This window comes from Primulina eburnea, chromosome 4 (assembly GCF_022965805.1).
Source record: "Primulina eburnea isolate SZY01 chromosome 4, ASM2296580v1, whole genome shotgun sequence".
Lineage (NCBI taxonomy): Eukaryota > Viridiplantae > Streptophyta > Magnoliopsida > Lamiales > Gesneriaceae > Primulina > Primulina eburnea.
The window spans coordinates 34879821-34951909 of record NC_133104.1 but is presented as its reverse complement, the minus strand read 5'-3'; the positions used below and the strand labels follow the sequence as shown (position 1 = coordinate 34951909).

Here is a 72089-nt window from a genome sequence, read left to right as displayed (position 1 = left end):
TTCAGTGTTAATATTGCATGTGGTTCTGGTTTGGATATCTTCATCAACTCGACGAGGCGTACGATTTCATCGGGATCCATGTTAAGATCCTAACGAGGGGGAAGAACCAACGCTCAAATCACAAAGGTGATTGAGCGGATCAATCCCGTATAAGAACGGGCAGCCAATCCTTATGGAGGTTCGCAAACCCTAGAGCTCACAAACCCCAAGGGAATACTGGGGAATAATATAATGTAAAACTGAAAGAATAACTAAATGAACACACGAATTTTTACGGATGTTTGGAGACTTTAAATGCTTCTACGTCTCCCCTTCCATCACGAATATAGGTTTTTACTAAAAGACTTTGATATATTACAACAGATTGTATTAATCCACTTTAGTTCATCTTACACATTTTCAAACTGAAACTCTTAGTTTATCAATACTTTTAAATAAATTAACCGAATCTCTCTAACTGGTAGCCTGAATACTATGAATAAATACAATGAGTTTAGAGCTGAGTGTGCGATCTGTAAAATTGAGAAAATACTTGAGAAATGTATCGCAACTGATTGAAAATTGTAGATTGTTCGTTTTGTGTTGTTTTCACCCCAATTTTCTTAAACTGATTCGATCAGCTATAAATAGTCTTCGATCACAACGGTCGTATTGAATGCATTAAATGACTAATATCCGTTTAATAGTCTATTTTGTTCTGATTCATCTGTTCTGCTTTGGTATGATCTGTCAATCTGTCTGCTGATACTTCAACTGATGACGTGGTCAAGTGATTAGGAGTCAACTGATCAGCCGATCAGTTTAGTTGGACATTATTAACTCTAATTGATGTCCTATCAGTTATGAATACTTCAGTTTAAAGTTTTTCCAGTTCAGTTCAAACGAAGTCTTCAGTTACGATTACTCGATTTGTTCGATCATTTTGGTTCTTCAGTTTTTTTTATGGATTTTCTTATCAAAATCTGAAACTTATAATATTCCAAGATCTTTTTTCATCGAATAATCCACTGTCAGTTTCACTAGGACAACATTTGCTTCGGAAACATTTATACGCATAAATGACCAGTCTTCTTCTTGAATGCAGTTCGGCTAGGATATGTGATTACCCATTGGATCATGAGCCTTGTACATTCACCAAAACTAAGACATTATTTAATTGGCATCCTAATTTTAAAATTTTCACTTTTATTTTTAAAAACTACTCACTTCTAATGTTTTCTCCTATTTCACGATCTATATATTTAATCACTTCGCTGAAAAAAAAATATTTTACTAACATTCACTTTTGCTGATTTTTCAATTTGTAAATTTAAAGTTATCATCTTCGATTTAAACTAACTTTTAACCAAATCAAAGTATATTTACAACCTTTGTTGCATACATATATTGTTTAATGCCAGCAAAACATATTTGCATCATATATTCTTTTTTATGCATGAGGGGTATTAAGGTTCCTCTTAAAGAAAACAATTAATCATAAATACAAAAACAGAAAAATTTTTAATTAATATGGTAATTTGACTGTGATTAAAGCATGAAATTAATTTAATTTAAGGTTTTGAAAGGTCAACCCAATGAACTGGAGTATCAGAAATCATGGATGCCAACCATGGTTAAGACTAGATTAAAATATTTAAAAATTTCTCACCATTTTGCAGTCAAAAGTAGTTTGCAATGATGAACATGTAAAGTGCATCTTCGAAGCAACTGTGATCAAAATTTTGTCTTGGAATCATTTCATCCAAGTATTATAAAAACAAACTCAGGAATATTCAGCTTCAATTGCTTGAATATTCGTAAAAATATATATAAATAAAATTCGCAAAATTCTATGAAAAGTTTTGCAAAATTTGGATATATAATAACATATGAAAAAAATTAATCTCTGAATTTAGGTTTCACCATGGGAATTAGGAACGCTGAATCTGATGAAAATTATAGCCCAGTACTAGTCTTGCAAATTTATAAAGATTCACTGAGTTTTACATATGCAATCATAAATTCAACTTAAATTTATCCTTGTTACAATTTCAAGAACTACAAGAAAATACTAATTAACAAGCTTACAACATAGGAAAAGAAATCATAATAATTATAATTTATATTAAACTTCTCATAGAAATAATTAATTATATATATATATATACAGACACAAGCACATAAATTTCAAATATTATGATTATTAGTAATTATGAGTAGCATATATTTAAGGGCTAGCTGACTAAGAATTCATTTCTAAGAGCACCAACTTCGACAAGCTTGGGGACAAGATTATTACTCAAATGTAAAGCAGCCAGACTCTCGAAGCCACCAACACACACGCCGCCTATGTACAACGCCGGGACCCCGCTCGCGCCGTCTGAGGTCGCGTCATCGCTGGTCTCCCGCTGGATGAGGGCGGTGATTTCGTCTTCTTCGAGCTCTATGACCGTGGGGTAGACGCCGATGGTGGAGAGGAGATGTTTCATGACATGGCACATGCAGCAAGAAGATCGGCTGAAGATGATCAGAGGGTTTTCAGAGATGAGGCGTTGGATGCGCATCTCGGTGGATTCGGAGACGTCGATAGCGAGAGGGGAGTTGGTGGTCGAGGTGAGTTCGAGGCGGACGCCGTTATCTGCTAGCGGCCAGTTATTTCGAACGCCTTCCATCGCCGCCGTCGAGATTTTACTAGGGGACGTGGAGGAGAAATGACTGAATCAGAGGTTTATTATATACGAAAAAATAGAGCAAGTGGTCGTTGGAAAAAAAGGCATTTCTTAAGCCACCTATTTTTTATTATTATTTATTTTAATAATAATAATAATAATAATAATAATTATTATTTTAATAATAATAATAATAATAATAATAATAATAATAATTTCTTCGAGTAATTTTTTATTTTATTATTTATTTTCATTAAATATAATATTTTTGAACCTACAAATAATCACCCAATGATCTTTTTTTATTATTAGGTTCGCCTAGTGTCCTTTTTTTTTCTTTATTAATATTTTTTTAACATTTTGAGTTGATTGGCTACTTCTATAAATAAGTAATATTTTATTTCATATTAGAAACTAATTTTTTAACTTATTAATTAAATTTATAAAACTGAGAAGTGTCCATGTATGTTATGTTATATATTTACTTTTAATAAATAATTAATTTAATAAAACATTAACCTCATTTAAGTGAGTTGACTTGGATACCATATTTCATAGTTCACGTTTCTCTTAAATATTAAATATCCAATTGGTAAAAAAAATTCCCACTACAATATAATCTATAAACCTGCAACTCATGTTTTTACAAAGGTTAATTTGTCCCATTTTCACAAAATAATCAAATTTTTATTCTATTAAATTATAATCTTATATATATATATAGCTGTTCAATTGGTGTGTTTTTGTTTTTATTACAAATATAGCTGTATACTTTTTATACATCAAAACGTGAATCATTTTTCATTTGCAATATATATTTCACAATAATATACTTTATTTTTATAAGAATAAATTATAGATAAAAAGACATATTAAATTTGATGTAAAAAATAAATTCAATACAATTATAGTTTGTATAAAAATATACTGCGTAATTTCAAATTATACATCATGTCAGTTTTACAGAATCAACAGATTATATATATATATATATATATATATATATATATATATATATATATATATATATAATCTAAATAATTAAAATCCTACAAGTTAGTGTATAAAAGAAATGGAAGAATGTGAAGGTGGGTGACATCACAAAGGAAAATATTACGTGACTGATGACGTAAGAGATAAGGCTATATAGATGGGAGATGCATGTAGGAATTTGCACTAGATGACAATAGAAATGAAGGGATCACGTGGATCTGTTTCTTGGCTTCTACATCTTCATCATTCGGTGTAAATTATTGAAGGGTTCATGCTAAAAAAATCTCTATGAACAATGTTTTATTTGTTTTCTGTTCTCATGTAATAGTTTTTTGGTTCATGATTACAATTTATTTCTTTTAACTTCATATCAATGACAGTTTTACTATTATATATCATGGGATAATTGGAGAAAAATCCCCATTCTGAAACTAAAATTGTTGTTCAGTCCGTCCATCAGAGTTTTTTTTTTTTTTTTTTTGAACTCCCGGATACATCAAAAAATTTATTTTGAACTCTCTGATATAAGATTTACCTCATTTATTTAAGGATTTCTTTTTTTATCGTCTCCTCCCTCAACCAATGTTATTATAATGTTATTATACTTCCTCTCTCTTCTTCTTCACCATTTTGCTCGACCATAACCAAATACATCATCAGCAAAAAACAGATAATAAGTAGATTTTCTAAATCTTACTTATTGATATATAAGACATATAGATTTGGATCAAGACGATGATGATTTTCCTCATAATTTATGCTTATATTCTCATGTTATATATCAAATTGAAAACAAATTCTATTGCGATTGTTTTAATTTATGCCGCAATTAACATATTTTAAGTCAAGAATTTAGTTGTTAGTGTCTTGTGTTTAGTAGATTAAAAAACATGACACGGAGTAGTTTTCTTAAATCTTACTCATTGATAAGATGTATAAGTTTGGGCCAAGACGATGGTGATTTCCCTCGGAATTTACGCCTATATTCTCACGTTATGTATCGAATTGCAAACTTTCATGCCAAAAATTTAGTTGGTAGTGTCTTGTTTTTGGTAGATAAAAACATGATAATGAGTGTTTTCATAAACCTTACTCATTGATAAGACATATAAGTTTGGGTCAAAACGATGATGGTTTCCCTGAAATTTATACATATATTCTCACGTTACGTACCAAATTGAAAACAAATTATACTATAATTGTTTTAAAATATTCCGAAATTAACCTATTTTATGCCACAAATTTAGTTGCTAATGTCTTGTGTTTAGTAGATGAAAAACATGATAAGAAGAAGTTTTCTTAAAATTTATTCCCTGAGAAGACATATAAGTTTGTGTCAAGACGATGATAAGAAGTAGATTTCTTAAATCTCACTAATTGATAAGACATATAAGTTCGGGTCAAGACGGTTTCTCTCGGAATTTATGTCTATATTCTCACGTTATGTATCAAATTACAAAAAACTTATAATGAAATTTTTTAATGTGTGCCTAAATTAACCCATTTTATGACAAGAATTTAATTGCTAGTGTCTTATGTTTAGTAGATAAAAACAAGAAAAATAGTTTTCCTGAACCTTACTCATTGATAAGACATAAGTTTGGATCAAGAAGATGATGGTTTATCTCGAAATTTATGCCCATATTCTAATGTTATGAACCAAATCACAAACTAATTGTACTGATGCAGTTTTAATTTGTGTCAGAATTAACCTATTTCATGCCAAGAATTTAGTTGCTAGTGTCATGTTTCTGGTAGATAAAAAACATGAAGAGAAATAGTTTTCCTAAACCTTAATTGTTGATAAGACATATAAGTTTGAGTCCAATGATTCTTGTTTCTCTTGGAATTTATGCACATGTTCATTATATTTCAATTATTTTAATTTGTGCCAAAATTAACCTATTTTATGCTAAGAATTTAGTTGCTAGTGTCTTGTGTTTAGTAGATAAAAAAATATGATAAGAAGTTGATTTCTTAAATCTTACTCATTGGTAAGACATATAAGTTTGGGTCAAGATTATGGGGGTTTCTCTCGAAATTTATGCTCATATTCTTATGTTATGTAGTTAATTGCAAACAAATTATATAACAATTATTTTAATTTGTGCCGAAATTATAACTTATTTATGCTAAGAATTTAGTTGCTAATGTATTGTGTTTAGCAGATAAAAAACACGATATGAAGTAGTTTTCCTAAACTTACTCATTGGTAAGATATATATGTTTGGTTCAAGATGATGTTGGTTTCCCTCAAAATTTATGCCTATTTTCTCATTTTATGTACCAAGTTGCAAACAAAATATACTGCAATTGTTTTACTCTGTACCAAAATTAACCTATTTTATGTCAATAATCTAGTTACTAGTATCTTGTGTTTAGTAGATAAAATACATGATAAGAAGTAGTTTTCCTAAATTTTAATAATTGATAAGACGTATATGTTTGGGTCAAGATGATGATGGTTTCTCTGATAATTTAAGCCATATACATATGAGTTCAGATCAAGATGGTGGTGGTAGCCATCAAAATATATACTCAAATTTCCCCGTTTGTCACATTTTCCACGAAATATTTTGAAATTGATTTACACAAATTCAGCCGCTTGCTCATTGCCTAGCAGCTTGCTCATTGACTTTTCCGACAGAGCACAAATATCCTAAACTCAAACATTGTCAAGGAAGAGTATTTATTCTTTACATGATGGTTTTGTTCGTCACTCGCCTTCGGCTGTCAGTGGTCCGATTTTGCTTTGTGTGTCTTGTGAGAACCCAAAATTTTGGGAGTGCAATTTTGAAATATAGACATGTATAAGAATTTATTTTCACGTTATAATAAATTCGAAAATATTAAATAATACATGGTATTGGAAATTCCAAGTCAATAAATAAATGAAATTCAAAATTCAGTACAAATCATGTATTAATTTCGAAATAAGGCTGGATATCAATCAAATTTGGAAGGAAATTTTACATACATGGCAACTTTTCTCAGAAAGGAAGTATATCAATATTTATAAAATGATTATCTCAAAATTATGGAAGGGACATCTCCAAATTTTGGAAAGAATATCAATCGAATTATGGTAGAATTTTCACCTCACCCTTATAAATAGGAGAAGCTATCATTCAAATTTCACACATTAATTTTCGAGTTTTGCTCCAAATTTTCGAAATTTCTCTCCAAAATTCTGCACGAGTCATTAAAGTTCTGTTCAAGTTCAAAAATTTGTTTCTCGGAATCCGATCTCCACCGTTCAGAATATTCTTACATATGTTTTAAATAACATATCTAAATGTCAGCAAAATCCAACGGTTAGTTTTTCGTTTATAGCCTTTGCAAAAAAACTGTCCAGATTTTATGCGGGAATTCAGCGTACCTTCGGTTTTCGTCCATAAACGGATAAAAAAGACTTCAAACCCGATCTCCACCGTTCATAATTTATTTTAGGTACGTATGAACGTACTGTAAAAGTTTGAACTCGATCCAACGGTGCAATAATACGCAAAGAATTTTTTAAGGCGGCTGATTTTTCGGTAGATGTGCTGTTGCGTTTTCGAAGTATGATTCTTCTCTGGCTTCTGAGTTCTTCACGTTCTCTTCCAGTATAAGGTAAGTGGGCTGTTTTAAAGAATTATTTTCGACTATGCATTCTTCGTGTGTTTTTGAAAATACGATCGAGTACATGTTCTTTTTATACTCATTTTCTTGTGTCAAATTGTCATTCGGTTTTAAGCACTGTGAGGAGTCGATTGTATATGGGTGGGAATCCCAACCATGACGTACCCTTACGCGGTGGGGGATGTAACCGCTATATGGCCTCGCTCCCTTAGAGGAGTAAAGATTAGGGACTGACGTTAGTAAACCATAGAAAGTTAGATAAATCACAGTGGCTGGTAAATGTTACGCATGTTTATGAAGTATGTATGCAAGTCATGTGTTTCGAAATTTATGCATGTTGTTTTATTGTGCTCGATATTCCCCCACTTGTTGAGTGACGATCATATCACTCACCCCTTACTCTACCCTCCCAGAAAAAAATCAGAAGAAGAAATAGAGAAAGAAGAATCGTACGCCAGTTTTTGGACTGGTAGTGGGCGCATGAAAAATTTTAATTAAGAATATGTTATCGTGAGTTTCTAATCCAAGATATAAACGCTTCCGCAGATTTTTATCGTTTCAGATGTACTATTGTAAAGACGATTCCATTTTTATGGTATTTATGATATAAACTGGTTTTGGTTTATACTATTACTACGAGACTTGTTGTTCAGCAATTATGTGATTGTTGAATAACGCCGGTGTCGAATAACCCCGTCTCGGGGCGTGACATTTAAGTGGTATAAGAGCCGCCAGGTTCATAATCTAGTTGGGAAAAAAAATCGGTCAGATTTTAGCAAAGCGACGATCCAGTCCCCTCCGAAACGGCCCAATGAGTAATATTCACAACTTTTTGTGAGACATAGTCCGAAAACGTGAAAAATCTTTCGTTAGACCTCCGAAATCGCGTTTTTTGCTATTTTAGGAAAGTTTCGTAGAATTCCTAACTTTTCATAGGAAACTCAGAATTTAAGTCCGCCAACTGTTCTAGAATCCTCTCGACGTATTCTTTCTATCCATGGGTCAATGTCCAAACTTTCTACTTTTGGAAATTTTCTCGGAAAATCTCGTTCAACGTGTGTCTTGAACTACTCGTCGATTTTTTTTGAAATTTTATTATGAGGACAATTAGTATTTGTATTTATTTTGGAATATACATATAAGAGATATATTAACTTAAGCTTTTTGATTTAAGATTTAAAAAAATTTGAGTCGAGAATGATAAGTTATCTATGAAAACTAATATGAGAAAAGTTGATATAAGAATTATATCAGAAGTTTTGGGTATTCCAATAGAGAAGTTAATTTTGTGGTAACACTTAACTGCGTGGGCATTAAGTTTGGGCTATTAAGAATGTTAAGCTCTAAAACCTTGGAATATCTTGTGAGATAATATCTACACGTTAAGAAATTTATATTATTTTGGGATAGCAAGTAGGCTGTGACTTTATGTAAAAAAAAATAATAATAATAATAAGTTATGAGATATTGATGGGTATCAAGGAAAGTATAGTACAATAAGTTTTGACTTTTATGGTACTAAGAATGATTCAAAGAGAATGACATTCAATGAACTCCTTTGTTTTAGAGCGTGATAGGCTCGCGGTCTTGATGAAAGTAAGATTTAGAAAGAAAAAATAATAATTATTTGAGGTAACGACTAGGTTATACTTTTCGAGATTTAAGTCAATAAGCTATAGATACTGAGTTAAGTTTCAATATTCTATATGGGTTTTAAGTTTTGATATAGTAATCGGGATAATTTCAAGATAGAATAAATTTGTATCAATTCACATATGTTAGTGCCGACATGATTCAACTCACTTCGGTATATTTCGACGCCATCCTAGGGATGAATTGGTTACTTAAGAACCGTGCAATAGTAGATTGTCAGAGTAAAAATGTCAAACTCTGAACCCCGAATCAAGAAGGATTCAAATAACATGGTGATGCCAAGGAACAATAATACATTTTTCTGTTACCCAGACTTAGAAAGCCATAATATTGGGAGAAGAAGTTTACCTAGCAATGGTGAACAAAGTGCAAGACGGAGATGAGCTGAAGTTGGAAGATATTCCAATAATACTAAAATTTTCGGACGTTTTTCTAGAAAGTCTTCTTGGAATGTTCTCGGACTAAGAAGTAGAGTTCAAGATAAATTTGGTACCGGTGATGCACTAATCTCCAATACACTGTACCGAATGGCTCCAAATGAATTCAAGGAGCTAAAAGAACAACTTCAAGAGTTTTAGACAAAAAAAAAAACAGATTAAGCCAAGTGCATCTCTTTGGGGAGACCAGTCCTATTTGTAAAGAAGAATGATGAAAGTATGAGATTGCGTATAGATTACAGAGGACTAAATAAAATTACAGTCAAGAATACATATCTTTTTACAATGATAAAAGATCTTTTTTATCAAGTTAAAGGAATCAGAGTCTTCTCCAAGCTCGACCTGAGGTCAAGCTATAATCACCTAAAGGTCAGAGTAGAAGACACCCCAATGTCAGCATTCAGAATGAGATCATGTAAGATCGAAATCAGGAATATCAAGGGAACTAAGAAAGTAGAGGCAATTCTAGATTAGCCGAAACATAAGAATGCAATCGAAATTAGAAGCTTCTTTGGATTACCAGGCTATTAGCGGAAATTCATCGAGAGCTTCTTTTCAATAGTCGTATCACTGACGAGACTCGTACAAAAGAACTATGGATTCAACTGAAGAGAAAGATGTGAAAGAGCTTTCAAACATTAAAGGAGCAGCTAGCATCTACACGAATATTGGTATTATCTGCTGAGGACAAGGATTTTACCATCTACAGTAAAGCATAAAAGGAAGATATCATATGCATACTCATGCGAGACAGGCGAGTCAACTGAAGCCGCATGAGCAAACCTACACTACTCACGATCTCGAGTTGGCAGCAGTGATCTTTCTTTAAAATTTGGAGACGCTATCTCTACGATGCCAAGTGTGAAATATTCACAGACCACCAAGCCTCGATTATTTGTTCATGCAAAAAGAATTTAAAATGAGGCAAAGAAGGTGGATAGAGTTACTCAAAAACTATGACTTGACAATAAACTATCACTCCAGCAAGACAAATAAGGTTGTCGATGCTTTAATTCGAACATGGGTAAGATAACCATAGCATCACTCTCCGTGCAACCATGCCTTCAGAAAGCAGTCAAGTTAAAATAGAGTAGAGACACGACACTAGAGAAGTTCAAAGAACAAGTCATGGAAATAAAGTTGTCATATTTTCATCTTGGTCCAGACAGAATCCTTGGGATGAGAGGACGCTTATGTGTGTCAGACATCAACAATCTTCGATAAGAAGTGATGTAAGAGGCTCATAAGTCAACATTCTCAATCCATCCAAGCAGTACAAAGATGTATAGGGACTTGAAAGAAAGTTTCTGGTGAAGCAGAAAGAAATAGATGTCGCCGAGTTTATATCTAAACGATAAGTATGCCAACTAGTGAAATTCGAGCATCAACGACTGGAAGGACTACTGCAACCGTTAAAATCCTAGAATGGAAATGAGAACATATTTCCATGGATTTCGTTGTAGAATTGTTAAAGTCAATACAGAGTCACGACATGGTACGTATAATCGTAGATAGACTCATAAAATTTGCGTACTCTCTACTCGTCCGAAGGAATTATAATATTGACAAATTGGCTACTCTATACATGGATAACATTATAGGGCTACATAAAGTGCATACAATCATAATGTCGGATAGAGATCCAAGATCTGTGTCACGTTTGTGGTAGAGCTTCCAAGAAGCCATGAGAACAACAGTTACTCTTAGTATGGCTCATCACCCTCAAACTGATGGCAAAACAGAGAGAATGATTCAAACCCTAGAGAATGTGGGCATGTGCAATAGACTTCAGTAGTAATTGAAGTAAACATTTACCACTGATAGAGTTCGCTTACGATAACAGTTATCACAACAATATTGGAATGACTCCATTTGAAGCCTTTTACGGATGAAAGTTATCGATCACCACTATACTAGGACAAAATAGAGAAGACATTCATAACCGGGCTAGAACTAATCCAAGAGACAATGGAAAAGTGGCCATCATCAGAGACATACTAAAGGCTGTATAAGACCAACAAAAGAGTTAGTCTGATCTTAACAAGAGACCAATGTAATTCACATTGAGTGAAAAAGCTTATATGAGGGTCTCACTAATTAAAAGAATCATCATATTCTGTAAAGCTGAAAAAATTGAAACCTCGGTACGTATGACTATTCAAAGTTCTGGAGAGATTGACATATTGGCTTACAGAATAGCATTGACACCAGATATATCTAGAATCCATAATGTATTTTAGAAGTCCAAACTAAGGAAATATACCTCAAACCCAAGCCATGTTATAGAAATTGAACCGTTCATGATCAAATATAACATGGGGGAGAGAGCTGAAATATGAAGATGTCTCTATTCATATTGTGGACACCAATAACCAAGTATTGAGACGACGTATCATTCCTTACGTCAAAGTGCAATGGTAAAAAAAACAGAACGAGAAAACTACTTGGGAGTTTGAAGATAAAATGCAGAAGCAATATCCCTACCTTTTCGAAGGTCAAGCCGACTCAAGTTTCGAGGACGAAACTTCCAATAAGGAAGGAGGGATGTGAGAACCCAAAATTTTGGGAGTGCAATTTTGAAATATAGACATGTATAAGAATTTATTTTCGAGTTATAATAAATTCGAAAATATTAAATAATACATGGTATTGGAAATTCCAAGTCAATAAATACATGAAATTCAAAATTCAGTACAAATCATGTATTAATTTCGAAATAAGGCTGGATATCAATCAAATTTGGAAGGAAATTGTACATACATGGCAACTTTTCTCGGAAAGGAAGTATATCAATATTTATGGAATGATTATCTCGAAATTATGGAAGGGACATCTCCAAATTTTGGAAAGAATATCAATCGAATTATGGTAGGATTTTCACCTCACCCCTATAAATAGGAGAAGCTATCATTCAAATTTCACACATTATTTTGCGAGTTTTTCCTCCAAATTTTCGAAATTTCTCTCCAAAATTCTGCACGACTCATCAAAGTTCTGTCCAAGTTCAAATATTCGTTTCTCTCACTCGGAGGCTCGGAATCCGATCTCCACCGTTCAGAATATTCTTACAATGTTTTAAATAACATATCTAAATTTCAGCAAAATCCAACGGTTAGTTTTTCGTTTATAGCCTTTGCAAGAAAACTGCCCAGATTTTATGCAGGAATTCAGCATACCTTCGGTTTTCGTTCATAAGCGGATCAAAAAGCCTTCCAAACCCGATCTCCACCGTTCATAATTTATTTTAGGTACGTATTAACGTACTGTAAAAGTTTGAACTCAATCCAACGGTGCAATAATGCGCAAAGAGTTTTTTAAGGTGGCTGATTTTTCGGTAGATGTGCTATTGCGTTTTCGAAGTATGATTCTTCTCTGGTTTCTGAGTTCTTCACGTTCTCTTCCAGTATAAGGTAAGTGGGCTGTTTTAAAGAATGACTTTCGATTATGCATTCTTCGTGTGTTTTTGAAAATACGATCGAGTACATGTTCTTTTTCTACTCCTTTTCTTGTGTCAAATTGTCATTCGATTTTAAGCACTGTGAGGAGTCGACTGTATATGGGTGGGAATCCCAACCATGACGTACCCTTACGCGGTGGGGGATGTAACCGCTATACGGCCTCACCCCCTTAGAGGAGTAAAGATTAAGGACTGACGTTAGTAAACCATAGAAAGTTAGATAAATCACAATGACTGGTAAATGTTACGCATGTTTATGAAGTATGTATGCAAGTCATGTGTTTCGAAATTTATGCATGTTGTTTTATTGTGCTCGATATTCCCCCACTTGCTGAGTGACGATTATATCACTCACCCCTTACTCTACTCTCCCAAAAAAAATCAGAAGAAGAAATAGAGAAAGAAGAATCGTACGCCAGTTTTTGGACTGATAGTGGGCGCATGAAGAATTTTAATTAAGAATATGTTATCGTGAGTTTCTAATCCAAGATATAAACGCTTCCGCAGATTTTTATCGTTTCAGATGTACTATTGTAAAGACGATTCCATTTTTATGGTATTTATGATATAAACTGGTTTTGGTTTATATTATACTAGAGTCTTGTTGTTTAGCAATTATGTGATTGTTGAATAACGCCGGTGTCGAATAACCCCGCTCGAGCCTGGCCGGCGCCTGCGTGACTGCACAATGGGCCCCTATAGCAACTACTTCGTATTCGTCCTTGCTTTACGAAAATGATTAACCCAAGTTGCTATAGAAGTCCATTGTAAGCCATTATAAACTCATTTTAAATTTTTGATTTTTTCGATGTCGGACAAGGGTATCACAATCACCCCTCCTTCAGAACGCGACGTCCTCGTCGCGGCCTGACTCCTCGATCCACCAGCACCGAGAATCTAGTGGTGGCTCCTACAGGTTCAAGAGGTGGCTCTCGTCATCTAGCACTTTGCCCCGCAGGTTCAAAAGGTGGCTCCCATGAACGTAGCACTTTGCCCCACATAGCACTTATTTCCCGGTGTTCCATGCCGGTGACCTGCTCTGATACCATTCTGTCACGCCTCGATCCCGGGCCCGCGCCTGCGTGACTGCACAATGGGCCCCTATAGCAACTACTTCGTATTCGTCCTCGCTTTACGAAAATGATTAACCCAAGTTGCTATATAAGTCCATTGTAAGCCATTATAAACTCATTTTAAATTTTTGATTTTTTCGATGTGGGACAAGGATATCACATGTCTGAAATGAAGATAGAACAGAGAAAAATTGGCAATGTTCATTTATATGATAATTCGAGTAATCTAAATTAATTCCAATTTACTTCGTGTAAATTATGACACATAACAACAAAAGTTGAGCATATTTTTTGAGAATAATCATCGTCGTCTTGATTTACACTAATATGTATAATTTAATTCATAAGACTTTAGAAAAAAACTTCTTACTATGATTTTTATCTACCAAACGCAAAAATAAATATCAACATTATTATTGACACACAATATGTAAATTCTAGTATAATATAACGCAATTCCAAGTTATTGTGTGTAAATTATGGTACATAGCATGGAAATTCGAGCATATAAGTTGAGAACAACAATGTCGTCTTGATTTAAACTCATATGTATATTTAATTCATAAGAGTTAGGAAAACAATTTCTTATCATATTTTTGTCTACCAAACACACAACATTATCAAAATAATTATTTACACAAAATATGATAACTTGGAAATAATCGAACAATTCCAATATATTTTGTTTAAAATACGACGCATAACGAGTTTGGATCAAAATGATAGTGGTTCCTCTCATAATATATGCTCGAATTTCTCCGTTATGTACTATAATTTACACGAAATACACTAGAATTGCATTAGATTATTCCCAAATTATCATATTTTTTTGTCAATAATAATGTTGATAGTGTCTTGTATTTGGTAGATAAATATTATAATAAGATGTTGTTTTCCTAACTTTTATGCATTAAACATACATAATGAGTTTGGATTTAAAAAAATATGGTGGTCCCGTCAAAATATATTCTTAGATTTCCCCGTTATGTGCCATAATTTACACTAAATACACCATAATTGGATTAGATTATCCCCGAATTGTCATATTTTGTGCTAATAATAATGCTGACGTGTCATTGTTTAGTAGATAAAAAGAATAATAAGAAGTTGGCTCAAGAAGACATTGGTTCTTCTCGAAATATATGCTCATATTTCCCTTTTATGTGCCATATCTTACGAGAAATATACTATAACTGGGTTAGATTATCCCCGAATTATCATATTTTGTGTCACGATAATGTTCATAGTTTTTTGTGTTTAGTATAGAAGTATCATGATAAAAAGTTGTTTTTCTAACTTCTATGCATTAAATACACATGAGTTTGGATTAAAAAAATAGTGGTTCCTCTCAAAATATGTGCTCAAATTTCCCTGTTATGTGAAATAATTACACGAAATACACTGAAACTGCATTAGATTATCTCCAAATTTTCATATTTTGTGCCAATAAAAATTTTAATAGCGTCTTGTGTTTAGTATATAAAAATAATGATAAGACGTTGTTTACTTAACTCTTACTCCCTTTATGTGCCATAATTCACACGAAATACACTAGAATTGCGTTAAATTATCCCCGAATTATAGGGCCGAACCTTTTATAAAGCCAAGGAGACCACCGCCTCAAGGTCCGGTCATTGAGGGGGTCCAACATATATATTTTGAGTTGATGACCTACTGGAATAATTTCTTCCAATATTAAATAAAAAGGAGAGTAATTTGATGGGATCGGTTCAAGGCACCACAAAGGGTACTTCAAACACAATATTCTCATTGAGCTGCAATAGCTCGTGTTCTAAGAATGTAAACACCAATGAATTAAATCGAGTTTTATTTTATGCCTAGAGAAAAATACTCAAAATAATCTTTCTTTAAGAAAGTTGATCAGTTTAAAACTTTTAGCTTGTGTATACTAAATAACTGAAATAAATGGGATCAATTCTGGCTTATATCGGTTCAGTTATGGGAAGAATTGAACTGATCAAATCAGTTTTAAAGCAATAGTTAGACAGTTAGGAACAGAAGATATATTTATGGATGTTCCGAGATTTCAACTACTCCTACGGCACTCCTTCTACCACCTCGAATATGATCTATTAGAAGACTTTGATTTATACAAGTCTTTGTACAAACCCACTCAGCTTAGGACTTACGCTACTGCCTACTAAATAACTGAAATAAGGGGGATCAATTCTGGCTTATATCGGTTCAGTTATGGGAAGAACTGAACTGATCAAATCAGTTTTAAAGCAATAGTTAGACAGCTAGGAACACAAGATATGTTTATGATGTTCCGAGACTTCAATTACTCCTACGGCACCCCTTCTACCACCTTGGGTAGGATCCACTAGAAGACGTTTATTTATACAAGTCTTTCTACAAACCTACTCAGCTTATGACTTATGCTACTGTCTAACTGAACTCCTAGTCTAGACTGAAAGCAGCACATTTCCAGCCAACACTTGTTTAACAGTCTATGTGTTAAGGACTACATACACAAGTTTAATGTATTTGTGCAAGACTCACTCAGCTATTCAATAAGCTTAACTCTCTGTATTTGTGAGTGATTGTGTGTGCGTGTGTGAGAATTGATCTATGAATACAACATGTAAGTGTTCTCACACACCGAGGGAATTGTGCTTCTAATATAAGCTGATAATACTATGAAGTGTTTCCTCAAACTGGCTGCTTCTTGTAAGCTGATATGAGTTGAGCGTGCCCTATCTTCTTCCACACTTGTTTTTACACACACAATGGTTTGTTAATGGTCTTGATCTTGTATATATAGGGGCAATGTAACCGTACATCAAGACTCGTCAAATATGTTCATTGTATTTTGAATTTGTTCCTCGAAATTTGTGTTTTGTACTTTCTAACAGTCATTCTTGAACGTTTTGACTTTAACCTCTGCTGCAATGCTTATTATTGTCCTTTGATCAGACAATTGTTTTCCTCAATGCGCACAGCTGGATTTCACTTAGATAAGCTTGTCTTGTTCTGCAAACTGGTAGGCCCCTAACTGATGCTCTGAACTGGTGTGGTGAAATCAGTTGGATTGTCAGCTAAACTGTTTTCACTGATTCAGTCGAACTTGTCAACTGGGCTTTTCATCAGTTGAAATCTACATCAGCTGACCAGGCTTCTGAAGGTCTTCTGTTGAACCACCTATCAGCTGAATCAGTTGAAATGTTCTTTGATATATCCGTTGGGTTGGTACAATTCGGTCAATCAGTTGGTACTTTCAGTTTGCGTCTCGATAGCTTCAGTTACGGCTCGATAACTGATCACTTCGAAGCCTGATCAGTTCAGCTTTATTCGCACTTAGGTAAACTTGTTAGGAAAAAAACAAATTTTTTAACATCAAAATCAAGATTGTGATGATGAAATGTTCCAACAATCTCCCCTTTTTTAATGATCACAAAACTTGAGCAATTAAAGCTATTGAAATAAAAAATTTAAACATTTAATAATTCTATCCCTTTGTGAGAATAAAAAACATTTAAGAGAATAAATATAAATTTCATTTCGAGGGATAAAATATTTAAAAACTCCCCCTTAAGAACTGAATGAAACTCCCCCTTAAAAATATAATCAATTAAGCGCTTAAAATAGTTTTTTTAGCAAATTTTAACATTCAAGCAGTTTAGACAACAAATCTGAAGTTAGCAGTTCAGTTACATAGAAAATAACCGGATAAATATGATGCTTATTTATTCAAATACGCGTCCCACTGTATCATATATTTAAGCACGCCAACATGTGTAAGGGAAATTGCTACTACAATAGCAAATTTTAAACAACATCAAATATCTATCAGTTTATACATAATAAAAATGGATATACCAATAACCGGTTGCGTTGAACACTTGGAATGCTGCATCGATCTTGAGTTTCTTTGCCAGAAGAATAGATAACTGGCTTGGACTTGATCTCTGTGCTGACTAACTGGTCTAGCTGATGTAAACTGGACTCAACTGATGCTGAACTGTATTGATCATCTACTCTGATCTCATATTGAAATGAAGCGGCGGTATACTGCTAATGATTAAGCTCTTAATCATCCAACATTTCATCTGGTAGTTGGGTTTCGTCTGTTGATCAGTTGAACTGGTAGGCTGACAACTGAAATATGATATGCTGAACAGTTTAGCTATTCTGATGTCAGTTTGGACTCAAAACCTTGTAAGCTGCTAAAACAACAAAAATTACAAAGCCGAGAGAGGTGGCTACAATGTTAGTTGCAAATCCAAAAATCTTCTCTCTTCCCACGACACACATATAAAATTTTTTAAATGATTTTGAATGCAATTTTAAATATAAATTTGAAACATATTTTAAAATATCAGTTTTCAAATGTTCTTCTTAGCACATATAGATTTGATACCAATTGATGGGATCGGTTCTAGGCACCACAAAGGGTGCTTCAAACACAATATTCTCATTGAGCTATAATAGCTCATGTTCTAAGAACGCAAACACCAATGAATTAAATCGAATTTGATTTTATACCAAGAGAAAAATACTCAAAATAATCCTTCATTAAGAAAGCTGACCAGTTTAAAGCTTTTAGCTTGTGTATACTAAATAACTTAAATAAAGGGATCAATTTTTGCTTATATTGGTTCAGTTATGGAAAGAACTGAACTGATCAAATCAGTTTTAAAGCAATAGTTAGACAGTTAGGAACACAAGATATGTTTATGGATGTTCCGAGATTTCATCTACTCCTACGTCACCCCTTCTACCACCTCGGGTAGGATCCACTAGAAGACTTTGATTTATACAACTCTTTGTACAAACCCACTCAGCTTAGAACTTACCCTACTGCCTAACTGAACTCCTAGTCTAGACTGAAGGCAGCACATTTACAGCCAACACTTGTTTAACGTCTATGTGTTAAAGACTACATACACAAGTTTAATGTCTTTGTGCAAGACTCACTCAGCTATTCAATAAGCTTAACTCTCTGTATTTGTGAGTGATTGTGTGTGCGTGTGTAAGACCTGATCTATGAATACAATACAAAAGTATTCTCATACACTGAAGAAATTGTGCTTCTAATCTAAGCTGATAATACTATGAAGTGTTCCCTCAAAACTGGTGTTGTTGTTTCTTGTAAGATGATATGAGTTGAGTGTGCCTTATCTTCTTTCACACTTGTTTTTACACACACACTGGTTTGTTGATGGTCTTGATTTTGTATATATAGGATCAATGTAACTGTACATCAAGACTCGTCAAATATGTTCATTGCATTTTGAATATGTTCCTCGAAATTTGTGTCTTGTACTTTCTGACAGTCATTCTTGAACGTTTTGAATTTAACCTTTGCTGCAACGTTTATTAAAGTCCTTTGATTGGACAATTTCTTTACTCAATCCGCACAGCTAGATTCTAGTTAGATAAGCTTGTCTTGTTTTGTAAACGGGTCGGCTCCTAATTGATGCTCTGAACTGGTCAGCTGAACTGGTCTGGTGAAATCAGTTAGCTCGTCAGCTAAACTGATTTCATTGATTCAGTCGAACTTGTCAGCTGGGCTTTTCATCAGTTGAACTCTTCATCAGCTGGCCGGGCTTCTGAAGGTCTTCTGCTGAACCACCAATCAGCTGAACAATCAGTTGAACTGTTCCTTTATATATCAATTGGGCTGGTACAGTTCGGTCAATTAGTTGGTACCTTCAGTTTGCGTCTCAATAGCTTCAGTTATGGCTCGGTGACTAATCAGTTCGAAGCCTGATCAGTTTCAGCTTTCTGCGCACTTAGGTAAACTTGTTAGAAACAAAATAAGAAGTTTTGTTAACAGTCAAAATCAAGATTGCGAACATGAATTGTTTCAACATAATTTGAATATTTTTTGTTTATAACTGATCAAACTCAACATTTTCTTCAAGTTCGGTTTGAACAATTTAAAAATTATTAAAAGACTTTGATGCATTTGTTGAGTTTGGAGAAGTTAACGAGTAAGTCTTTAACTAACTTGATGAAGTATTGTATAGAACTTCAACAATTTTGTAATATGCCAAGTGTTTGACAAAACTGAATGATTTATTCTGAAATACTTATATTACATATACGATTTTGTTAACTATCTTAGTAACAGTTGCATAAATAGAAAGAAACTTATCGAAGTTGAAGTTAATAAACACTTATCTTCGATCAATAATGTCACAAAATAGACTTAATGAGCTAAGCTATTTTGTTGATTGACAAAGAAATGATCCGAAAACTATTTGATATATATTTTTTCCTATAAAATAACTAGACGATTATTATTTATGTAATTATTTCAAATATTTATTGACTTTTTTTATGTAATATATTGTTTCATATGTATTTATATATTATTTACTTACTGAATTTTAATATTATTTTTACCAACAAGAGAACTTTAAATTTTCGATTCAGGCTTCATCGAACACAGGTAAGGCTCCGCCGATTTATCATATTTTGTGCCAATAATAACGTTGATAATGTCTTGTGTTTATTAGATAAAAATTGTGGTAAAAAATTGTTTACTTCTTAAATATTCATATGAGTGTCTCAAGATGACATTGGTTCTTCTTGAAATATATGCTCAAATTTCCCTTTTATGTGACATATTTTATACGAAATATACTAGAATTGTATTAATTTATTCCCAAATTATCTTATTTTATGCCATGATAATATTGATAGTGTTTTGTATTTAGTGGATAAATATCATGATAAGAATTTGTTTTCCTAACTTTTATTATGCATTAAATATACATATGATGTTGGATTTTAAAAACAAAAAGATAGTGATTCCACTCAAAATATATGTTCAAATTTTTCCGTTATGTGTCATAATTTACACAAAAGACAGTGAAATTTAGTTAGATTATATGAGAATTATCATATTTTATGTCAATAATAATTTTGAGGTGTCATGTGTTTGGTAGATAAAAAATAATTGTGAGAATTTGTTTTCCTAACTCTTACTCCTTAAATATATATATATGGTGCAAGACGACATTTGTTCCTCCCGAAATATATCTTCAAATTTCCACTCTATATGCCACAATTTACATGAAATACGTTGGAATTGCGTTACATTATCCCCAAATTATCATATTTTGTTCCAATAATAATGTTGATAGTCTTGTGTTTGGAAGATAAAAATAATGATAAAAAGCTGTTTTCCTAAATTTTATGTAGTCAATATACATATAAGTATGGATCAAAACAACGATGCTTCTTCTCAAAATATATGCTTAATGGGGCATAATTTTAAATGAAATGCTCAATTCATCACATGTTATTCTTTAGGAAGAGTATTTCATAGTGATAGGATCGGTTGTCGTAACAAGAGTGTTTAGAGGGGGGGTTTGAATAAACACTCACACTTAAAATTGTTCTTTAACAATATTTGAGTTCAGTTTAGTGACAAACTGAATCTCGGAATCTTGTTGGTCAATAACAATCAGTTAAACTAGAGTAGTCGCGGAAAGTAACTGACTGAAAGATAGAATACGAAACTGAAAGAAATATGCAAGAGTTGTTTCTGGATGTTCGGAGAATTTAATTACTCCTACGTCACCCTTTCTATCACAAGGATATGATATTCACTAAAAGACTTTGATCAAGTACAATACTTGTACAGACCCACTTCAGTTTGGACTTACAACTGCCAAAACTGAAACTCTTAGTTCTACATAATATTCTCAATACGTAACTGATATTAGCACAGTTGAATCTAACATCTTTTAGAGAGTGCTAATAAGCTCAGATTGTAGCCTTGATTGCTACGAGTAATTCAAATGAAAGTGAGCTTAGATTTTGACAGAGTAACAGCAAGCTTAAGATTGAATGATCGTCTGTATTTCTTCTGCTGTTCTTCAGTCATATTTATACTTCTCTTTCAACGGTAACTTTGATATGCATTTGAATTCTAGTATCCGTTGAATGCCACTTCATCATTTGTTGGGCAATGTTCTCTTCATTGATTGTCATACGGCGTCTTCATTGCAGTAGCCGAAATACGTTGTTCTAATGCTGTAATGATTGAGGTGCGGCTTTCCATATTCATTTGCTGTTTACTATGTCCTTTTGTCGGTTGAATGTTCTTTCCCGAGAAGCATTCAGTTGAGATATGTTTTGACTGAAACTTATGCGGCTGAGTATATTAACTGATCGGTTTCCAACGGATCAGTTTTCTTCATTTGTTCAGCTGGTTTCAGTTGTTAAATATTCAGTTGTCTCATAATTCAGTTAGTTTCTTCAGTTTGTCAAACTCCGAAATTTGGTTTCCAACACATAGCCATCAAGATTTAAATGTCTAAACATAAAACATAATACAATGGATAGAGTTATTGCATAAAAATAACAAATATCAACTAGTAACAAGCCATAACATGAACAATATATGAAGTCAGGGACTATATCTTTCCTCATCGTGCAATGCTGTCAAATATCCAACTAGTATAATTTTTTCACATACTAAGACACGATAAAGTAAAAAGGCCGTCAAGACAACTATGTGCCACCAATACAACCACTAGATCACATACGTCATCTTGTAGATGTGTTCTCGTTAATTTTTTGTTCCATCAGCCTCTTTTCCGATACATTCGATCCTACCACTACGGGCACTGCCCCCATCCAATAATATTTTTCCATGTGTCAGTTTTTTTTTTTTTTGACCAACCCTCAACCATGGTTGGGTAATTTGAAAATGTTCAATTCCTCTCTCTCAACAGTCGGGGTCTCGTAATTTCAAATTTTTAAAATCCTCTTTCTGAAGCATCACCTCCTCTCTCTTAGAAGCTTCACCTCCTCTCTCTCAGAAGTGAAATCTTCCACCGTACCTCCACCATGGCAGTTCCAAAATCCACTGTTACGATGCCGAAGCTAGGTCCGTGAACAATATTATGTGTTCTATTTTTCCTGTAAAATTGTTTTCTGATATAGTGTGTGTTTATTTGCAAACATGCAAAAATAACTGGCTAATAAATAAAAAAGCAGAGGCTCAGTAAAGTGATGTAAAGGTTCGTATAAAGCTTCGAGGTTCAAGTTCTGATCAGTCCTCCTCCCATTTATTTGTCAAAAAGTAAGCAATAGGTTTCCTCTACCATGGTTCCATGCCATCAAAATCAAACTGCCCAGCTTAATTACCTCTCTCGACATATTAACCTATCTCAGATTCTTGTTCACGATTGTACTCACTCGTCTAAACCCCGAACATATAGAAATAAATGATGAGGCACAATGAGCAAAGTTAATTCATTTACTCTTCCGGATAAATTTGTAAAATTTTCTTTATTAAAAAAATAGTTGATAAGAGTTAAAATACATAAATAAATAAATGACAGCTAGAATAGCCACTTGAGACAGGAGCAATAGTTGACACTAAACATACTTGAATGTGGCATATATCAAATTGTGTACATTGCTCCTTTATTTTTTATTCCCAAATTGATTTCTGATATTTGAATGTGGCAGATATCAAATTATGTACATTGCATCTTACTTGCAGGGGTATGAAGCAGCTTTGCAGAATGGTGGATGATTTGTGATGATAAGATTTTTTATTTGATTCCAGTAGACCAATTTGCTGGTAAAATTTAATTTCATTCCAGTAGATCGAGTTGATTTGCCTTATGTTATAGTAAATATTTAAATTCATTTAGTTTGTTTTTTTTAATTGATCCAGTTGGTTTCTTGCTTGAAAATGGAAGATAACAATCAACTGTCACATGAAGAGGTGGAAGGAGACTGCAATGAAGAAGCTGGAAATGTTGAGGTACAAAATGAAAACTCTTTTGTCCATGTTCTGGAGAATTGGAAGTGAGGCAGGTTGTGAACAGCGTTGAAGATGCTTATTTGTTGTATTGTCAATATGTGCATGCCAAGGGATTTAGTGCGAGGAAGGGTAATCGACGATATTTTTCTCATACCAATGAACTTCAATAAAAAGAATTTCAATGTTCATGTGAAGGTTTGAAAGACGAGAAATGTTCTAGTAAAAGGATTCCATTTTATCAAAAGCCGGTCATTAGAACACAATGTAAAGCCAAATTGAAGATTACAAGGGAAAAAGGGTGTGAATGGCGGATTAGTAGATTTGTTGAAGAGCGTAACCATGAGATGTTTGCACCTGATCAAACTCACTGCTAAGATCGGCACGCAATATATCACATGCAAAAAATTATACTCTAGAAGCTGTGGTAAATGCTGGAATATCCGTTTCTAATATTGTTTCTTTATGGAAAATGAAGCATGTGGGTCACAAAATTTAGGTTTTTTAGAAAGGATGCATATGACCGACCATATGAGTAGGTTGAAAAACATACCGAAATTGAGAATAGAGATGCCACTACACTTATTCATATTTTATAAATAAGGCGAATAGGTGAAATAGTTTTACTGGAATTTTCAATTGGATGATGATGATAGGTTTGATGAATTTTTGTTTAGGGACTATAGATGCGAGATTGATTATGAATATTTTGGTGATGTCATGTCGATTGATACAACATATAGAACAAAGGCAAAAACTTGTGTGAGACGGTCTCACGGGTCGTATCTGTGAGACGGATCTCTTATTTGGGTCAGCCATATAAAAAGTATTACTTTTTATGCTAAGAGTATTACTTTTTATTGTGAATATGGTAGGGTTGACCCGTCTCACGGATTAAGATCCGTGAGACGGTCTCACATGAGACTCCTCTAGAACAAATAAGTATAATTTAATATGTACTCCATTTGTTGGTATAAATCACCATATGCAGAATTTATTGTTTGGCTTGGCCTTTATGTCTGATTAAACTCAAAGTTCTTTTGAATGGTTGTTTGCAACATTTCTTGATTATATGAATGGACGACAACGACAAACTATCTTTTCAAACCAATGTCAAGCCATGATGAATGCCATTGAAACAATTATTTCACTTTCACGTCATCGTTTATGTCAATGGCATATAAATCAAAATGCTCCTTCACACTTTGGGAGTTCAAATGGTGATTATGCTTTTAAAGGATTGTGGTATAAATGCATGAATCATTGTGATTCTGAAGTTGAATTTGAGAGCACGTGGAAGTATATGATTGAAACATATAATTTGGATGGTCATAAATTGTTGAATGAGATGTACAAGCTTAAGGAGAAATGGTCTACTGATTTTACGAATTGAAGGTTTAGTGCGGGACTTTTGGCTACTTTGAGAAGTGAAGTCACGAATATGGTTTTAAAAAATGAAGGTAACAAAATGAGTTCTTTGTATGACTTTGTGCTGAATTATGCAAAGATTCAAAATAACTGGCGGGAAAAGGAGAAGACTGAAGATACTCGTTGTCGCCATGGTAATCCGGCACAGATTTTGAAAAATCATCCATTGTTGATTCATTCTACTAATGTTTATACGATGTCTATATACCATCTATTCGAAGTTGGATTGGTTAATTCATTGAATTGAAAATCGGTTGAACCATCATCTTGTTTTGATAATTATTGGAATTGGATTCAAATAAAATTAAAATCTCATGATGAAAACTCACTCAAGGGTTCGGCATGTGGTGTTCAATAAGCAGAATCATGAAATAAATTGCAGTTGTCATAATTTTGAGACGACGGGTTCATGCAAGCATTCTTTGATGGTGTTTAATTGTATGGATGTCACTGTTATATCCGAATATTATTTTTTGAAGAGGTGATGAAGAATGTAAGAAATAGAGTTACATCTAACTTTGACGAAAGTTGCAGGGGTAGTGATGGTCATGTATCTGAAGTGGTGTTTGTCAACGAAATAATGAGATCAACCTATGATCTAACTCAACAGAGCAAATCTCATTAGGAGGCAAGAAAAATATTATATGGATCAGTTGACCCTACAAAAGATGAAATCTCCAACTTTGTGTCAAAGTTAAATGTAGATGATGAGACACAATGTGATGATATTCGAAGTGATGAATTATGCATTTGTAACCCACTTACTGCTAAAGCCAAAGGAGTTACTAATGTTAATATTACATGACACTGGGATACTAAGAGCAAAAAAAAAAAAGGAAAAAGAAAAAGAAAAGAGAAAACAGAAGTTTCAAGTAAGTGTGCACACTGTTTGAAGTGTTTTGCTTACTGAATTTGCATACTGTACTAAGTTTGTAACTTTGTTTGACTTGCTAGGTGCTAAAGGAGCCAAAAAAATGGGACAAAGTTCACAAAAAACCACCAACACACGAGAAATGAGCTATGTAATTTCATCACCACACTCAAATTTCACATTACCGCATTTTCCTTCCATATTTGGACAATCTCAACATTTCTTTCACTCGCCAAATCAAATGGTAACTTTTATTTTAAAAAAATTTCATTTGTTGAAGAAAAATATGTTTATATGTTATTTTTTTCTGTTTAAAATACAAGAGGGTAATGCAAACATCTATTTAGGTGATCAAATGAATTTATTTTCTTATCGGTTTGGGGGTCCTCATTCATCACAAGTAAGGAATTTTGTCTAAAAAAATTTGAACTTTTTTATAAAATTGTTTCTCACTAATGTTTTAATATTGTTCAGGGACGTGGTAATTGAAGGAATACCTTTTGTGCTTACACAACGTTTCAGTAGTGTTATCTTATAGTCTCATGACTTTTTGTTTCTGTAATTGCACACCAAGACAAGACAATAGTTTCAGTAGTACCATGTTGTTTTCTGTATTCTAATGTCTCTATAATTACACACCAAGACAATGTTTCTGAATATTTATGCAGACTTTTGGTGTGTTTTGTATTATACAAAGTTTGTTTATGCTAGTTATCGAGATTGCTTGTTAGATCATATTTATTTTATTGGGGCATGTTGATTGAACTTTTGTTGGAGTTCTCTTTTAAACTCATGTTGAACTCCAGGAGATTCAGCACTTCTTTGAAATTGGAGACAGATTCCAATTTTTTTCTCTTTCTTTATCTTTTTCCATTTGAAACTGTTATTTATTACCTCGCTCATATTGAATCAATGAATTCCGTTTTTACGATATGGCAGACGAAAAATATTAAACAAAAATGCAAATTATAGAACCAGCAGTGGCTTCTTCACTCATCCCATGCTAGCATTTAGATTCTGTAGAGCTAAATCGGCGGGACATTTTTTCGAATAAATGTAGAGCTAAATCTAGTAAACGAAGGAAAATAAATCCGTCGAACATATATCCGTCGAGCATAGATCCATCAACGAAGAAAAAGACAAACATAATAGACAAAATTTTGTAAACCAGTAGAATAATAATAAAAGGGCATAAAATTACGAAGACAAACATAGAATTCGAAGGGAAAGCTAACTCGGATTTTGGAAAGATATCCCTTTCTTCTTGAGAGTATGAGTATCCGTCGAATTCTCCTGCGCTTGAGTTGAAAAATGGTGAAAATGGAGTCTTCAGTTCTTCTGCGCTTTAGTTGAGAAATGGTGAAAATGGAGTCTTGTGTGCTTGAGTTGAGAAATGGGGAAAACTTATGCGTACTTGGAAAAAAAAAGGACATCAACCATGGTTGGATTTTTCTAAAAGTCACAAATAATTATATAAAAAAAAAACTCATGTATTTTTTTAAAAAATATAATTTAATTGCCACGTGTCAGCCATCGGGTGGATAGGGGACAGTGCCCATAATGGTAGGATCGACCGAACCCTATTTTCCTATGTATGGGAATGTGTATGAGTTTTTTTTAAGTCAATCATAATTTTGAAAGGTAAAAATATATGAATATCCGATGTTTTGCTCGTAAATCAAAAAACTCAACACTATTATATTTATAGCTTAATAAAGTAAAATTTGGTTTAATTCTAGATTGGATGAAATCATGATATCAAAAAAATTTGAATTGATATCCACCTTATGATATAAAAAAAAAGTTTATTCAAATTTTACTAATAAAAAAATTTGTGCCATCCACCTTATTCCATTAGCAATGTTATACCATATCTATGTAGTAATGTATGTTCAATAGATACTTGGTCATGTAATTAGTCGTCAATAGAGTAACATTTACATAAACTATGTATGATTAACGCTTATAAATTGTGTATTAGTGCGACCCAAGAATGATATGATAGATAACCATCTTGGATCATTGCATCATTAAAAGTTGTACATATCTTACCTTCATTTGTGTATCATGAAAGTGGACACAACACAAGTACAAAGTAAGAAATATGACATACCATGAGAATCTAACTCAAATGGTAGATCATCAACGATCATAGGAAAATATTTGGTGCAATATAAGAATTGATGAACTAATATACACTTGATGACCCTCAGGCCTTGGATTAATAATGTACAATCATAACCACATATTTACCTATTCAATAAATGATAATCACTTGAAAATTCAAAGTATAGGTAGTTCGATGAACCCAACCTACTAGCAATCATCAGCATGTTTGAACATCTCTATGTTCATACTAATGAAAGATAAACAACATCATATATGTCAATTTACAGATCGAACTACCTGAAATAAACATAAAATCGGGATCACATAATGATTTTTAATTATTTGGGACTGATATTTTCACTTCTTTTTAGAATCAAAATCATTAATTATTATATCGTTGTCATTTTTTTTCAACAAGTCTCCTTCAATGTAGATAACATAGCTTTCATTTCAACAAGTCTCCTTCAATGTAGATAACATAGCTTTCAATTACGATCAGACATCTTTTTCCGACAGTTTTCGAACGGCGATCAGCCAAAAATTGACCGGTTCTATTTTTAGCATGTATGCATTTGTCTTTGGACTTTTTATATATAGAAGGTGGTGCAAACATGACCTAATCACGTATATTTTCGATTCTCAAGTGTGATTTTAATTATAATATTTATTTTATATAGTATATAATATTGTTATTTAACATTACATATTTTTAAATTGAATTGAATAATGAGAATTTAATTTTCTATCCAATATTAAAAATAGTCTTCTTTGTCAAAGATTATATATAGTCTTTCACAATCTAATTAGTTAATAATCCTAAAACACCCTTTATTTATATGATTATTAAATATGATGAAATGTCTTATTTACGAAAATCAAAGTTTTTAATCAGCAGCAAGTTCGGAATCGCCAAACAAGATAGGACCCTCTGAAAAAGATCAAAAGTTTTGAACGAAGATGGGAGCTTCCGAACAGTGATAATACCTTCTGAAGTATTGTGTCAAATGAGCATCGACATGAAAGAGCTAGGAGCTTCCGAACGGTGAGGTCTCAAGACAGAAATGACACATATTTCAAAATGTACAAACATGAGTTTGGAGCTTCTTCACCCAACCTATAAATAAGGCACTCGAGAATCAGAATTTTCACACCAATATGATATCTATTGTATATTCAAGTACTTTATCTATGCAGCTTGTATGGATATACAAATAAAGCATAATGTCATAATTGAATAACACCATAAAATATTATTAAAATAAAAATCGAATTTATATTAAAGTCAATAAAGTTCAAGTTTCAAGTTAGCTAGCTGGATATCTACCCTAACATTAACAAGCTTATCTTTAATTTTTTTTGTAAAAAATTCTCTAATTGTAGTTGAGAAAGGCGATCCCCTTTGTTTACTCGCTAGTATGGCGCATCACTGCTTGCATCCTTCATTGATTCATCTCTGCCTCAAATATCGATAAATAATGAACAGATGCTTCAACTTGGTAGTGTAACCAACTTTCTCAAAATATGGACCAAGTAAAGAGTTTGGATAAGCAAGAATGTTTAACTTTTTATGGAACAGATATCATAGAACATGATATGTACCTCCATTTTGTAATCATGTAGAATGACTGAGAACCGCACCCCAACAGATTTTCGCATTTCACAAAAGGAACTAACCTGATTTCCAAATATACTGACAGCACCTCAAATAGTAGCACCAATCATCATCTTATCATCGTTCATGATAAGAAGCCAACAGGGTTATAATTAAGCCTTCTCAACTCTCCAACTAGTTCCTCTTTTTCTTCAAAAGAGAGGCAGCTCGTAAAACTAATCTGTCAACCTCATCAAGATCCGACAATTCAGCATCTTTTTCATTTGGTTTCTCTTGTGGAGAATTGGAAGATATTTGGTGCATATGGTATACAAAATTTTCCTCTTCATCAGTACGCACTGAAAACTTTTCAAACTCCTCCAAGTAAAGAGGTTTTTCTTCTTTTTCCTCATCCTCATGGTCAGTGTCTGTCTCAAAAATATCTGACAGTGATTCAGACTCAGAACCCATGCCAGATCCAATCGTTGACACATCATCGCCAATAACTTCGCCACTTTTATCCAACAATTCTTTCAGTCTCTTTGATCCCTCAGAATCACCACCAGAATCAACATTACAAATACCAGCTAATTGCTTTTCCTTGGTACATGTTCTCCTTTCAGCCTGCGATTGAAGCAGCTCTAAGTCCTGCTCAAGTTTTGGTATGTACTTTTTTACTGCTCTCAGAGCATCCCTATATTTGGATTTATCAAAAGCCTGAACTCGAGAAAATATGACAAAATAAACGCATTAGTTTTTTAATTACATCTGCTAACGAACCAATATCATATAGCAATGACATAAAATGACAAACCTTCTTTCTTGGGAGAGTTGTCCTGGGAGACATTATCTCTGTTGGTGGCTGAGAGTAGTTCTTCCCCCTGTACATAATAATAATGTTCTCTTCTTGTATATCGAGCACAATACCTCCACTCAGTCTTGCTAACTCGAAAGCAATCTCCTTCACCTCTTCTGGAGAAAATGTCTTCACTATAACTTTCAGTGTCTGGTGCTTTTTCCAATGTAAGTGCATGTTCAATATCACACCCTGATAGATTCCACGTCTTCCAACAGGGACATAATTCTTGCATTTCTCACCCATCTTCAAATAGTAGAAGTGCTCTTCGGGGGTTAATATTTCTGGGTCGTGGGTAGTTTCTGATGATTCCTTGGGCTCAATTTTATCAAGAGCTTCAAGCAATCTCTCCTCTTTTCTCCTAGCCTTCGTGAAACAAACACAAACCATACAACAAATTTTAAATCAGTTGCCGTTTCAGCTATGCAACATCACAGACACCAGAGCATCTGAGACAGGTAAAACATACGCCATGCAAATTAAGCATGCAGAGAATAGAGAAATGTTATATCATACTCGACTTAGTTCCATTACTTCTATGGTAGCAGGCAGAAATCATTTTCATTCCTATTAGTTTCGACGATGCAAGTGTTCATAGATCATACTTTTACTTCTACATGTTCATCGAAGCAGGAAAACAGAAACACATTAAGAACTATTTCAAGCGGCAGAACTCATGGTTGTGTTCATCAAAATGAATTTCCAGTCTGGACAAAATTAGAATGTTAAAAACTTCAGGCTCAAAATAATGAACCATCATATAAAAAAATTTACTTATATAAACTCGAGTCTCCAATGGAAAACATCTATTTAACATTCAAAAGTAATGAAACCATATAAAGTAAATAAGTGGAATAAAATTTAGTTTCTACCTTCATTAATTTGTATAAGACCCTTTCTTCTGGGGTCATCCTTTCATAGTCTTTCTTCTTCTTATACCTAAAAAACTTCAACCATCTTACCATCGCTCGCTTTCCTTTCGGTCTTTTCCTCTTCTTCTCTGTAACCTGGCTCGAATCATCACAGAAAGCATCATTTCTTCCACTCTGATCCACCATAGGCTCCGGATTTGTCAAAACTCGACCCGAATGAATCCAAGAAACACCTGCAAGAATGTCTCTTCGAAGTTCCATTTCACAGTGGAAAGATTTCTCAGCAGCAACTAAAATGGATCTGTCAAATATCCTGTATAGATACATCTCCCTGAAAAACAAATAAACAACAGTTTGTGTTATACCAAATAAACAGCAGTTTGTGTTATACCGTTCATAATTCATAAGGCAGCCTCTTTAACTCCAAAAGTATATTTGAATTCTTAGATATGTTGTAATAGTAGAATTTATACCCGTTGATACAAGCACATATACTAACAAAAAATGGTTAAAAAAATTACCTGGTGTTATGAAGTATGGGGCGGGATTGGCAGAAGAGGGGTAAAAGGTAGAGATAATTGGCAAAGGTACTTTTGAGGAATTGAGATTTATATGCCAAAAATCTGATCGCCATGTTCCTCTCTATCTTCTTGATTTGTTCACTTACAGTTGGAGGACCGAAGCAATGGAAGGCAGGCTTTTGGACATCAAATCGGTTTCATGCAGAATGACTTGGAACAAAAAAAATCTGTAATAAGAAGCCACATCAGATTGCATTTTGTGAACTTTTGACAGTACATTCAAGGGATTTGTATTAAAAGTACTGCTTAGGTGTTTAGCTCCCTAAAATAAGGTTAGGAAGGAGGGAATTCCCAATTTGCAGTAGGGTCTTTGATAAACTTATCACAGGTACCTTAAAAGGAATTATAGAAACAAAGATTTCGTTGAGAATATAAGCTCCCTATAATATCTTAAAAGATGTGAAAGAATTAACATGCGGCAAGAATGTCCAGTAAAATTTTCACTGTTAACTCAAAGTAATAATGGATAAAATTCAACTTTCTTAAGAAATATGAAAACAAAACCTGAGTGCTACTTGAACAATAAATCAATCAATTTGAATCAATATTTATGGGAGACTAAATATTAATCTCTAGCGGTTTAACCTTTTGAGTCACTATTTGCCTTCAAACATGTCTAGATTACTCTTACAGTAAACCCTCGGGCTTGGTCCTTAGGTATCACATTTGCCCCCAAAACTATCATTACCTATACAATACTAATAGTCTTCATTTCAGCCCTTTCATGTTTTAGTAACATACTTTTTGTGATGATTCACCGACCGAAATTTTTGCACAAATGTGTAGCAACAGGAATCGAACTGAAACTCCACCTCTAATACAAAAATGCAAGCATCTGATAAATCTCTTGTATTGAGTTGCAATGACAGCTATTTCAAAGTCAAGTTCGAATGTGAAACACATTTAGAATTAACCATGCCGCAAAATAATCAACCCCTGGAACTTCTTTAAAAATAAATAGACAAAAATAATAATAACTAAAAAAAGAAAAAAACAGATTTGCTCCATTATGTATTGCCAAGAAATTGCTCCCATACAGAGGGCACTCACTGTCATATATCAATGATATAATTTATGTCTCTTACCTGTCTCCATATTCTTGCCATTTCATAGAACCAACAACATATTATCGCATTAAGTGTGTAAAATTTATAATAAGCAGTATCGGGGAAAAAAATCATATTCAAAAATCGTAGACACAAGGTAGCGAGATTAGGTGCATGAATTAAGTAAGGAGACCAAAACCCTAGACTATACTACATGTGATTTTCGAAATTCTCTCCTCCACCCTCAGATTTCTCGGTCACCTCAAGAAAAATATAGGGTTTTGAGCCTCAACTTAATTTTTTATCTCAAACGATAAAATCCCTCTAAATTTTCTAATGCAATTTAGAAGAGGAACAGATATTCCAGTCGTGGGCTTGATAGGAGAATTGAAGAACCTTTAGTGAATTAATTATTTGGCACCAACTATTCCGGGATTAACGCAGATAGCTCTTATAGTGTGTCCTACGAACAATCTTTTTGAGAAAAGCTTCAAAAAGATTGTTCGTACGACACACTACAAGAGCTATCTGCGTTAATCCCGGAATATTTGGTGTCAAGTAATTCACTAAAGGTATAATAATTAGCACCCTATGAATGATTTAATTTGTTTAAATCATACGTTCAAAGACATTATTTGAACATCAAATAAAATTTTTAAAATTTTCGCTATGTTTTGGACACGAAAAAATCGATTTTCCAACAATATTTTTCTATAGCCACTATAAAGTTTAAATAATTGAATCTCCTTGAGGAACCAATTTTATTTAATTTGTGAGCCTTCACTATTAGTTTTGTTTCTATAGGTCAATTCACTTCTAATTCCGGGCTGAACAGTACTAAGAGTGCGTTTTTTTTTTCGCAATAAAAAATGTTTTACGAGAAAGTATTAGGTTTGGGTTCGGGTTGCCAGCTGAGTCCTCTGCACCAGTCTCCACCAAGTTTGCTTTCAATTACAGGTTCTTCGCCTTCGCTTTTCTAACTCGATCGATTAGATAATCCATTTACAGATGGGGCCATTTGAAAGGATTTCTTGTAATTATAGATTTTAGTTGTTTTCGCTGCATCGGTAGAGATGGTTTTAGCATGGATTATAAATCCTGATATCCGAATTTTGAACTTCGTTTTTGTTTCTTAATGAAGTTTTAAAGGATAAAAATCATTTCTTGTGTGATTCCTTCGTTTGCAATGAGGGGCTGACAGGGGCCAGGGGCAGTAGCTGTTTTCCCTTTCAAATGTTTCTATAGATTTGCATATATTTATGTATGAAATTCACGAACAGTGGAACGCTAGGCCTGAACCTTCAAGAATTTGGCGTTAAGTTTGATGAAATGGCTCAGAATTGTTGTGGGCCACGTTTGATTTTTGGATATGATTTTTTTCCCCGATACTGCTTATTATAAATCTTACACAATGTGATAATATGGTGTTGGTTCTATGAGCATGCTCCGATACAGAGGGCACTCACAGTCACATATCAATGATATTATTTATGTCGCTTACCTGTGTCTCCATATTCTTGGCAATGTTCTAAATTGCGCCCTAGGCGCTAGGCGAAGTCCAGCCGCACCAATAAGGCGCTAGGGGCCAACCTAGGCGCACCTAGACGGGCCTGGGTGCACCTAGGCGGAGGCTGGGCCTGCTTTTTTTAAAAAAAATGGGCTTATAAATTTAATGATCCGCCAAGAAGCCCATTTAAAAAAATGAAATTCTGGCCCACTAGGTCTGCTGCTTTTCTTTCTGAGCTGCTGCGTTTCTTTCTTTCTTGTTATTTGGTTTCTATTTCATTGCACTCCTCGTTCCAGAGAGGCACCATCTCGTTCCAGACAACTGCTGTGTTTCTTTCTTTCTGGTTATTTTCCAGAGGCACCATCTCGTTCCAGAGGCTCAAGTTATTCTTTCTTCTCACTTTCTTGCATATATTTTTCTCCCTTATTATTGTTCCAACACTGCATCAAGGTGTTTGTTCCATAACAGACAAATGAGTTGCTTCTTAGTCGAAATTCTTGACAAAACATTGCTGGGAATTTTTGATTTGTCTAATTCTGGATTCAAGAACTCAACATCTTGTTGTTGATGATTCTTTCGTGTATTTTTCCTCATGATGATGATTCTTTAGTGTATTTAGCTAAATTGCTGATGATAATTCTTTAGCTAAATTGCTGATGATGATTCTTTCGTGTATTTTTCCTGAAGTGTAGATGGTAAAGGCCCATTGATTGAGAGAGATTTTAACATGTACTTGTATTCAGCACAATGTCATTCAAACATCTTTAAGAACTTTGCGTTTGTTTTCTTCCTTTCATACTAAATGGAAACCGATTATAGATTCATTAAAAAACTGGTACTAGCTTTTGCGGGTGAATGATGAGGTGTATATATATTTCTTCATTAGCTGAGCTATGGAGCAGTGTGCTCTTTTCATTATGCTTGCATTAGCTTAGCTATTGTTGATCCTGTGCTTGAATTAGCTTAGCTTAGCTCTTCTTAAATATAGACACTTGAAGGTATATCAGACAAATGAGTTGCTCTTTTCATTATGCTTGACATCGAAGTTTTTGGTCTCAACCTTTCTTATTAATCTGTTGATATAGACACTTGCAGGTTTAACTTTTAAGTGTTTCGTATTCAATGTGGTTTGGAGGATAACAATGGCAAGCAATCCATCGTCGACTGCATTCGTTACTCGGCCTGAATTTTGGATTCTTAAGAGAAAGTCAAATGACATCGGAAGGGAGTTTGGTATGTTGATTGATCCTAAGAACCTCGACAAAGTTAAATGTAAGTTGTGTGGGAAAATGATGTTCGGTGGAGTGTATAGAATCAAGGAGCACATAGGAAATATATTTGGAAATGTATATGGTTGTCGAAATGTATCTCAAGAAGGTCGTAATAAGTGCAAACAGGCTATTTTAGAAGGGAGGAACAAAAAGAAGAACAAAATACTGGAAGAAGAAAGTTGTAGAGCAGAGGTGAATATTTCTCTGGACGGAGAAGATGCTGAAATTGAAGGGATAGATGGAATTAAAAAACCTCATCTACTTGGCCCCATGGATAGATATGCATCGATGATTGCTCCAGAAAATGTAAGTTCAAGTGGGAGTAAAGTGCTTCGCCAAAAAAATATAAATGATGCTCTTTTCAAAGAGAGAACTCAACAAGTTCAACAATATGTTGGGAGATGGGCTTATGAAAATGGAATCCCATTCAATGCTCTTGATAATGATAGCTTCAAGCAACTAATGGAAGCAGTAGGTCAATTTGGGTCAGGGTTCAAGCCTCCAACTCAATATCAACTTAGAGAGCCACTTTTGAAAGTAGAAGTTGAAAGAACAAAAGAACTATTGAAGAAGCACGAAGAAGAATGGGCAAAAAATGGGTGCTCGATTATGAGAGATGCATGGAGTGATAGAAAAAAAAAGAAGCATATTAAATTTATGTGTTAATTGTGAGGGTACTGTATTTTTAGAGTCTAAAGAGTCTTCATACGAGACACATACAGCTGGACTTATTTTTAGGTATGTTGACAAGTGTGATGGAGAGGCCGCGGCAGGGATTTTTGAATGCATGGTAGTTTGGCATGCCGATGAGTTTGAACTGCAAAATACAATTATAAACAAGGAATTTTCAAAATATAGAGATAAGACTGGGTTATTTGGGAAAGCATTGGCTGCAAAAACATGTGAAAAAATGACGATACATTTGATCCATGTACATAGTGATGTACCTACGGTGCTTAAACACCCAACTTGCTAAGAGTGGAATTAAGGATTCTTTCATTAACTACAAGCTCATCTGGGTGTGAAAGAAATTGGAGTACATTTGAAGGAGTAAATTTAAATTTTAATTAAAATAATTTATTAATAATTTTTAAAGTGTATGTTCATATTCATAACTATACTAATTACTTTCTCGATTTTTTTTAGATTCATACAAAGAAAAGAAATATGTTGGATGTCAATAGGTTGAACAATCTAGTATTTTTCAAATTTAATACTAGATTGTTTAACAAGCAAAAAAGAGAGAAAGAAAGGAACGTCGACGTCCTTCTTGAAAAAGATGCTTCAAATGTACAAGGTTGGATTGTGGATGGTGGGAAAGAAAATGAAGTTGAACCAGGTTCGGGGCTCACTTGGCAATTAGTTGATGAAGTAACTGGGACAGATGAAAATCTACAACCCCGAAGAAGCTCTAGAGTTAGAGAACTTCACGAGGATAATTTTGAATTTGATGAAGAAAATGATTATCACAATGATGATATTGATTTTGTGTCCGATAAAGAACAAGTTGTTGAAATTTCGGAGAAGAAGAATTGGAGTAAATTTGTGATGACATATTAGACTATTTCATTGTGAATTTTGGAAGAAATCTATATTCTTTCTTATTTTATTGAGACGACACATTAGACTATTTTGAGAATATTTTGAAGTTATTTTAAATTTGATGATATTGTGTTGAAGTTCTAGTATGTTATTTATTATTTTTTGATTCCGTAGAATCCGATTAACGGCGCCTAGGAGGCCTAGGCAGCAGGCGCTGGGCTAGCGCCCGACTGGTGCATAGCGAATTTTAGAACCTTGCGAAAAAATAAATGACCTTCAAAGGTAAAGATTATAAAGTCTGCAATTTTTTAGAAAAAAGCAGAACAGAAGGGATTGGCATACTATTCATCCAAGTTTACCATAAGCATAGATGCCCCAAAGAAGATTTTCCCGCAAGCCCATAGAATCAAAGCTGTCATACACCTCATCATAACTGGTGAAAAATTCCTCTCCATCAGTACCAAGCCTGAGCCAACAAACTCAGATGATCAGAAAAGGCCAAAGTCAGTAACAGCCTCAATAAATAACTTCTTGAGTCATAAATTAGTAAGCAGAAAGTTGCGATACGAATAGATCATACAGCTCATTCATTTTTGTATCATACTGGCGAGCATCAAATTGAGAACCTTCAGATGCCATTCCAGCATGACTGCAGAAAAATAAATCAAAGATTTGCACATGCAAAAGCTATGACTACCAGAGCAATACTAGATCATATAATGAAGATGAAAACAACAGAAACCATAAGAGATAAACAAAAGTGTACATTAACGAGTCAATAAGTAAACAGCAATATAATATGGGATATGAGAGAAAAAGTGGTCAGAAACACTACTAGACACTCCAATGGATATTTTTCACATGCATGGAAAATTTTCAGTGAAAAATTATCAAAACCAAACATTGTTTAGAAAAAGGAGAAATGCGCACCATCCCTGGACCTGAAATATAAATGCAGTCTCAATTATGTAAACATTACCAAAAAAATTCATGCACTCTCTACCAACAAGTGACAACGCTCAGAAAAACAAAACACATTGGAGCCACCAACGCCAAAACAACACAAGGAACTGAGTTTTTTTTCAACCAACCAATAAACATAAGGCCAAGTCCATGGCCATATGGTAGTGCTAAACTGACCCAAAAAGAATATATAATCCACAAATTCAAGATTCACATTATAAAGGTATTTTTTTCCAATCCATCAATCTACCCTCTAAATTGATTATGGAGAAAAAACAAGACCAACCAATCTAAAACATGGGGAAAACGAGGGAAAAAATAAGCTATTGGACTAAAACACGGGATGAGATGCACTGAGATGTAAAAGACCGCAACTTTTTCAAACACAAATTATGTCGTAAGGCAATCCCACAAGCTCGCATATAACCGAGAAACTCGCTCACCAATCTCGCATGCAGAAACTCATTTTTCTACAGAAAATAAGAACACTATGAATAAAATTAGAAGTTCCCCGTACAATCATTCAACATCAACAGCACAACAATCACTTGTTTACGAACAACAACAACAACAAAGGACAAATTTAATTACCATTAACCTGATAAGCAGTGAAAAGTCTGATACGAAGGAAGATCAGAGTAAAAATACAGAACCGATTAATTGAACGAGCTCTCTCAGAATTGCTTATTGCGCCGATTTGATCTCAAAACTCCTCGGATCTTCGCCGCAGAGTGAGAGAATTGAATGAACACTGCAAACCATAAAGACCGAGGAAAAGTAGGCTCGTGTTTTCGTTAGGGATTTGGGTTGAGTGTTGAAATTCCATATTTACCCCTGTCCTTTGATTCTCCAGTTTTCTTTTCCGGACCGTTCGAATATTGATTACTATATGGCCCATTAAGAGGTAGGAAGTTTGGGCTGTTAAAATGGGCCCAGGCTCGAATATTGATTAGCTGACTTGTGTGTATATATAATAGCCACCGAGGCACATGCAGCGTCATGAATATATGAGGCTAATATATTAAAGTTTCATTAGTTTACAACACCATGACAGTAAAAAAATTTAAACTTGATTCATGAAAAGCAAGGGATTCCAAAGCTTAAATAAATATGAGAAACTCAATTTGTTACCTCACATGATATAAGTGTTGATCATAAAAAATAATATTATTTTGAAACAGTAATATCATCTCATGTGAAATAATGATAAACTTCGATGTAAAAGAAGTAAACAAATAATCAAAAAATTATCTAAAAAACCTAAATTTATCTTCTACGTTCACCTAATAAATTGAAAAAAAAAAAAATCAAGTTGTGATATATTTAAGCATTTTATGCATAAGCTAAACCTTTTCTGATCAAGCGTAATGAGAAAATATTCATTTTATCAAAGCATACCATAGTTTAACCTAAATATACAAAATAAATAGAACAATCTATTAAAGTGTGCTATAAAAAATCGATATGACAGGAAAAAAAATTAAACTATTACAAGGATTTCGCTAAATACATGAAAATAAAGTAGAAATTGGCAAACTTTTATTTGACAAAAAAACCGAAATATTGTAAGTAGATGACTTGACAAAGAAGAAGAATATAAATTGTAGCAATAGTGGCAGAATATAAAGTTAAGAAACAATTATTAAATTATTTTTGCTACAATTAAATCATGGTCGGAATACACATAATATGTTTTGCTTAAGTTGAAATATAAATAAACAAATTAAGTAGATAGAACAATGAAAATAATAAATTTTTTGCAAATCCATTCTAAGGTATATTTTATTACTGTAATACAAAGAATTTTAAAAACATGCGGCTTTGGCTCTTTATGGACATTATTTGTCGAATTCATGCCTCCATCATACACGTTCTTTATGTATGAATCTTCAGATTTAAATACATATGCCGTAAAGATTCAAATATGTCAAATAAGTAAAGATGCAAATGTGGCATATAAAAGTTCAGATTTTGACATCAGCTCTACCAGATTTTGAAACATTTGAGTTTAAAATCTACCAATCAAAACGTAACTTTGTCTGTAAAGATTTTAATAAAACAATGTCTAAGAAGCCCTAATATAATGATTTAGTGAATATGTTGAGAATATGTGAGAGATTAGATCATAACATATTGAAGCTTGTAAAAAATATATTATCTCACCTGCAAGATCAAAACGAACAAACGAATTTGATATAACTACTAACATAAAGCAACATAATAAATTATAGACCATAAACTAATTCATTGTTAAAAACAAATCAGATGAAGATGAGGGCGAATAGAACATTTGTTGCGGGAACAAACTCGACCATTTCAATAGCCATTGTAAAATTTTAATGAAAATCGATCATCAAACCGCGTCAAAATAACACCCAAGTTTTTGAAATGAGCCTACTGAGTTTTGGCCACATTTTTAAAGAAATTTAATCCCACTTGCATAGTACTCCGTTTCACTCGCACCACTTTTCTTCAACCACTCCAGATATTCTAACATACTCCAATGGAAGGGCATGGATATGAAAATTCTTTTTTACAAAACAAAAAAACTCACAAAAAGAAAATAAAAGTTCAACACGTCACTATCCATTTCAAGTTCATAATATTTATCAGAAGAGAAGAGCACAGAACGTGATTACCAGTATAAAAAAACATGGGTACAAACATATATGTTACTCGCAACGTATCAAGATCCTAGTAAAAGTTAAGTAGAAACAATTGTGCATGTTCATCAACAAACTCGTAACTAAAGGTCCAAACAGTGAAATATTATATCTTCATAAAAGAACAGAAAATTAAACGAAATTTATGCTAAACTCCATGAAAACATGTTAATAATAATAATAATAATTTTATGAAACTTCTTCGGAAATTCCCCCAAATCACATCCAAAGAATCCCTGTAATGAATACGATTCTTATATGCTTCAAAATTTAAAAATTATGATTCTTAGCAAGATTGACAAAACCTGATTCCGGGTTAATATAGAATTTGTCTCAAGCTAATATAGAATTAAATGTGCAATAAAGCATAGAAATATACGAATTTCTCATTATTAAAAAATTGCCTAATAATGAATGTATTTTAAACCTTCGTAGAAAAGAAAGTATTCTGTGAAGATTTTCTAGAGAGAAAATTTGAAAGAAGGAATCGAAATTCTTGAAGCTATAATGAACAACTCAAATCGCATATCCATTTATTTGTTGTTTCCTCTTTGAATGGCTAAGGTGTCAAAATCTAAAAGCAACATCGTACTAACTCACAATCAACCCAAAATTAGTAAAGAAAGCATCCTCTAAAAACAATTATCACACTAACCAAAATGATGAAGCAATTAGCGTACTAAATGTAAAGCGCTATGTATGTCAAAACCTAAAAGCGTCCTAGTGCACGTGGAAGGTTCCTAATGATGATTTCTAATTAAAGAGTAGGTCTCATGTGAGACCGTCTCACGGATCACAATCTGTGAGACGGGTCAACCCTACCCATATTCACAATAAAAAGTAATACTCTTAGCATAAAAAGTAATACTTTTTCATGGATTATCCAAATAAAGATCCGTCTCACAAAATACGACCCGTGAGACCGTCTCACACAAGTTTTTGCCCTAATTAAACATATGCAATAAACTCACAATCTAACCGAAAAAAATCAAAATTCCCCATAAACCAACGCATTTGTGATTCGAGCATGTCTTCTCCATACATGAATTAGTACGAACGCATTTCAATCATTGAAAGGAAGCAAGGGAACACAAATCCGGAATAATACCTGATTTATTCTTGCTAGTATATATAAAGTCTGCGTAAAAAAACAATACAGGAGTTTCTCTCCGCGTGGTCGGGTCAATCGGTTCCCACGCGTGCCCCCGTCTCCGTCTTTGATACCTTTCCCTTTCCTAGTTTGTCTTATTCTACGAAATCTTTACCACAATTACACTAAAATTCCTCCCGAATCCATTATTCTGCATGCAAGTTTACTAAATCGAGTGATTTGCGCGTAAAAGTTGTCTTACCTAGGCATGTTTTCCCCTTCTAGAGGAAAGAAATCGGTATTTTTTGAAATATATCTTAGGGAAGATTTGGGATTAGGAGAGTTTTGGGATTAGGAGAATAAAATATTGTGTAACTGTGTTGTTGGAGACGTGTAGGGATTTTGAGAAAAAAAAATGGTAAAATGGAAAAAACGTCAAAGAAAATTTGGTGTCCTCACAATAAATGAGAAGAAGAGGTTTTTATCAACATCTTAGCTTTAATAAAATAATAGAGATATACTATCAATCTAAATATAATGAAGAATAATTATATTTTTTTCGATTGTTTCCAGTCACAAAACATTCAATTTTGTGACAATTTTTACAAGAAATTGTGCTAAAATAATGAAAAAAATAGAAGAAAAAACATAATGATGTGTTTTATTACATTAAAAAAATTTATATTTAATAATATAAACTATTCGACCACCATTTTTGGTTTTGGATCTTTCGCATCATTCCCACAGTCTGCGATAATTTCATTCAAGATTGCATAAAAAATTATATATACCACAAAAATATTTTTTAGATGATTTTTGCCGCAAATTCAAGAGAGATTTTAAAGAAAATTATCTCATTAATTTGTTATGTATGGTACCAATCATGCAAATGAGAAATCATATGAAGATTGTACTGAACAACTCTCCTTCGGACTTTCTAAGTAATTATCATTCATCGCGAGAAAAAATATGTGGTTGTGATTGTACATTATTAGTCATTACGACCAGGGACAACACTGAGGTTCTACAAACTAAGATTATACTTTAACTCGTTTATCGAGTTAACGAGGGTCACAAGGTAGCGAGATTAGGTGCAATTGCGACATGTATAGGAGCTAATCCATTGTAGTCGGGAATTAACTATTCACCTACCAGTGTGGATATCCTATATGATCTAACGAAATAGTAGTACATGAAACCAAGCTGATCGACAGAAGCTAGCGCGTAGTCGCGCCACCGCGCGCACAGGTACATAGGCGAGAGACCCAAGAGTAGCGCGCGCCCGCGCTACTTCACGCGCACCCGCGCGCAATGAAGCAGCAGAAAACCCGAGAGGCGCACGCAGCCGCCCCACATCACGCGCATGCGCGCGTATACAGGCGGATGACCAGACGCTTATGTGCGGCCGCGCGACCGCGCGCACACATGTACACGGGCCAGCAAGCAGAAAGGCGGGCGCGACCGCACGAGATCACGCGCAACCGCACGCGCGACGTCCTGAAATGTCGACATATCTGGTAATCATCTCTTCCTCTCTTACTTGTACTGAAAAAGATAAATTATTGAGAGTATTGAGGAAATTTAAAGCTGCTTTAGGATGGTCGATTTCTGATATTAGGGGAATTAGCCCCACTATATGCATGCATAAAATTTTGATGGAGGAGTCGTATACTCCTTATGTGGACCACCAGAGGAGGTTGAACCCAGCAATGAAAGAGGTTGTGAAAAACGAGGTACTGAAATTACTAAATGCTGGTGTAATTTATGCTATTTCTGATAGCAGTTGGGTATCTCCTGTACAAGTTGTGCCGACATGAATATGATGAACTGATATCTACTCGCACTGTAACCGGTTGGAGAGTATGTATTGATTATAGAAAGTTAAACAATGCCACACGTAATGATCATTTTCCACTGCCTTTTATTGATCAGATGCTTGATAGACTTGCTGGTTATTGTCATTATTGCTTTTTAGATGGCTATTCAGGTTATAACCAAATTTCTATAGCACCAGAAGATCAGGAGAAGACCACTTTCACGTGTCCCTATGGCACGTTTGCATTTAGGAGAATGTTGTTTGGGCTATGCAATGCACCTGCCACTTTCCAGAGGTGCATGATGGCCATTTTTGCAGAGAGTCAAGAAAAGAACCTAGTTCTTAATTGGGAGAAATGCCATTTTATGGTCCAAGAGGGCATCGTTCTTGGACATAAAGTGTCATCCAAGGGATTAGAGGTGGACCGAGCTAAAGTCGTTGCAATCGAAAAACTTCCCCCACCAAAGAACATCAAAGGAATAAGGAGCTTTCTCGGACATGCGGGGTTTTATCGTAGATTTATTAGAGATTTTTCCAAGATTACTAAACCCCTGTGTAACTTGCTTGGAAAAGAGTCGACTTTTATATTTGATGATGATTGTTTGCAGGCCTTCGAGAAAATCAAAATGGCATTGGTGACCGCACCAATCATGATAGTGCCAGACTGTAAAGAGCCCTTTGAGCTAATGTGTGATGCAAGTGATTATGCAGTGGGCGCTGTTTTAGGCCAAAGAAATGACAAGATGTTTAGGGCAATTTACTACGCAAGCCGCACGATGGATGCTGCACAGCAGAATTACACTACGACCGAGAAGAAGATGCTTGCAGTAGTATTTGCCTTCGACAAATTCAGACCTTATTTGATTGGCACAAAGTTAATCGTTTTCACTGACCATGAAGCTATTCGCTACCTATTCGCCAAGAAGGATGCAAAACCACGCTTGATAAGGTGGATTTTGCTATTACAAGAATTTGACTTTGAGGTCAAGGATAAAAAGGGTAGTGAGAATCAAGTAGCTGACCACCTGTCAAGGCTTGAGCTAGAGGATAAGAAAGAGGAGGGAGTTCCCGGATGAGCAACTCTTTGAGGTAAACACTGTAACCCCTTGGTTTGCTGATATTGCAAATTTTTTGTCTTGTGGCACCCTTCCTCCAGATTTGAGCTATCATCAGAAGAAGAAGTTCGTCCATGATATTAAGTTCTATTATTGGGATGATCCATTTGTGTACAAGAGGTGTGCCGACCAAGTGATTAGGAGGTGCGTAGAGGGTGTCGAAGCACACCAAATTCTTGAGAAATGTCACTCTTCACCATATGGTGGGCAATTTTGGAGCATCACGAACAGCAGCTAAGGTATTACAATCTAGTTTCTATTGGCCTAGTTTGTTTAAAGATAGCTATACCTTAGTAAAATCATGTGATAGATGCTAGATGTTAGGAAACATCTCTAGGCGTCACGAATTGCCACTGAAAAATGTTTTGGAAGTGGAACTTTTTGACGTTTGGGGTATAGACTTCATGGGACCTTTTCCTCCTTCTTTTGGTAATTCTTACATTTTATTAACTGTTGATTATGTGTCGAAATGGGTGGAAGCAATCGCCACCAATACTAATGACTCTCATGTTGTAGCAAAATTTGTGCAAAAGAACATCTTCACAAGGTTTGGAGCACCGAGAGCCATAATAAGTGACGAAGGTACGCATTTTTGCAATAGAATTTTCAACTCACTTTTGGCTAAATATAATGTGAAGCACAAGGTGGCACTAGCATATCATCCTCAGTCGAATGGACAAGCTGAAGTATCCAACCGGGAAATCAAGAAAATACTGGAAAAGACTGTCAACACCAACCGGCGGGATTGGGCTATGAAGTTGGATGATGCGTTATGGGCTTATCGGACTGCATTCAAGACGCCTATTGGGATGTCTCCCTATAGGCTAGTATTTGGGAAAGCATGTCATCTGCCGTTGGAGTTGGAGCATAGAGCATTTTGGGCTGTGAAGAAATTAAATTTTGATTTGAAAGCTTCTGGCGACGTTAGAAAACTGCAATTGAGCGAGATGGATGAATTCTGAAATGACGCATATGAGAATGCCAAGATCTACAAAGAGCAAACTAAGAAGTGGCATGACAAAATCATCGTCCGAAGGGAGCTCAAACCAGGACAACAAGTACTACTGTTCAACTCTCGTCTGAAGTTGTTCCCTGGTAAGCTAAAGTCGCGTTGGTCAGAGCCATTTGTTGTGGAAACAGTGTCTCCTTATGGGGCCATCGAGCTAAAGTGCAGTGATGGCAGAACCTTCAAGGTGAACGGACAACGGGTTAAGCCGTACTATGGGACTAAAGTAAGGAATATCGACAGTGTCAAGTTGAGCGAACCAAACTGATCAGACTGGTGACAGTCGGGCTGACGACGTTAAACCAAGCGCTGAGTGGGAGGCAACCCGCATTTATTTATTTTCGCATTCGTTCTACTTTATTATTTTATTTCAATTTCTTAGTTAATATTTTTATTTTTCTCTATTTAAGTATTGATTTGAATCGTTTTATTTTTTGCAGGTTATTTATTAAAAAAAAAGGGCGAAGGGAGAGTAGCAGGCGTGCCACCGCGCCAACTCTCGCGCAACCACGCGCACTCCATCAACCACAAAGAACAGAAGCCCGCGCACCCCCGCGCCACTTTACGTGCGACTGAGCGCACCTCATTATCGAAGAAGACCCGAGGCGCGCGCGTGGCCGTGCCACATCACGCACGACCGCGCGCCCTCAATTATTGGCAGAAGACAGAAGGGTGCGCGCGACAACGTGCGTCACGTACAGCCCCACCCCTTTAAAACCCTATCTCACAATTTTACCCACACAACTCCTCCCTCACAGCCGCCTCCTCCAAAGAATCCTCTCAAAATTTTCATCCCCTTCACAAATCCTCTCCAAATTCACCCAAACCACAAACCTCCATCCCCAAAACTACTAAAAAACTCCTTCAATCCAACTCCTTCTCTCACATACAAGCTTTACACAACTCAAATCTAACACCACCAACAGCAGCCGCCGCCGCCGCCGCTCAGGAACGCCGCCGCCGCCGCCGAGCATCATCTCCGGTTAATCTTCTACACTCAAGGTTACAATTTCTTTTACGTGGTTATTGTTTGGGGATAATTTTCAGAAATCAAGAAATTGTTGGTGGATTTGTGTCTATATTGTTGAGTATAAGTGTGGATAGTGTTCATAATCATGCCGCCTAGAAAAAGATCAAAGGATATGGCTTCCTCGTCTCGTTCCTACGATGCTCATAAATTTTGGAACGAGGAAGCCTTTCGGATATATGAGAGCACCATGTCTCGATCTATTATTAATAAAAGAGGGCTAGATATGAGCAACCTTGACTGTGATATAATTGAGGAAGTTGTGCGAAGGGGATGGGTAGATATAGCACAGTCCCCGCCGGATGCAGTTATACCCGTAGTCCGAGAATTCTATGCTAATTTGAGAATCAAGCACGAGGAATACGGAGTTCTGGTACGAGGACAACTAGTCTATTTCGATTCGGCTACCATTAATGCAATCTACAATCTGCCGGATTTTGAAAATGACGAATATACTGCGTTGATTAATGGCGATGTTGATTACGATGAGATTATCAAGAGCTTATGCATCGAGGGTGCAGAGTGGCGATTGAATCAGGGCTCCCCAATTACTCTGAAGAAATCTGATTTACATCGTGACCCACGCAGTTGAGCATCTTTTATTCTCTCACGGATCATGCCCTCCTCACATCAGACTCAAATTACAAAAGATAAAGTGGCGTTGATTTACGCCATCATGACTGGGAAAACCGTGGATCTTGGGAAGCTCATTCACAGTTATATCATGCGTGCTGGTACGTGACTCATGACCGTCAGCCTCCCTTGTGCACATACTATCACTGCCCTATGTCTTCATGCCGGTGTACAATGGGGAACCGATGAACATGTTTTGAAAGCCAAGGGCCCAATCACGATATATGAAGCAGACCGTTTGCGCTTTGGGAGCGAAATAGAAAGGAAAGATTCTAGGGCAGCTTATAATCACAGGGCCAGAGAACGCCAGCCGCCACCACAAAAACCGATCCCTCGATCCAGTTTGCGAGATCGGATGTTCCGAATGGAACATGATATGCAGGAGCAACGCAGAGAGCTGGCCGAACACCGACACACTACTGGTATTTTCATGTCTTTTATGATGGACTTTACGTCGGTGCTCTCCCAGCGTTTTCCACCTACTGGACCCGGGGATGTTCCTTTTCCACCACATCCGGTATGGCCACCACAGTTCCCACCACCAGATCTATCACCACCACAACCCATGGACGATTATGCTGAAGATATCGGGAACGATGACTCGAGCCCCGAGTTCTGACATTCGGGAGCGAGGTATGTGTTGTCATGTTCTTTATTGTTATACATTGAGGACAATGCATATTTTAAGTTTGGGGGAGGGTAAAATTGCCTGATAGTATTTTTCCTGCATTTTTTAGTTTTATTGCTCAGTAGTCTAATTCTTTTTTTCAGTGTTTATTTACTTTTTGCATTCTATTTTTGTTAGGAAAAGTCATGGATAAGAAAAATGTGTGGCCGATGATGAAAATTGAATGTGGTCCTGAAATTCATATGTGTTCATGATAACTTAGGAGTCACAAATATTTTGCACTTTCGTGTTTATTGATATTATTGTTGCTCAGAGACAAGTTGTATGCCTATGATGCTAAATAGACGACGGATATCTGATTCTTGGTAATTCTTGCATGACATTGATTGACACTTTCACAAACATATAAATGATCTAGGCAGTTTTGCACAATATCTTTGGGCATGTGTTCTTTGTTTACTGTCAATTGTAGCCCTTTGAGCCTCGAAGTTTTTGAGATGCTTAAGAGTTCTTTTGTACATGCCTTGTATATCAATTTTTTTTTTGTTGAACAAATGCATATGATTAGTTGGTATGAGATGATTAATGGATTGACGGTAATCTAGAACTTGTTTGAGCACTTTTCGAGGCGAAATACGGATAATATGTGACATAGGAATGATTTAGGCGATCTTTGAAACCGCTGAGCCTTCGAGCCTACCAAATGAACATGAAATATCCCTAGTGTCCCATTTTGAGCCTACAAAAAAAATCAAGTGGTGTGTGTCAATGACATACAATTAGCCCCCACTTGTATCTATTCTATATCTCACAGCAACTACCAAATGAAGCTTATACACTTATTTTCCTACCTGATTTTGAGAGAAATAAATTCATTGGTGTTGTAATGATTCAAATGCCCCTTGAAAAGAAAAGGAAAAAGTTAAAGTGTGCAAAAAGGAGTTCAAAAAGAAGAAAAACAATGAAAAGAGTTAATCAAAAGTGGTGAGAAAGAAAGCATTTGGGAAATGAAGGATATGAATGAAAAGAAAACAATAAAGTGAGTGGTGGTTGAAAATAAAATGAAAATGAGTGAAGTTGATGAAGTTCAAATATTTCTCTCAAATTTTGATTTTAATACCTTTATTGTAGCAATGAGCCGGAGCCTAACGTTACAAGCCCGCAAGACCTATTAACCTTGTCACATTTATCCAATATACTAATGGATAAAAGATGTTCAAGTCAAGCCTATAGATACCAGAAAAACGTTGTCATCAAGTATAGACTTTAATCACTTGCTTGCAAGCATCTCATTTTGTGATTTCATCTTTGGCATACTTGTGTTGACCATCTTTCAAGCCAAATAATCACCGATAAAGTCCTATGTGATCTGTGAATGCGAAATTATATTTTGATGAAGTGTAAGTTGAACTAAATTGAGGATTTCTTGATTCTGTAAGGCGAATGGGCATTATGACTCTATTTGAGCACTCGATGGGGTAAACGAACATTGACATATCACACACACATGACTCTTGGCAAATCATGAATTACATTAAAATAGATAATTCTGAGGCCAATATCACTTTTTGCGTATCCATGACTGTTAAGAGTTTCACTACTTGTTAATTGACTTCCTGCTTTTATTTTATTTTGCTCGGGACTAGCAAAAGTTCAAGTTTGGGGGGTTTGATAAGTGCAAGATTTGCACTTAATTTATACTGGAATCCATTTTGAATTATGCTTATTTCGAACAGAATTATGCGTTTTTGGTTTGTTTTTGTTGTCGTTCCAGGAGTGGAGAAAATAGTGGACACAAAACCAAGTGGACTAAGAAAACGACGGACTGCGCAACCGAGAGCACACCCACGGACAGTGGTGCGTGCGCGACCGCGCCACTTCACGTGCAGTCGTGCGCACATACACTCAAGTCACCGACCAGAGAGGCGCGCGCCACCGCGTGCGAATGAAACCAAGCTGATCGACAGAAGCTAGCGCGCGGTCGCGCCACTTCACGCGCCACCGCGCGCACAGGTACATAGGCGAGAGACCCGAGAGTAGCGCACCCGCGCTACTTCACGCGCACCCGCGTGCTAGGAAGCAGCAGAAAACCCGAGAGACGCGCGCGTACCAATACAGGCGGATGACCAGATGCTTACGTGCGGCCGCGCGACTTCATGCGCGACCGCGTGCACACATGTACACGGGCCAGCAAGTAGAAAGGCGCGCGCGACCGCACGAGATCACGCGCAACCGCGCGCGTGGCGTCCAGAAAAGCTATAAAATGCGCGCCGCTAGGTCAGAAATGACGAAGCCTTTTGGAGGAACACACGAGAGAACAGCTGCCTAGGGAGAGGAAACGTACAAGCAAACACGAGACGAAGATTCGGAGCGCGAAGAACAATCACAAATATGAAGAACGACGGATCTGGAGACAGAGACGACACTTCGGATTTGTTATCTTTTCCTTCGTTTCTTTAGTTTATTGCGTAATGATGTCTAGAACTATGAATATGTCTTGTGTTCTCTTGGATTTCGTGATGAACTAAATTTCCATTCTAGAGGTTGACTGTAGCTTTGTCTATACGATGATTTGACCTGGATATTTTTATGATTGAATTATGTTTTGTGTAATTGTGTTCTCTTTATTTTATTTCACTATAATTTACTGGCCATAAATTGTGTGTTGTCGGATTAATTCTACAACTCGGGAGAGGGACTAGGATTATAGATCATTAGAGACACATCGTTGAATGTTTATATCGTTCGGAAGGCGTATAACTTTAGACGAGGCTTAGGTAAGAACATTATTTGCCTTTACCAATTAAACGTAGATTTTATTAGGAATAATTGAATCGAAATTTAATTGGTACAATTTATTCGTCACTTGGAAATGGTGAGTAAAATACGTAAGTGTTCTTGGCCATTAAATAATAGGAATTCAGGAAGTTAAATATAATCAGGAAGAATTATTGTAGAAACTTAGTGAAATCATTCCTCTAGATATTCTCTCTCATTGATATTTCTCCATTCGGTGATTAGTTTAATTACTTTCTTGAAATCAATTCATTTACATAAACAAACATTCTTTCTGAATTTTCTATATAAAGTCGAGACTATTATAATTACAAGCACTGATATACATTTTTATAGACACTCCTCGTGGGATCGATATCTGTACTTTAACCAGTACTAAGACTTGACACCGTACACTTGCGGTAGTGAGAACGCGCAACAGCCATCTCAATAAACTTTAGGATTTGAGCCGCCTTTGGTTTTTTTTTTCTCAATGATAAAACTCTTCTAAATTTCTAGTGCAATTTAGAAGAGTAACAAATATTCTAGTCGTGGACTCGATTGGATATTTTAGACTTTAAGAAAATTGTTCGTATGAAATACTACAAGAGCTATATCCGCTAATCCCGGAATATTTGGTGACAAGTGACTAAATAACTAAATGTATATTCATAAACGGCCTATGAATTTTTTAATTTGTTTAAACCATACGAGTTTCTAAAGGCATTATTTGAATATCAAATAAAATTTTTAAAACTTTAGCTGCGTTTTGGACATGGAAAAACCGATTTCTCAATATATGTGGCACTTGTTACTATATTGACAATATGTCGGTGCTCAATCTTTGCACATAAATAGAATAGTGCTTGTAATCCTCTTACTAGAACAATTTAATTGACATATTGTTACTACTTGCTTGTGGCTTTGACCACCTTGACACTGATAAGAAAATTCAAATTCCAACTCAAACCTCACAAGGAGATGGGAATTCATGATACAATTCTCTTACAAAATATCTTTATTTCCTATGGAAACTTCCACCATGGTTTATGGACAACTTCAGGTCGATACATAGTTATTTATGGTGTAAGGCGCACTAAAATATTAGGGTATCCTAGAGCTTGATGTGCAAGGCAAAGTACACGCTTTATCGAAGTAAAACGCGTGATTTATACTATAATATTACATAATTAATTATTTTCACAAAAATAGCAAACAATATAAATAAAAATTCATTAATAAATAATGTAATGTAAATCTTAACCAAGAAAAGAACTTTAATCATCTAAAATTCATTAGTAAGTCATCATCTCATAGTAGATTAAGGAAAAAACGTCAAATATCTAAATAATCAAATTATTCTTCATCCTATTCAACTATATCATCATCATCATCTTACAAAAAAATGGTGAATCATGAGTGTAAAAGAAATTAGAGTAAAAGTTTTCATAGATGACTTCTGAACTTTCTGATAAAAAAAGTCTTGCATAAATAAGTGACAAATAGAGTTTTTTAATCATTAAATAGTCATAGTTTTTTAAATTGAGCTTCAAAATTGGTTGGGCTCTAATTAATTTTTATTTACCTACAAAATATCAGTCCACTTTTTAAAAGCGCACGCTTCTGTGCCTCTCGAATGCCTCGTGCCTAGGAAAGTCACACGCTTTAAACGTGTTTGTTTCAAGTGTTGTGCCTAGGTAATAACCCAGACATAATGGGTGCACCTGGCTATGCCTGTCGCCTAAGCACAATCAAGCACATGTTTTTAATAAGTACGACGTCGACAATTTTAGTGAATCGTGATAAATATTGTACATATAAAGTATTTTAATTATTTTTATACGGTGATCACATATTTATTGGCATTTTGTGAAATTCTTGTGATCTTTTACTTTGTTTGTGTAATACAAGTTCAGTTTTCGTTAGTTACAAAATAATGATTTACATCTAAGATAAAAACACATCACGAATATCAAATTTGTGCCTAGTATAGTAGTACTATCCATATATGCTCTATCCTTCTATCATGTTTCCTTATTCTATTTATATATCAGCAGCCGCATGAGATACTTGGTATCACTTATATTGATAATCGCTCCACTGTTTTGTATGGCTTCTTAAGTGTTTTACCAATTGAAATACAGTGTTTTGAACATTGTATAACTTGATACGATTGAGTTGCAATGTTACTATCGAATATAGTTTTATATATAGCTTCGATGCTCCATCTTATAATTGTATTATAGTCAAGGAAAGATAATTCTTGAGAGGTGTAAGTCAAAGTTATTGTTGTAAAGGATTTGCCCACAATTCGGTATCATTGCTGATGTTATCCGGGTAAATCGGGTGAGCTGAGTCGGTGCAATCCACCGGATGATGATATAAGTGTTATTTTAAAGAAAATGAGCAAGGCAGAAGATATCTGTGATGAAGATATTTTCATGAATAGTATGGCTGCCATCGTGACTTGCGAACAAGAAAATGAACTCGTGAATGAGCGCCGGAAGAGTGTCCGTCGTAGCCACTCGATGCTTAAGTCAGCAGGTGAAGAAGAAAAGTGAAATGACTTGTATATGTGTGAATATACGTGAGTGCTTGAAAGTTGAAAATTCCAGAATCTGTAAATGAGAAGTATACCTGCTATTTATAGGAGGAAATCTCATGATTACCTTGTTTTCAGTATCTACCTGCTAAGTATATTAAGATGGCTGCCCATATCCTGCTTTTGATGACTTTTCTGAAATATTTTACTTTATAATAAAATAAAATAAAGTGAGGATTATTTGTTCATTTGTAAACATATGAAATATTTTATTTTATAATATTATATTTACATTTTACTTGGTATGTTCATTTCAAATTATAAGCAATTCAATATAATTTAATATGAACATAATGTGAATCTTGATTTACCAAAAGAAATTTCAATACAATTTGCATATAAAACTTCAAAAATAAATGCAAACATAATATTAAATTTGCGTATCCATAAATAAATATCTATAATATTTGATATAACATGCAAAATTAATTTGTATTGAAAATTTCGCAACTTGAAACTTGAGAAGTTAATTCCCAAATTAAAATTTATTATTATTATTTTAATAATAATAATAATTAAATTAAATAATTGACAATAATTGAAGACAAAGTTTTCAATCTTATCTTTAATTGTGGGTCACAATCCACATAATACATGCACGTTATTGAATGCACGTCTTGTCTCCATAATTGCATGGTTTTTTTCATTTAGCATACGAATTCAGTTGCCGACAATCACAAATTGCAAATTTTGTTCTTCTTCTTTATTCTCTCGTTCAAAATAAAAATTTTCAAAAACTTTCGTAATGAAAATTTCTGTTCTCAAAATTTATTTTTGAAAAATCAAAAAGCTGAATATTATCATCTATAAGACTTCAAAGAAAAACTTCAAGGTGCAACCGAGAACATAATTCTCATATAAGTTTCTTAATATTATTACGTCTGATATTTAAATTTCAAGTTTCTTATGTAAAACTTAAAATTATTTTCCCAAAATTTCATGATATCCGATTTTCAGAAAATGAAAACAAATTTTCAAGGCAGATGTATCACGGCTCTGATACTAAATGTCAGAGTTTTTCTTAAAAATCATGTTTATGCACATATATAAATATGATAAATAATATGAGGAAACAAATCGAGTGTTACCTCAAACCATCAAAACTTTGTAAGTTTTCTGCTTCTCCTCCGATTGTTGTCTTCTAAGCACTCAACACTCTCTATAGATGGTGTATTTTTCTTTTATGAAGTGTGTGCTTAGGGATCTCAATCACCTCTGTTTATAACGTTTCTCATACCATCAACGAGAAAAGTCGGGAGCATGAATGCCAAAAGAAGAGGCGCATGCCGTCTCAATTGTCAAAAATTTGAGGCTGCATGTACTATTTATAAAAAATGGTAGGCTTCTTGGCCGCCAATTCCTACTGTTGGAATTTTGATGCTTAATGAATGAAAATTAAGCAAATAAATCAATGTGTTTGATTTGGAAAAATTCAGAACGAAGAACGAAGCTTAATGAACGAATATTAAGTTCGGTGGTTCTGAATAAAACTCGAAAAAAGTTCATCAAATGTTGAAAGAAACTCAAACGAGTAGTCGGAACATGCAAGTGACGAAAACCTAAGAGAAGGAAAAAGAAAAAAAAATTAGAGTGAACAATAGCCGGCGCGCACCTGCGCGCGGGGCCGTGTGGTTCTGCCGAGAGCTCTCGACAGGGGAGCGCCTGCGCCCGGGCGCCTCCTTTGTGCTGTTTCGCGTCCCTTCGGGTTTTTCTGACATTTTTTCATTTACTTGGCATTGTTTGATGATTGTGGTCAGTTACAATGGCCAAGGGACAGCATTATGAATGAAAGATCATGTCTTTTTACATGAAAAACATTAAATGTTGATTTTTGAAAATCAAAAGACATTACACATAACATATCATTGGCATATTGTTCTTTTTCCTTCTTCAACAAGAGAGAGTTTCTTCATTTCTATGTGATAGAACTTGAATATTTGAGTGCTCATTATTCAAGAGTTGTAGTTGAATCCTGAGAGAAGATTGCCACAAACCTTTAGCACATTGTGAGGGGCAAATTCTTATTAAGGAGAAAGTGTTCAACACTTGCCTCTACAAGCCATTATTTTTGTTTTCTTCTTGCTTCTCCTTTCATATTTGAATACTACAAACAACACCTAAACGTTACTTCTTTTAATATATGTATAGAGTTCCTAGTGCAATTATTTTAAGGGGTGTGTGAAAAGCAAAGTAAACCAAATCTCTGGATATCATTTTTATTATCTAAACCAGGGGAGGACAAACTTCAAAGGGATGCTGATGATAATTTTTAGTTATTTATCTGGTGATGACAGGAAATCAGGGAAGAGTTCGTTGGATTCTTGTTAAACATCACAGATACAGAGGCAACTGAAGATAACAACGATGAAAGGTTTTTAAAAGGCAGTTTGCCTAATGGAACTAAGAAGCCTGCATTTGCCGATCAAAAAGGGCTCGAATAAATCGAAGAAACCTTGGCCCCTAGCCTCAAATATATGGGTCTTAATTTAGTGGCATGGGTCTAGTTTAACCCGTCCTATCCCTAGGGCTAGCCATAAATTCAATTTGTGGGTCGTCATATTTATTTTGGTTTAAAAAAAAGTTATATCAAAATTTGTCTCTAATATATCTATAATAATATCCAAGGTTCTAAAAATGCGACGAAACATCACGATCAATCTTCAAGTTTTATAAATTTGATTGAGTTTAGTACGAAATTAAATGTAAAAGAAAGTTTTTAGTTTTTATAATTTTATATAATTATATCAAGTCAATCAATAATTAATCTATTTTTAAATAAAAATAGATTTAATAACATAGAAACAAACAAATTTTAGAATAAAAGCATAAATTTTTATGTTATCAAAGCCATAAGTTTAAATTCAAAAAGTGTGTAGAGTAAAACTTTTGCAGATCGTTATTGGGTCAAATGTTATCTCGTGGTCGAAAAAAAAAAAAAAGAAAGGTTTGAGAACAATTTAATTTCAACATCTTTAGAGTATTTTATTTTTTAAAAATTTATTTTTATTAAATATTTATTATTTAAAATAAAAGTTTAAATTTATTAGAAAAATAATTTAAAATTTTATCTAAAATTTGCGGTTTTTCAAGCTTTTTATACGCATAATATGATCAAACAAAATATTGACCTTTTTTCCACTTTTTTAGCTATATGCTTATAAGCAATAACTGGGCGATAATTTTTCCCATGTCTTGGGCGGATATATTACAGTCTCAAATTCCAATTCCACTTATCAACCTTTAGTTTTGTTTTTTTTTAAAAAATATATCGTCAATCGAAAGAAAGCGGTTGAAGACACAAAAAGCTTACCAGCTAGTTTACATTAGAAAATTCAGAATAAATGTTGACTAAGAGTTGTAGGGCTTTACCCGTAAGGGAGCCCTTCCAGAAATTCTCTAAGGCCAGGGACGAGCCCAGGCCTAAGAGGGGGTTTGGAAATAGTTTTCAACCAGCAATAGACGCGCCTCGGTTAGAACCTCACTAGCTGCGTCATTGCCCCAAGCGCAAAGATACTTTCTATCACTTAAGCTTTTGGTTTTTATAGCCCACTCAATAGCTCCTCATTTCTGGTCCTCTCGATGTGGGATTCAAACATCAGAAATCGGATATGAAAGCTGTGAAGCCGAAGAAACCATCGAAGCTCACAAATCACTAGGGAACTGTGTCTTGTGCTGTACTGCTTCAACATTTTCCTAAGTGCAAGAATTTAGACCAAGAAAACAAAACTCATTTGTTCTATCGACCATTATTTTCTAGGAAATAAAAAAACCGACGTCCGCTACGGTCTGTGACCGAAATCAGGTCTACAATTTTAGTGAATCATGAAAAAGATCTACACACCAATTCTTGAGTGCTCTTTTAACAAATCGAATCGACCTAATTTTTCGTCACGTCCGATGTTGTTTCTTATGAAATTGGTGCTCTGCTATTTGATTCAGTATGTGGAATGACAAGTTCAGTTTCCATTAGTTGCAAAAGAATCTAAGATTCAACACTACATCAAATTACTGCACAAATTTCATTCACGAGATTGAAGCTACCTTGGCACGGATGAAGAAAAAATTGGATCATTGATTAAAAAAAGAAGGTTGTATGTGCACTACATTCATACAATATATAAATGAAAGATACACGCGTTGTATGTGTAATATAATAAATATATATTAATAATCGAACGAAGACATGTAGTTAACAAAAATTTTACGTTGAATTTTTCGATTTAATTATTAATTATGATCTTTTATAATATTAAATATGATATGAGATTTAATAAGTTGATTTTTTTACAGGTATAAAATATAAGAATTTAAATATACATTAGAATTAAATTGTGTGAAAGAGCAATTTTAACATTAAGAAAAAAAGACTTCACCAAAGTTAGATACTATTCCACCCTCTTGCTTGATTGTATACTCTTGCTTTATTATATATATTTATAATATTTTTAGATCAAGGATTATTTTGGAGTATAATTTTTTTTTATACGTAAGTTGTTTTACTTAGTCGATAAAATAAAATAAAAATTAAACAAAAATTTGTTTTAAATTATTTTTCTTAATTTATTTTTCCATGTATAACTTTTAATAAATAAATCATTGGATTTACCTTCTCACTTGCTACAATTTATCCATTCCTTTGGTAACTCATAAATTAGTTTTGATTAGTTCATAATAAGTCTACATCCAATTGTATAACTAATCAATAGTCAAACTTTACCATAAAATATTTAATCACTAACAATAAATTTAATGGGTCTCGTGAGACCGTCTCACATATCTTAATTTGTGAGACGAATCAACCCTACCAATATTCACAATAAAAAGTAATATTCCGAACATAAAAAGTAATACTTTTTCATGGATGATTGAAATAAGATATCCGTCTCACAAATACGACCAGTGAAACTGTCTCACATAAGTTTTTGTCAATTTAATGATCACAAAAATAAATATATCATCATAAATATACACGAAACTAACAAATAAAATGATTTAAACAAACTCCACTTGAAACTTTTATATATAACATATATATATATATATATATATATATATATATATATATATATATATATATATATATAGGTAGATATAGAGACAAATTATTATTATTATTATTATTATTATTATTATTATTATTATTATTATTAAAGTTCAACGGATCAATGCATTACTAAATTATTAAATAATCAAATTAGATTAAATAAAACTAAAACAATTTGATTGGAAATTAAATAAATCAAAGCAAACAGATACATGCATACTTAAAATACAAATGTAGGAAAGAAAATTAAAATCAATCAATACACTATCTTACACATCAAATGAAATATGATTAAAAAAAACATCTAAGGAAACTATTATTAAAGTTCAAAGCACTCATTAAATAATTTCAATTCCAATGAATTTATGAACCTGTTAAGCTTTGTACAAAGACCATTATTAATGATAAAAGACAAAAAAACACAAGAACATAATTGTAAATTAATAATTCAAGTGTCATTTGCATTGTGATGTAGAATATAGATATCACTTTTATATAGATAAAAAAAACCAGGAAAACACAAAAACTCTTGTGAGACTGTCTCACAGATAAATTCTGTGAAACATATATTCTATATGAGATCATTCACGAAAAAATATTATTTTTTATATCAAATATATTATTTTTTATGCAAATATGGATATAGTTGATCTATCTCGCGAATAAAGATCCGTGAGATCGTCTTATGTAATACCTAGTCCACGAAGAATAATGGTAAAATCTGAATTTAAAGCATCAAAATAAATAAATACTTATAACCACATATTAAATAAAAAGACATTAAATTTGATGAAAATTATGAATATTTATTAAACTAAGCCATTAGAAATTTATTGCAACACAAACCTATTGACAAATTTATCTAAACAATCTTAGAAAATAAATGGAAAATACTACCAAGACCATCATTAATAACAAATGACAAAAAAAAAAAAAACAAAGACCTAATTATAAATTCATACTTGAGATGCCACTTTTATAGATATATGTATATAGAAACACACACACACACACAAAGATTAGTGTTTTTATCTATCATTTCAACAATGAAATATGAAAAATAATAATTATTATATTTTTAAATGGTCATTTCGTAATTTGGAATTATTATAGTGCGATGAAGAATGAGGAGACATAAAAGTAAGAGGATTTGAAGGAGACAGCTAGCAAGAAAATCCCTTGGTGTTTCTTGTAGGTGGATTCACTCGCACAAACGAATATTACGAAAAACAAGAGGTGCAAAACCGCAACACAATCTACTAAATGGATTAAGGGGAAAAAATCACCAAATTTTAGGCTTCCATTTAGGTAAAGAAAGAAAATGTAACAAGACATTGAAAAGCTAAGCCTCGGAGCAAAACTAAAAATATCCGCATACCTCAAAAGATAATTTATTGACTAAAACCCAGGATATGAACTCAAAATCTTTCTCCAAATCTGAAGAATATGGCACCAGTTCCAGAGTTAACATCAACAGCATACTCTGCTCGTACTAATCCAAGCTTTACTCCAGCACCATACGAGGATCCATGGCCCATTCTTCGGTAAACTGCAGTCGGGTTTCCCTTCAAGTCCTTTGAACTACCAAGATCGTTGCCATGTTCAGCAAAAACATAAGCATGTGTATTTCTCACAGGTATCCTTAGCTCAGCAGCTAACTGCAAACAGAATTATAACAAATCAACTGCTGAGACTTTGATGCCAATCATTTTGTTCAAGTAAATGCAGTATTATTGGCAGGGATGACACTTATTTTTTCTACATAGTTGTGAGTACCAAAAGAAAAATTGCATCTACCTCGCCTATATCCCCCATCCAAAAATCTTTATTTAAGAAGAAGTTCATATTTTGGTATATTCTGGGAGGAGATTATGCAAACATTTTATATCAGTTTCATAAAAACTGGCATATGGTGATAATTATTTTCACATGTAAAGGTCGTGTAATTTCATTTGACCTCTTGTAGGTATATGCAATATCCCTAAATAAAAAAAATTCTCAACATGCAACTGAAAAGAACGTGTAACCTAATTCTTGTTACTTTGACATACTTCAAGTATATTTCTTGCAGCACCAAGCTCTCCCATGTTATAACCTCTGACTGAATAAGGTCCCCCCAAAGTGAACGCATCATAGCTGGGAAGATCACCTACACAACCACCATAATGGCCATGAAGGACTAAAACAGGAGGTGGTGGCTTCCCAGCACCTTCCTCAACTTGCTTCAACTGGAGAAATTGAGTTACTGTTAACTGATGGCGATTGAAAAATGGGAACTTGCTACCGATGCCGAGCCCTTGGTCAAGCTGCAAAATAAATATGTGGTCACTCTTAATAAGATATGATATATGTTAGCTCCAAAACATATGGCATGCTTCTAAGAGGTGCAGAACATACAAGTCACATCTATCACAGGCATTTCACAATAAATTAACTCTTCACAAAGAAGGCCAGTGGGTATATGCTTTAATAAGTCTGAGCACAACCTAAACTTCTTGTGAGACCATGCAGAGAAATATAACTCGATCATAAAAGTAAAGTAATGCATTCAATCAGGGATCACTTTCAGAAACCAATTGACTTTTTTCTCCTTTATCCAGGTGAATGGGGGAGAACAAACTGTATTTTCCTACTAGCAGTTTCAAGACTGGGGCCAAGTTGATTTAAACACAAGACATAACAGTATATAAGGTGTCATGAAAAACATATGGCCCTCACCTGAAACACATTTCTCTCACCGACTATAGCACCATTTAGGAATTTGGTATTATCTCTAGTGATATTTGCCTGCAAAAATGCCACGCGATCAACTCCAGTGCCGCTGAGAGTTGTGGGAGGTCCGTCTGCGCTGACACCTCCACTTGGCAATACCCTTTGGCCATTTGCAGAAATATGACTGCTTTCATCACGTGTAGTTATCTCCTCCATCACGAGTCCATATATTAATTTGCTTTGACGCGTAAAGTTCTGGCCCGCAAAAAAAAAAACAGATTGAGCAACCAACACAATCATGCGTATAAGCTAAATTTGATTGTTCAATCCCTCAATTAGAACACTCGGCAAGTTAAAGGCGTATTAGTATAGAATCAAAAAATATATCAAAGCCATCAAGGAAGAAAGCTCCCATCAGTCAAATTAATACTAGTATATAACCAAGATTTGAAGTCTACCTCTGTAAAATTGGCTTTAACACCAGCCCTATCAACCCAAATAGGTGGAACTTCTTCTATTCCAGGTCCTCCAGTGAAAACCGGACTTAGTTTTCTACTGTTAAAGCAGCTAGTGCGGAAGGTGCGGTTTCTAGGATTGTACACACCGTCCACATAAGGATGCACGTACTCAAGCTTGAAAGCAAGATCATCCTGCACATAGCGGATAAAAATTGGTTATAGAGTAAGATACATGGAACAAAGGACATTTCATATTTCTGACGGTAAAGATCACAATAAGTACCTGGGGATTGAGGAAATTGCTGGTGGTCACTGAACCAAGAAGTGACCTGTTCAACCCTTGAATATTTCGATGCTCGAAAGAAACAGTTCCACCTGGCTGGACTGAAGCCTGAGTAGCATGCACAAATGGAAAACACTTGACAACCAAGTTCAAGAGCAAACCTAAAACATGAAGTTTCATTGTTCATCAAATTACCAAAGTAGGGCGGCCCCCACGACCCGGGACAATACTCCATTCTGTACTAACTTCAGCAGACTTCTGCTCCAGTTCTTTCAACTTGATTTCAACGATAATACCACCCTCATTTTTTTCGTCTGGGCGTGGATTTACCTCAATGTTGGAGAAGAGAGCTAACGAATTTATATTTCTCAAAGCTTGTTTCCCAGCCTCAATGTTAAAAACTTGTCCTTGGCGAAGCTGAAAACCAATTAAAACAAATATTTAAACCTGCAACAAAAAAACCGAATCACATAGACAATCACCAGATAAAGAAAATTCACTCTGAAAACTTCACGAAAATAATAACCTACCATATCATCAAAGATAAGTAACATGTTGCACGAGTATCATAATTAAAATCACGAGTCATTTTGGACAAAAGAAGCTAAATTTCCTAGCCTAATCAAAACTTTTTAGAATAAGACCTTTCACATTTTATCACAAAACCAATTCACCACACAAGGATATCTCCATCAAGAGATGTATAAAAATCTCATAAACTAAAGCACAAATATATTCAAGAACTTTAAAGCAATGGAAATGACTGACTACCACCCTCACCTGATTGGGTAACTCCCTTTTTATCACAGGAAACTGTGTGTTGCCCTCGCAAACATTCCCGAGCTTATCCTGGAACTGAATCACTAGCTGTGTAATGTCACCTTCTACCACCTCACACACGACCTCTTTGGTATTCAAATTACCAAAGTTCACAACTTGTGCACAAGCGTACCCATTCTCATGATACCACTGCTGTACTCTATCCCTAATCCTCTGCAACAACCTCGCACTCACCTTCCCCTGCTCTCTCAACATCTGCAAAATCTCCCTTTGCACAGACGGTGGTAGCATACATGGTCTTGAATTCTCAATCCTCCTCCGGTAATCCTTCTCTTGACTCCTCATGTAATCCAACTTCTCCTTCTCGGTCATATCAGCATCCATTTCAATCGGTTTTGACTGAGCCATCAAACCCACGTTGATGCACCTGAACCTATCAGCAGACTGCCACGTTGATTCGAGGAATGGGATGGTTACATTGATGGTGCCGTCCGGGTTTGTTTTCGTCTCCAAATCAACTTTCTCAAACATCCCACACGTGGCTAGAGTTTCAAGCTCTTTCTGGAGCTGCGCCTTGGTGTAAACACCGCCTGGGCGAAGTGATACCATCTCAAAGAATGAGTCATCGGTGCCGACGGTGGAGCCACGGCGGCGATCAAAGAACAAGATATCAGAGACTTTGTATTTCTTGAATCCGCTCAACTTATTCAGTAGGACCACAATGTTGGCAGGCAATCCATGGGAATCCCATTCCTGTTGAGGATCATCGTCTTTCGCCAAGGCTAAGAAAATGCGAGACCAGAAATTACGACCTTGACCTCCGTCTCCACCACCACCACCTCCTCCTCCTCCACCCCAAAAATTGAAGTTAGAGCCGCCGCCTCCACCGACTAGCGGGACAGCGAAATGGAAAAGGAAGCCAGAGACAGCGGAGAGGGCGATGAATTTGTGGGAAATTACAGAATCGGCCGCAGGAGGGACAGATTTCGAGGGTTTAGGGGTTTTGGAGGAAGAAGCGTCGAGAGACGGGAGGTTCGACTGGATAGTTGAATGGGAGGCAGAAAATCGACATTGAGTTGGGGGGATGATGGATGAGGAATTCCGTCGCCGACGGCTGGCGGTGGAGGAACTTAGTGGCGGAAGTAGAGAAGCGGCGACGGCGGAGGACGCCATTGGCAGCGGGGATAAGGGGGAGCTGAAAGCGGAAAAGGCAGAGATTCTTTGCGAGGGGTTTATTATATTTTGACATAGATTTTCTGTGAGAGTATAACTTCGACCAATTTTCACTTAAAATGTATATTTTTTGTTAACTGGGTTGATATTTAACTTGAGTTGTACTCAATTTATCCATAATTTGATATATATTTTACACATAAAATATCATATAAATAACATAAAATGAAATCTAAATATCAAGACTTATAATATCATTTAATTATTATTTTTTTAAAATACTTGAAAAAATTGATTTTGTTATAGATAAAGTATTGTAGATATTATTTGTAACGTCCAAAAATCAATCCACGTAAACCACATGCATGTAAATTATTTAAACTGCTTATTGCTTCAATTAATTGATTTTAAATGCTTTATAATTTGTTGTTACATACAATATTGAGTGGAATAATAGTATGATATTGCAAATCATTATAATTCACAAATTGTTCTTATTCAATATTATTATGTTTATATAATATGAACAAATTAAGTAAAAATATGAATGTAAAGTTATTTTAATGAAAAGTTTTGGCTTTAAAAAATGCTCATAAATATGAATAATTAAAGTGAATAATAATTATAAGGTGATATGAGAAGACATCAATATGAGGAAATCAGAAAAGTTTCAAATTATTCAATGGCCGGAAGTAACACTCGATTCGCTTCCGCATATTATTCATGTTTTTGCGTATATATAAACATGATAAATAATATGCGGAAGTGAATCGAGTGTTACCTCCGGCCATTGAATAGTTTGAAACTTTTCTGATTTCCTCCGATTGATGTCTTCTAAGCACTCAACACTCTCTGTAGATGATGTATTACGTTCTTATGAAATGTATGCTTAGGGACCTCAATCACCGCTATTTATAGGCGTCTCATAACATCAATGAGTTATTGCGGGAGCTTGATTGTTAAAACAAGAGACGCATGAGTGTCTCAATTTTCTAAAGTTGAAGCGGTGTGATGGATCATGTGAGCTTCAATAGCTCGTGCGGCATTTCACACATAACAATCTTCAATGAGCTTCAATAGCTCGTGTTCTAAGAATATTAACACCGATGAATTAAATCGAGTTTGGTTTTAAACCAAGCGGAAGAAACTCGAAGTGATCCTTCGTAAAGAAAGCTGAAATGATAGAAAATATTTTAACTTGTGTATACTGACTAACAGAAATAACACATATTAGTTTTTACATTCTTGTATTCCAGTTATGGTAACAACTGAACACATGAATACTCTAACTGATCAAAATAATTTTAATACGATAGTTAATCAATCAAATACACTAGATATGTTTATGGATATTCGGAGACTTCAACTGCTCCTACGTCACCCCTTCTATCTCCACGGATAGGATCCACTAGAAGACTTTAATCCATACAACTACTTGTACAAGCCCACTCAGCTAGGACTTATCCACTGCCTAAACTGAACTCCTAGCTACGACTGAAAACAGCAACTTCCAGTCAACACTTTTTTAATGTCTATGTGAGAAAGACTAAATACACAAGTTTAACGTCTTTGTGCAAGACTGTTTTGGGTAGTTTTGAGAGTAAGTGTGTGTGTGAGAACTGAACAAGAATGTTCTCACATACTGAGGGAAAGTGGCTTCTTAACTAAGCTGATACAACTATGAAAAATTCCCTCCGGGCTTAAGTGCTTCTGAAAGCTGATATTCAACTGAGCGTGCCATTTTCTCTCTAGTATTGTATATGTGCTTTTTTCCCCTTTTTTTATTTGAGTCTTCACCGATATTCTCTTTATATAGACGGAAGAAGCTGATCGTACAGTGAGATTCATTTATTGTATCTGTTGCATTTGAATCGATTTCTTGGACTTAGTGACTCGTCTTTTTGACTTTCCTTCCGAAGCGTTTTGTCTTTAATGCTCTGATGCAACGTCCATTATTGTCCTTTGACTGGATAATGACTTTGTACCTTCTCGCACAACTGGAATCCACTTGAAAGAGTTTATCTTCATCTATAGCTGAAAGATTCTAACTGATACTTTGAACTGGTCAGTTTGAACCGATCTTTCAGTTGGGCTGGTGAAATCAGTTGACTCGTCAGTGGAACTGATTTCACACTCGTTCAGTTGGACTGATCAGCTGGGTTTCTTCATCAGTGGAACACTTCTTCGGCTGACCAGGCTTCTGAGATTTTCCTGCTGAATCACCTATCAACTGGTCAATCAGCTGTACTGCTCAAATGACGTAGCCAGTTAGACTGATTCATTTTGTGCGATCAGTTTGGTCTTCAGTTTTGCGAAGTAAACTATCTCGTGAGTGATCCTAGATGCTGCACAACTAAGGTAGATCATTAGTAAAACAATTAACAAGTTTTGTTATCATAAAAATCAAGATTACGAAATTGAAAAGTTCCAAAACGGTGCATGTACTGTTTTTTCAAATTTGTATGCTATGGTCGTCGTCATTTCCTACACTTTTTTCCTTCTTTCTGATATGGTTCATTTTTCTTACATTCTCCCACTTGACCCATATATCTCATTTACCATATGAGAAAATAAAATACATGAATCATGAAGATAGGTCATCTTAAAAACGATTATTATCTTCCATGTAGCAAAATGTATTATGTTGGAACTTTTCAAGTTGCAATCTTGATTTTGATGATAACAAAACTTGTTAATTGTGTTACTAATAATCTACCTTAGTGCACAGATAACTTAAACTGATTTAATCAAGTTTACGAAGCCATAACTGAAGCTATCGGAGATACCAACTGATCGAACCAACTGATTGCCGAAAACAAATCAGTCCAACTGGTTCTTCAAACAAACAGTTCAGTTGATAGTCTAGTTGATAAGTGATTCAGCAGGAAGACCTCAAAATCTTGGCCAGTCGATGACGTGTCCAACTAACGATGAACCCAGCTAGCCAGTTCAACTGAAGGAGTTAAATCAGTTCAACTGACGAGTCAACTGATTTAGCTAGCCCGACTGAAGATCAGTCAAGCTTACCAAACTGAAGCATCAGTTAGAACTTCTCAGTTGCGGATCAAGACAAGCTTACATCTAGTGGATTCCAGTTGTGCGAGAAGGTACAAAGCCATTATCTAGTCAAAGGACAATAATGGAAGTTGCATCAGAGCATTAAAGACAAACGCTTCAGAAGGGCAGTCAAAAAGATGAGACACAAAGTACAAGAATTCGATTTAAATGCAACGAATACAATAAATGAGTCTCACTATACGATCAACTTTTCCCGCGTATATAAAGAGAAGAACGGTGAAGACTCAAACAACATATACAATACAAGAGAGAAAAGAAAAGGGCACGCTTCAAAGTTATATCAGCTTAAGAAAGAAGCATTCAGCCCAGTCGAGGGAACACTTAAACGTGTTATCCGCTTTAGATTAGAAGCATATTTCCCTCAGTGTATGAGAACACTTTCTGGTAGTTTTCAGAGATCAGTTCTCACACACACACACACCACCACTCAAATACAGTCTTGCACAAAAACGTTAAACTTGTGTATCGAGTCTTTGACACATAGACGTTAAAGAAGTGTTGGCTGAAAGGTGCTGCCTTCAGTCGTAGCTAGGATTTCAGTTTAGGCAGTAGTGTAAGTCCTAGCTGATTGGGTTTGTACAAGGTGTTGTATAAATCAAAATCTTCTAGTGGATCCTACCCGTGGAGATAGAAGGGGTGATGTAGGAGCAGTTGAAGTCTCCGAACATCCATAAACATATCTTGTGTACTTAAATGATTAACTATCATTTTAAAATTGTTTTGATCAGTTGGAGTGTTCGTGTGTTCAGTTGTCACCATAACTGAAATACAAGAATGCAAAAATTAATCTGTGTTCTTTCGGTTAGTCAGTTTACATAAGTTAAAATATTTTCTAACATTTCAGTTTTCTTTACGATGGATTACTTCGAGTTTCTTCCGCTTGGTTTAAAACCAAATTCAATTTAATTCATCGGTGTTAATATTCTTAGAACACGAGCTATTGAAGCTCATTGAAGACTGTTGTGTGCGAAATGTCTTCGAAGACACTAGCACACACGATCCTTCATATTATATCTCTCAAATCTGTATAACTTAATGAGTAAACCCTATGTTTATTCGAGATCCAACTTTATTGATATTTCTCAAATCAATGAATGTGTGCACAATAAATATGAGAAAATATCACAACATAGTTTCATTAATTTGTTCTTACAACAAAATTACATAAAGGAGCCAAGTCCATTCTTTCTATATGATCCTTGAATTTTAATGGTGGTATGCCTTTAGTCAAAGGATTCACAATCATCAATTCAGTGCTAATATGCTCGATAATTAATTTATTATTTTTAACATGTTTTCATATGGCTAAATACTTAATGTCGATGTGCTTGCTTCGACTACCACTTTTATTATTTTTAGCCATAAAAACAGCAGCTGAATTGTCACCATATATTCTTAATGGCCTAGATATAGAATCCATAATTCTAAGCCTCGAAATGAAACTCTTCAACCATACAACATGAGAGGTTGCCTCAAAACAAACTACGAACTCAACTTCTATAGTGGAAGTAGCAGCCAATATCTGTTTTGTACTTCTCCAAGATACAGATCCATCATCTATATATCCTGAAGTGGATTTTCTTGAATCAATGCAGCCAATGTAGTCTGAATCAGAGTAGCCAATTGCTTGCAAATTTTCATTTCGTCTGAACATAAACATATAATTTTTGGTCCCTTGAAGATACCTCATCACTTTCTTTGCATCTTTCCAATTGTCAAAACATGGATTACTCTGATATCTTCCCAACAACAAATGCAATGTCAGATCTAGTGAAAACCTGAACATATATCAAGCTTCCGACAGCAGAAGCATAAGGAATGTTTTCCATTTGTTCCCGTTCTAGATCATTGTTTGTGCATTGCTTAAGTTGAACTTATCTCCTTTCACAATGGGAGCTATACTTTGTGAACAATCTTCCATCCGATATTTCTCTAAAACTTTGTTGATATAAGTTTCTTGAGACAGACCTAGAATATCTTTAATTCGGTCTCTATATATCTTAATGCCAATGACATAAGATGCATCGCCCATATCCTTCATATCAAAGTTTTTAAAGAGAAATTGTTTCACCTTATATAACAAACCCTTGTCATTGGTTGCAAGTAATATATCATTCATATATAGAATAAGGAAACAAATCTTATTCCCACTGACGTTCTGATATATACATTGATCCATGATATTCTCTACGAATCCGAATGAAGAGATTACATCGTGAAATTTCAAATATCATTGACGAGAAGCTTGTTTCAATCCATATATAGATTTTTTAAGGTTACCAAGTGCTCACCATAACAAGAGAAGAATCCTTCATGTTATTTCATATAAACCTCTTCTTCTAGTTCTTTTTGGTTCCATAAAATAAAATATTTTATCCGAACATTCGATAACAGGCTAGCGAAAGGAGATTGTGGATGACCAAGATGAAAATATTTTTTCGATAAATGTTTTAAGTCTTGATAGTATGATTAAATATTATTAAAATTTTCTAAAAATGCTGGAGTCAAAATTATTTTACGAGACGAGCTCGATTTTATCGACAAGCCGGTTTTAGGAAAACGAAGGACTTTTAAAGGCCTAAATATTATTATTTTTGAAAAAAAAATTGTAAACTTTTATTTTACAATTAAATAGATCTTAATGGGGCTAATTTACTTAAGATTATTGGGCCTAATTATTCCTAAACTTAAAAGACTAAAAAACTAACTTTGCAACACCTAATTTTCAAAAATTAAGAAGCAAACCTAGGGTTCTAAAGTCTACTAGCAGCCGCCTGATAAGCACAAATTATATAGCATTTTAGGGACTTTATTTTGTCGTATTCATGCTTATCTGGCATGTTTTATTCCGATTTTTGCGCTTAATTCGTACTATTATGGCAAATTGTAGGTTTGACCAAAAGATGATACAAGCCAAAGAAATGGAAAAGAGGTCAAACGTCGCAATGCCACGTCAAGAATTACCCGAGGAAATAGGAAAAATCACAAAGAGCAAATCAGAGTCTACACGGACCTATCACCGGACCCCTGCACGGGGTCCGTGTCCCTCATCATCCGAGAATTAAATTTACAGTGTGTGGACGGACCTATAGACGGACCCCTACACGGGGTCCGTGTCTGCTACCCTCGAAAGAAGAAAAATCTAGTATGTACACGGACCCTGAGATGGACCTATACACGGGGTCCGTGTCCAGCAGTCCGGAAGAAATGTTGAGCCGAGTCTACACGGACCCTTTCCCTGATGTATGAACGGGGTCCGTGTACATGATATCAGATCGAGATTTTGGCGAAGATTTGCTCGTGATTTGGAAGGAAAAATAAAAGGGGAAAAACCGAGGAAAACGAAGGTTGTTGAATTTTTTTTAGAGAGCCGACTTGGAGAGGAAGAAAAGGGAGAACTTTCGCATCTTTGAAGACGGCGACGACTTTGGGAAAAACGAGAGAAAATCGTGCACTACTCACGCAAGAACCGCGCACCATCACTGAGATTTTCTGTTCTCTTTCGTTTTCTTATTTTCAGACATGAATTCGAATATTAAATTTGATTTTAGTTTTGAATTTATTGAGTAATTTCCTCTTGTGATCGGGACCACGATAGGGATAAACGGTTGATTTTTGTTTATTCATTGGGTTGTTTGATTTATGAAATTAGTTCTTGTTATTGATTGATGTTTGCGTAATTTTCGTGCTTTTAATCTGGCCAATTATTTGCATGTTTGTCGTTCGATCTTGACTGGAAAGAGAATAGATTGAATTTAGCTTCAAAAATATTAATCAACACACGGTTAAATCGACTAGAAATAGTATTCGGTTTCAGTGTGCGATTTTAGGCGACAACTGTAATTCTATCGTTGATACATGCGTTTTTGTTTAATTAAATTCAATTAAAAATAATTGAACTGTTAAATGAAAATAGGATTATAAATTCTAGAAATAGATTTATAATTAAATTGGAGGATTGCATCGTGACTTCGAATAATCTGTAGTTAAATAATTCCAGTGCATGAATTTAATCAGAGTTTGTTACCGTTGTGTGTTCACGATCATTTTATTTAAATTTGAAAATCTCCAAGTTCCAAGCTTCTCTGAAATTTGATTTTGGTCATTAATTTAGCATAAATTAGTTTTAAATTTACTTAGTTTAATTAATAATCAAATCGCTCGTTATTATTTGCCTAGATTAAATAGAATAATTCAATCTTAGTAATTAAATAATAGTCTCTATGGCATCGATACTTGGACGTTCTGTCCAATTACTATAACTTGACCTAGTCCGCTTGCTAGAATTAATCCCAACCGAAATCGTCGGTCAAGTTTTTGGCGCCGTTGCCGGGGACTATTTATTTAATATTACGATAAATTATTTGTTTGAGACTAGGCTTTTATTCTTAGTTTTAAATCTTTCATTTATTTTTAAATCTTTAGTATTTTAATTAGTTAATTTTATTTCAGAACTTTTACACTCTTTTGGAGCTTAAATTGTGCACTTAAATTTTTGATTTCAGGGGTTAGCTCGTGTTATATGAGCCGTGCTCAAGACGTCAGGAATCTAGTGCCACTTGATCTTGAGATTGAAAGCACTCTTCGCAGTATCCGTAGAGCTCGAAGGACCAACAACTTGGCTCTTGAATCCGAATCTGAAGCAGAATCTGAATTAGACCGTAAACCAGAATTTGAAGACATGGCTGGAGAAGAGGATAATCGCACTCTAATGGAGCTTCATAGGCCAGCATTTGGAGGTTATGGTTCTAGTATCGTCCGCCCTACAATTTAGGCGAATACATTCGAACTTAAGCCCGCCATCATCCAAATGATCCAGCTGCAAGTTAAATTCGGGGGATCACCATCTGAAGATCCCAATGCACATCTGGAGAACTTTCTGTCAATCTGTGATACAATCAAGTGCAGTGGGGTGAGTACTGACGCCATTCGA

At 34.7% G+C, this 72089-nt stretch overlaps 5 protein-coding genes, 2 long non-coding RNA genes and 1 other non-coding gene across 15 annotated transcripts in view; 1 reads left to right on the top strand and 7 right to left on the bottom strand.

Moving 5' to 3' along the window:
- Nucleotides 1–1976: 1976 nt before the first annotated feature.
- LOC140829829 (glutaredoxin-C6-like) lies at nucleotides 1977–2695 on the bottom strand. The gene has a single exon (XM_073193117.1). It carries the CDS (start codon nucleotides 2649–2651, stop codon nucleotides 2214–2216), a length of 438 nt encoding a protein of 145 aa, XP_073049218.1. The 5' UTR covers nucleotides 2652–2695; the 3' UTR covers nucleotides 1977–2213.
- Nucleotides 2696–22259: 19564 nt separating this feature from the next.
- Nucleotides 22260–27333, bottom strand: LOC140829828 (uncharacterized). The gene is made up of 2 exons (XR_012117552.1): nucleotides 27171–27333; nucleotides 22260–22783 (listed from the first exon to the last, which is right to left on the bottom strand). It is a non-coding gene; the product is annotated as an uncharacterized lncRNA (long non-coding RNA).
- Nucleotides 27334–28922: 1589 nt separating this feature from the next.
- On the bottom strand, nucleotides 28923–39051 carry LOC140830996 (uncharacterized CRM domain-containing protein At3g25440, chloroplastic). 8 transcript variants are annotated; one of them, XM_073194631.1, is made up of 7 exons: nucleotides 38872–39051; nucleotides 37891–37959; nucleotides 37670–37776; nucleotides 31885–32111; nucleotides 31364–31694; nucleotides 30450–30857; nucleotides 29615–30352 (listed from the first exon to the last, which is right to left on the bottom strand). In XM_073194631.1, the coding sequence occupies exons 4-7, from the start codon at nucleotides 31995–31997 to the stop codon at nucleotides 29831–29833; spliced, it is 1374 nt and encodes a 457-aa protein (XP_073050732.1). In that variant the 5' UTR covers nucleotides 31998–32111; nucleotides 37670–37776; nucleotides 37891–37959; nucleotides 38872–39051; the 3' UTR covers nucleotides 29615–29830. The 8 variants fall into 8 exon arrangements, 7 of the variants coding, with proteins under 7 accessions (XP_073050732.1, XP_073050734.1, XP_073050735.1 ...); XM_073194633.1 differs by having other exon boundaries at nucleotides 31885–32094; XM_073194634.1 differs by lacking the exon at nucleotides 37891–37959.
- Nucleotides 39052–40789: 1738 nt separating this feature from the next.
- Nucleotides 40790–42501, bottom strand: LOC140829827 (uncharacterized). Its single transcript, XR_012117551.1, has 2 exons — nucleotides 41860–42501; nucleotides 40790–41689 (listed from the first exon to the last, which is right to left on the bottom strand). It is a non-coding gene; the product is annotated as an uncharacterized lncRNA (long non-coding RNA).
- A 14488-nt stretch (nucleotides 42502–56989) lies between these two features.
- On the bottom strand, nucleotides 56990–57140 carry LOC140831230 (U4 spliceosomal RNA). Its single transcript, XR_012117808.1, has one exon. It is a non-coding gene; the product is annotated as a U4 spliceosomal RNA (small nuclear RNA).
- Nucleotides 57141–59954: 2814 nt separating this feature from the next.
- On the bottom strand, nucleotides 59955–64174 carry LOC140830995 (protein TOC75-3, chloroplastic-like). The gene is made up of 7 exons (XM_073194629.1): nucleotides 62906–64174; nucleotides 62321–62542; nucleotides 62126–62233; nucleotides 61843–62034; nucleotides 61391–61639; nucleotides 60724–60978; nucleotides 59955–60330 (listed from the first exon to the last, which is right to left on the bottom strand). The coding sequence occupies exons 1-7, from the start codon at nucleotides 64076–64078 to the stop codon at nucleotides 60091–60093; spliced, it is 2439 nt and encodes an 812-aa protein (XP_073050730.1). The 5' UTR covers nucleotides 64079–64174; the 3' UTR covers nucleotides 59955–60090.
- Nucleotides 64175–68453: 4279 nt separating this feature from the next.
- Nucleotides 68454–68985, bottom strand: LOC140830232 (secreted RxLR effector protein 161-like). Its single transcript, XM_073193515.1, has 2 exons — nucleotides 68888–68985; nucleotides 68454–68802 (listed from the first exon to the last, which is right to left on the bottom strand). The coding sequence occupies exons 1-2, from the start codon at nucleotides 68983–68985 to the stop codon at nucleotides 68454–68456; spliced, it is 447 nt and encodes a 148-aa protein (XP_073049616.1).
- Nucleotides 68986–71966: 2981 nt separating this feature from the next.
- Nucleotides 71967–72089, top strand: part of LOC140830231 (uncharacterized) — a 1089-nt gene continuing 966 nt past the window's right edge. The window contains exon 1 of the mRNA XM_073193514.1: nucleotides 71967–72089. This exon is cut by the window's right edge and continues 966 nt beyond it. Coding sequence (XP_073049615.1) covers nucleotides 71967–72089 — 123 coding nt within the window.

Coding starts and splice junctions, on each gene's coding strand:
- LOC140830996 (XM_073194631.1), bottom strand. CDS start 31,997: ATGGCGATCAGATTTTTGGCATATAAATCTCAATTCCTCAAAAGTACC. Junction 30,858..31,363: donor TCTTATACAAATTAATGAAG/GTAGAAACTAAA, acceptor TGTTTCACGAAG/GCTAGGAGAAAAGAGGAGAG. Junction 30,353..30,449: donor CAACTCTCCCAAGAAAGAAG/GTTTGTCATTTT, acceptor TCTCGAGTTCAG/GCTTTTGATAAATCCAAATA.
- LOC140829829 (XM_073193117.1), bottom strand. CDS start 2,651: ATGGAAGGCGTTCGAAATAACTGGCCGCTAGCAGATAACGGCGTCCGC.
- LOC140830232 (XM_073193515.1), bottom strand. CDS start 68,985: ATGGAAAACATTCCTTATGCTTCTGCTGTCGGAAGCTTGATATATGTT. Junction 68,803..68,887: donor GTTGTTGGGAAGATATCAGA/GTAATCCATGTT, acceptor GTTTATGTTCAG/ACGAAATGAAAATTTGCAAG.
- LOC140830995 (XM_073194629.1), bottom strand. CDS start 64,078: ATGGCGTCCTCCGCCGTCGCCGCTTCTCTACTTCCGCCACTAAGTTCC. Junction 62,234..62,320: donor GTGGGGGCCGCCCTACTTTG/GTAATTTGATGA, acceptor CATGCTACTCAG/GCTTCAGTCCAGCCAGGTGG. Junction 61,640..61,842: donor TTAAAGCCAATTTTACAGAG/GTAGACTTCAAA, acceptor TTTGCGGGCCAG/AACTTTACGCGTCAAAGCAA.